This window comes from Pecten maximus, chromosome 3 (assembly GCF_902652985.1).
Source record: "Pecten maximus chromosome 3, xPecMax1.1, whole genome shotgun sequence".
NCBI classification, from domain to species: domain Eukaryota; kingdom Metazoa; phylum Mollusca; class Bivalvia; order Pectinida; family Pectinidae; genus Pecten; species Pecten maximus.
In genome coordinates, this window is record NC_047017.1 from 3,781,750 (window position 1) to 3,853,838 (window position 72,089).

Here is a 72,089-nt window from a genome sequence, read left to right on the forward strand (position 1 = left end):
ATTTTGTAAGATTTAGGAACATGATTGACTGTCTTATTCAATTTGTAGTTTTATATTGTGTGAATCATGGTTTCCCATACACTCAAAGTGTATGTATACATAATTTTACCTCAGATACCTTTTGTTTCAAGAGCGTAAAGCACTCATAGAATGAATCATTTTAACTTAATTATCTTCGAATATTGCGTCAATGTGAAAGATTGCATTAGCTCGAGATTGCTTCGCATACATATCAATTTCATTTCAAGATTCTGGTTAAAAGGAAATTGGTAGAATATTGAATTTGTATGCAAAACAAGTATTTTTTGTCTTTCCCTTGGGAATGTATAAATATAAAAAGTGTACTTACGCATTTTGTTATTGTAAAACCTTTTAATGCAACATTTTGTATATATCGGGTGCTGCTAAAGCGTTAGAATATTTTTATTTTTAACCAATTCGAAGCAAGCAAACTAGGAACAAGTCCAATGCACAGGCACTATTATTTATTTATTTATTTATTTATTTATTTATTTATTTATTTTGTGTTGCATTTTAGGAAGATGCATGGATACGTATATCAGTGTTATCATTTTGCAATGTTGTTTTATCATAGCGACTTCCGCTGTGACGCGCTTCGATGATCATTCAACAAAACTTGATAATCAATACCTCCCTCTTTTTACTACACTTTGTTCAATTCAGAATCGTCAATTTGTCCATCTGTTTATTTTATTGATGTAGCACACACTTTTGTTTGCATTTCAGCCCCTTCAGATGCTATAATCTCTCCCATAATGCATTTAAACTAATTTAAATTCAATTCGTAGTAGTCGTTCTGGTGTTAACTACAGAAAAATAAAATAGAAACAGATTTAAAAAGTATGATATTGGAATAGTCTTGTGTCATCATGAAGGTGGTTGCCAACCGACTGAATACTGGAGAAAGCAACTAAATGAATTGTACAACGAGAATATTACTGGAGGAGTTGCCCCTGTAGATTGTTGCTCCATGAGTTAATCCATGACAAAGTTGTTCAATACAGTTGCTCACTTGTTGCTCCTTGGGTTGCACCTTGAGACAGTTGCTCCTTCAGACCAATTGATATAAATGGTACTCCGGTGCCCGATCATTGCGTGCAATAATAAAGAATGTTCTCAAGCTAAACTTAAATAAGTTTTAAAGCAGATACTCTTTTATAATGAATTTGCTTTTTAGGTTTAATGTGTTTAATAAATGCAAATTAAACTAAATATCTATCAATGTCTATCGATAAGTAATTCCTCATATTTCTAGAATTATTCTTTATTTATTGTAGATGTCAATGTCCACAAGACGATCGTGGACAGTTTTTTTTATTCAATTGGAGACAATACAGTATTATACCTGTCCGTGTATGGTCTGTCAGGGATATCTTAATTATTTAGGAAACGATTATTTTCAGAATATAACTTTTTGAGTACAATTTAAATCAAGGCCGCTGTTCTGTACCAGTATGATGAGCTACATCTTTTATATATGAATTCATGTATTTACTTTTTTGTTTGCAGTATCTACACAGAGGAACCAACTATTTCTATAGCGTATCGATTTCTGTCATTAATTCGTAATAACTTTCTGTCACATGATACATGTGTATCATTGCAAATCCAATATTTTTCAAAACTCAAGGGGATTCTAACACATTCACTATTCTCATTTATTACCCAAAAGTACTTTGACTGGTAAACCAGGAAGCCATATTGTGCAGTACTGTGAGTTTATTGGGTTCGAAAATCAAAAAATAATACTACGTGAAACTGCATTCGATGCAGGGAATAATTGATATATCCCATTGAAAAAAAATGTATCAGTCATGAACGTAAATAAAACTAATATATAAATGTGTTTTGTGAATTGTTATGATGTTTACACATATCAGTCTATATAAGTATTATGTGTTAAGCTTAAAGAAATCTAAATTAATGAGATATGTATATACCACAGCAATAGGTCGTTTACCTCGATGTTATCAATATGTAGATACGAACCTGTTCAAACAATAATACTTGCTTAAAATTTAAATTTAAATTTCATACGAAGATTTCATATAAGTAAATTGTATATAGTTATATGTATAGAGTAAACGTAAGATTGAGCTATCAATGCAGCAACGTTGAACTAGCGATGAAATATGATCAATATAATTATACATACAAAATGTCATTTCTGTTTATGGTATCCATATAAACATACTACTTCTGTATCAAATTCAGCATCCCATTTTCCCGCGGTTTATAGTACTCTAACCACCGACTGCTCCTTTTTATTTCCATAGGATGATATGCTGGCCTCTGTCCTGTCACTGCTCGGACGAGCTGAGGCAGATTGAACGTGGCAGGGGAGTAGTCTTGACGAAGACCTGTCAGTTCACACCAGCTACTTTCCAACTGATGCAGTCCAGAACGGCTAGTTACTACTCAGACATGAAATAAATTAATACTACCCCTAAGACAGAGATTTCTCCCGTTTGATGGTCAAAGGAACTAGAATTAACAAATATTGCACCGTAACTAGTGTAGTGGTATAGCTGATCTTTGATCAAGCTAGACACAATAATTGCCTAAAATCGCTAGATATCACCTTGTATTTATTTTGTTGTTCATATCAAACACAAACCCCGTTTGTAAACTAAGGACTGGCGCAGATTATTTAAGTTCCAATAATGAAATCACGTCCTGTTTGACATGTGCTTGTGCTCAGACTGGGAATGCAGCAATTATAATGATGTTGTACTATCAGTGTTAAATACAACTGCCCTAAAGCTGGATTTCTCTGTTTACACGACAATTTGGTACAAACGTGACCTACCAGCCTTTAATGCGAGCTTGTGTTTATATACATTTAAAAGCACAAACGAAGAAAAAAGTATTTCTCAAATGATCGTATTTATTTAATGAAAGTGTCTTGATGTAGCTTCATTTGGAATGCTTTAATCTCAAGCAAGATAAATCGTTTTTAGTTTTAGATATATATGCATGTATTTCATGCATGATTTATATATATAAACATATATCAACATTATCATGCTACATATTTGATGTCAAAATAATTGATGACGGCCTGCATAATTGATCCATGTCAATATTTACCTGACATTTAAACAACCATGTGACTTTTGTTTTATAAAAAAATATATTGTCTGACATTTTCAGGTTTAAATCCAATGCCTTTCACATTCGGGTCAAATATGCAAAAGACAATTAAGATGTATTTTGCCATTATCATTATCGACCTTTCCATGTGAACTGAATAAATACTACAACAGGGGACAATTGGTTTATAGTATGCAAACTCTCTTAATTTCATGCCTAATTACCCTGACATGTGAAACAGTGGGCACAGAATGAAATGTCATATTATATCTTTAATAGCCGGTTTATTTTATTCTTGAGAATCTGCATAAAATAATATTAGGTATCAGTGGGGAGAAAAAGGATCAATTTAACTTTGGTAATCAGCTCTATATATTCAGCATTTGATTAATACTCAACAAGACATCATAGCTATTCTGTGACTACCAGAAAAATCGTCTTCAAAAGAGCAAACTCTTTTATAGAAAACATCCAACCAATGCCGCCTTGTTCATTTTCCATGCTCATTTGATATGATATAAAACACGGAGATTCGAAAGGATTATGCGATCTTTATGCCTCCGCTGTTCCCTATCAATTTCCTAGAGCGCTAATGATGACCAGGCGAGGAAGGCCGTCCACGCATCTATTGTTTTAGCTCCGGCGAAGGAATAAAACAAGGAAGGTGCTGGGTAACGCACACTGTGTCCTTTGAGAGCTGTAAAATTCAATCCTACAGTTTTCTGCCCATCATAAAAAGTCTGCTTAGCAGAAAATGTCATCTCGGCTTCGATTCATTCTATCATTTCTTAAATATTTTACAACTTTGATGATTAATTGGTATGTGGGGCTATCTTATCGCTTTAGTTTAGTTTTTCTTCAGTTTGGTTAAAACGTTTCAATGTTATTGTGTGTGCTTGTTTCTTTTTTTATCCTTAAATTATCCGACTTCGATAGATAACGTGAAGTATAGAAGATCAGAGAAAACAGCACTATTGAAGTATCAAGATCACTTCAGTTCCAAACATAATATTTTTCAACCGTATGGCAGGTGGATATACGCTAAATGTATTGGATTCAGAACTATCTCTTTACTACGCGAATTCTAAATGATGATAAAGCAATTTGTTTTTCATCAATCAAGGCAAACGGTCAATTCCAAAGTGTGGCAGATTAGGTTTTGAACATTCGCTTTGATCTAGTGTATATTTAGATCAATCTCGATTTCGCCTTTACTGCGCGTGCTGATTTGTAAATAAACATATATGTATATATTTCCCATCAGTATTTCTTACATCAATCATTTGATTGGCACCGCGATTACAATTGCAGATGAAGGGGTCGAATAAAGAACTTTTATTTATTTAATTTTCGTTATTGAAATAAACTTAATTCATTTGCGCTGAACAATACTAGTATCCATATCAAAATAAAGAAGGATCATACTTGTAATTTACGTTTTGTAACGTTTATTATATTATTTGTATTGTCCTCTTCTAGAATATACAAATTATCATCTTTGCGAGATAAACTATTATATTGTTTTTCAGGTTGGTCTAGTTTCGACACACCATGACCATGATCAAGAGACCTGAAAATCACTAACCTCACAAATTCATAAAGATTTATTTTCGTCCAATTGTTTTGCATTTTGTTGGTTTATTTTTTTCTATCATACGATATGTTGTTTTTAAAAGCCCGCTTGTAAATTTATATATTTCATTATTCCTGGTGTGTGGATATTTGAAATTTGAATCAGCGTAAATAAGTTGGTTTTGAAATGTCATATAATGCATGCAATTATACGGGTCAAGAGGAAAAGGCCGCATGGGTTTCTGTTTACCTTCTCCGTTGAGTTTCTTAAACTTGAAGCGACATCGTTCATGCCTCATTGGGTTCATCAAATTAAAATTGGCTGGAATGAATTCTCCGGTCCATTGTCCAAATGTATCGGGTGTCACACTTGTATGCAGGGTACTAGCTATTGCTACCGGTTATGGAATGTAATGGCGAATATGTACACGGCCAGTTACCTCCAATATCATATCTGTTTGTACGTAATGACCCATGTATGCTCTACAAATATATGACAATACACACAAAATTGCTTCTCTGTAAACGTTGATATGCTTTATAAGATTCTAACCCATTTAGTACATTTTAAAACAATTTGAGACCATAGTCTGACCAAGCATTAGATTAATTTGGAAAGACAAGCATGTTGGTTTTTAGTTTAATTTGAATTTACCTGGATGGGTATTAATAAAAAAATGAATTAGAATTGCCCCTGGGGAATCTTTAAATGAATCCTGACTTTCTCCATGATTTATCCTTGTTTCATAGAGTTACAATAAGTTTTGTTAACACTTTTACGGCCTTTTCTGCTCTGTTGTCAATTGTTAATATATATAAACAAAATCAAAATAAATGAAAAAATATTAATACCAATTAAAAGAGGTTTTTAAAAGCACTGTGACGTCAAATTGATCAGCACCAAATCAAAGGCAAACAGAAAAAATCAACATTACCGTCAAAATCAAATGAAAGCAAACATATATATAAACAAAAAATGTGGATACAGTTCTATCTGTTTACATGTAATTATATGACATAATTATAGCAATGCAACTTACCCTCAATTATAGGACTATTTCGCCATCACAAATTTTCGCGAGTTAAAGTTACAGAAATAGGTAACGTCAGTACAAATATACAAGATCTCACATGAAATTTGTGTGGAACATGTTCAATTTTGATTTGTTTAAAAAATGAAAATTCATTAAGAATAGTCGTCCAATGTAGATATATTTTGTGTATATATTTACATATCCTATTCAGATCACCAAAACGACATGTATCACGCAACCGATTATTTATTTAATTGATGGGGTATAAGGTAACTAAAGATTTGATTAATGTCCGCGAAAATAAACAGGGAAATATCTGCTCGCGAAAGCAACTTGAAAATGATTGATATGCAGTAATTGGTGAACAAATTTGCCATTGTGGTTTTGAAATAATTATAAGATTGGGAGAAAATTTTAAATCATATTCATGGAAACTGGAGTTATTAATTTCAAAAGCCATAATTATACCTAACATTAACATGCAGAGGAAGTGAAATAAGAAGACTTAACTGAATGTATTTCAATTTATGTGTATTTTGAAATAGAAGTATAGCCATCATGACATGAATTTCTATTTTTCAATTAAATTTAATATTCAAAATATGCAAATATTTTTCATTTTCTTTAATCATGAGCATGATTTTGATCCTATTAATTGACATGATTTATGATTTAAGATTGTGCAACTTTCCGTACTCTAACATCAATAACAAATGTATTACATGTATATGAAAGGCCTATTTGAAGCTTTGCGTGATATGCATGCAATGTAGAGCATTTCTTTTAGCACTTCGATTTGTAAACATATCGAAATAGTTCTACCAATGTGACATCCCTTTTTCTGTAGATCTTATTTCATCAAGATGTTATGAGCTGACTTATACGAATGTCTGTGTACATACCTCCGTGAGAGCGCGTGGTTAAGTGGTAATTAACTTGTATATAGAAATTGAGAGAGGTCCGACTCGCTGTGCAATTACGCACCGCCTCAATCAGTTAAAGGTTCGGAAGCCCTTCAAACTGACCGTCAGTGGATACTACTAGTCGAAAGTTGGAGAGCTCCGAAACGTATTTCACATAGAAATTTATTACATAATTTATTTGGATACTAGCGGGTTTTACGGCTTCTTTGCCAAATCGGTAAGTGAATATTTTTCGTTTGATATATGGTTTAACTACACCTTTTACGAAGCAATCTATGTTTTACTTGATATTTACAGGAAAGCAAAGACAACATATATTTTCATGTTCTGGATATTTAGATGATAAATGTCAATATTTGTTTTATCATTAAAATGTTAGTGATAGTACTTATATTTACATTACAGGTTTATCATGAAATCAATTTATCTGTTCTTAAATTTTCAACGGTTTTGTATGTTGATAATGACAAGTGTCCGCCTCATTTAAGCATTGTCTACGCTCGTTAGAAAGAACAGATTCTAAATTTGCTCACTCAAATCATGGTGACTATTATATCATATAAATAAATTTTCTAATATCGGGTTTTTGATAAAATTGACTAGTCTGATATCCGAGTAAAATAACAATTGATTCAAATAATCAATACACGTGATTAATCGCGGGTAAACAGCCAATCAGACTTAACATACCTGCATGCTGCAATACAAGCAGTGTCAATATTTCAACTGCATATTTGTCTCTAGTTAATGTCAACATTAAATAAAAACAATTCAACGCAGAGTATACAATATACAGTGGATGTGTAATCGGCACGAAAGTACATTGTTAGCGGCAAAAAAAAAGAAACCGGAGAATTAAAGTAATTTTCTTCTTTTTTTTTTCAAGAAATGAATTACTTTCGACAATTGTATGATTTCAGTCTGTGATTATATGGCTACAATTGGATAGGACCAGGTAGGGCTTGTTATTATAACAGACCGAACGTTATAACATGCACTGTACATTGTGTTTGATTGAACCGTGCCAACTTTATCAATATCTGACATGACAATATCATTGTCCACTTAACACGTAATTATGCAGGGATCGTGTATATGCCAATCATTCCTGTGACATACTTGTTTGAAGATGGTCATTCTTTCCAAATGAGTTCATAATCGATCTTATCGTTAAAGCCTGGCGTGTACATAAATGTGTATTCTGTGTTTGCATGGCCGTGTGGAAATCTGTTTTTGATAAAAAAATAACACTAATGTTACATTTCTAGATTTTAATTTTCGCTTTCAGATACGTAAAATAAGATATGGCTGCAATGGTAAAAAAAGATAATAAAGTTGTTAGATAATGACAACAGTTTGACATCGTAGTTAAGATTGTTTTGCAATTAGATCTCTATTTACTAAATGTTGAATTTGCTTGTAATTCGAGGAACAAATATATGCATATGCAACCATCCCCTCTACTGTCACATAAACAAACCAAAGAAATTCCACACCGATTCACGAAAATATCACTTTTGTTTTCGCGCACAATTACCTGTAAATAATGTGATCGAGCAGTGTTTCTATGATCAGGGGACGTTTCGTTTTGTAGAATAAATTCATTATTAGATATATTGTATTCAAATTTAGCATGTAGATTTTGATTGAATGCATTTTATCAATATCTTTCTGAATATTGGAATCAGTAAATAAATCAACTATGAAATGCATTCAGAATATTATATATTTATATATGTGTATATATCAACTGTTGCACCGTGTCGAAAAACTGTGCATTGCATACGGCAAGATTTGTATTCTTTTTATATAAACTAACAATACAAAACAAAATTGTAAATGGAACATGCTTAGCCTTCTTTTAAAAATAGGTGGAACAAGTTAAACAGTTTATTTCTGAATGTAAAATTATCTATTTAGTATGCAGGACAGGGAGATACCAGTTAAGACTTTAGTGAAATATCATCAGAGAAGTCTAAAGTTATACATAAATATTTACACACTATTTCTTGTCTTGGTATTGTAATGGGAGGCGTTTTCAGGTAGCAACCCTCTGATTCTGCTTCATTTCATTTTGTCTTTATTATTTCACTGTTAATGATAAAAAATCGTTTTAAATGACTAAGATCTCTAAAGCATACCTTAAGTTAGCTGAGTAGGTATACAACCTATGTCATCCAACAAACATCTAGAACATCGGGATGACAAATCCGGCGACAGAGTACCTTATTACTACAACGATGTGAAGGGAATTTATATTATTTAATTGTAGGTTTCAAATTACAAAATCCACAACGGTTGAAGCCCTGTCTGCATTTACCCTTACGGCTATGTGTAGAGGAGCCGAGTTTAACAATACGAATCTATTTTAATCTAACGACAATTATCATCTCTACTTTCTGATAGATATTGGCTCTGACACAAGAAGTGAAAAACATTCATTACAAATTCTAACTTAATGATTACTTTTGTATTCATTTCGGATCGCAGACTAAAATGTACTATGTTATTTTTTTAGGAAAGCGAGTCTTCCCTGTTGGATAAAAATCTGATCAATACAAACACAGGCCATAAATATACAATATTTACCAAGTAAAACTTTAGGAATAATTTTGCGGCTTTGATCATGAATTACTTTCAGTCAACTAGATTGATTGTCAACATATCTTTACTGTCATCAAAGTAGTCTCATATTTCAAGCTGATCAGAAAGTGGAAAAAAGGGAAAATAGAAAATGAACATTTACTATCAATTATCCGTATAAGATTAATTGTATTTATTGAAAACTAATATGTATTCAGTTCCTAAGATATTTCAATATTCTGGCATTTTGAATAATAGTTATTCTTTTAGATCAAAACATTTTGCTTTAAAATGAATAATATTTGTCACAGTTCAAATATATTAAATACAATTAAATGCAATTTATTTGTTATAAAAATTTGCGTTGTTAAAGTAAAATGAATTCGTACATACAATGACTAAGGTGCCGATTATAAGATACCTATGTATATTCACATATGAAAAGCGATTTATTAGTTTGCTATAATAAAAACCAACCAGTGTAAATATATTTAATTTTATCCGAAAGTGTGTTTTGTACTATTTAAAATGCCCTCATTAGTGCTATCATTATAATTCTCTCTCTGAATTAGCTATAACTTTGGGATTTTGTAGACAAAACAAATATTTGTAAGTTCATATAGAAATAAAGTAGAAGTACTTATTGAGGATAAGATTCGCTATCATAAATATCAATTTTGACCACTACAATTTAATATTAATATCAATATATTATAACTGAATTATTGATTTTACTAATAACCCTCTTTTTTAAACACAAATTGCAAAACGTACTTATCCCATAAAACCAATTTCCTCTAGATTTAAGTTACATAGTTTCTCCAATATTTATGTATGTGATACAACCGACTAAATATATTGACTCGTTCGTCTTAGGATTTCTAGAATACCAATATACCAATGAGGAACCAGTCATCCTCGTTATTGACCTGAAACCAAAGTATTCCTCCCATTTCTTCTAAGATTTCACATTGAATATGTATTGGAAGCCAACGGATGGAGAAATGTCATTTCCAGCCTCATGATTCATAAATTGTTGGGAATGAAGCGGAAACTTGGAGAAAATTGAGCAGTCATATATAATATCGGTTGTACCATTGCCTAGAGCTAAAAGATTTACCACGAAGAGAAGATATCCAGCCCGCGATACTCGTCTAGTAAACTTCTATTCAAAGGACACGAATACACTTAGGACTCTGTCGGCGTTCCCCGTGGTCATATCACTGAACGGCTAACTTTAACTCATTCGATTATACGTTAAGACAAATAAGAATACGCGTTAGCTATACTCACAGATATTTATCTGTCCACGTTGACCATCATAATATGCCTGTCAACAGTTCCACGCGCGCAAAATGGAAAGTTGGATATTCTATACGTGTAAATATGTGAAGCGCCAATAGTAAGCCACCTCTCAGAGATCGGCAGCAGGTCATGGGCTGGTGAAGCCGGAAACTCAACGTGTGAATCGGTTTGTGGAAACAAAGCATTAAAACGCAGGGGGTGGGGCTAGTTAAACAGATAAGAAACCCAGTAGCCACGCATTTATCATACAGTAACTTAAACATTAATATTTTCCCAAACAGTGATCATCGAGGGGCTGTAGTAGTCGGTGTTGAACGGATAGGAGGTGTCCGTTGGTTGATCGAGTTATCGGATCCCTGTACCTACGGCATCAGACTTCGAGTGATTCCGCTGCTGCTCTGGTACATTGACAGTTCAGTATACACATGTGCAGACGAACATCGTAATAACCAGTCATGGACCCTTACCACTACTCAGGTTGGTGTTCTATATTTTTCCTTTTCCTTTGTAACCCTTGCTATTTGATATTGACTTAGTTTTCACACGTTGGGGATCATGTTATGAAACCTGTTCCCATCCTTATTGTAAATGGGACATATCAGGGGTTTCATTTTCAACAACTTTTTAACAAATGGATGTCATGGAAAGATACGACTCTTTATTGACAGACGATAATGTACTTTGATAATATTATATCGAAGGGATATGTTATCAATTCTAGTTTGAACACATTTAAAAAACAAACAAATAAACAAACAAAAACAAAAGACAAAACAAAGTAAAAATACTGTCGATAAACTTACATGAAATATTAATAAATTTTAGTATATTCAGGTGTCAGCTTTTATGTATCACCCCTCAACATTAACTTATACAACAACGACTTAAATGTTTTACTTTTGTAGACTTATTATAATGTAATTAACATATCCATTATAATTAAAAATCTATGCCGATGCTAATTATGGTAACACTGTCATTTAGGTAAAGAATGTTTATTATAATTGTCAACAAGCTCTCGCTGACTGAAGCGATATCGTGTAAGAAAGTAAACAGACGACTGTTTTTAAATTAATCCTGTTTGTTCAGCTACTATTAGTGAACCCAGTCAATCAGTCGGGTATTCTAGACTGCAAGCCACCCTTAGTGTGCTATCAAATGGCCTGTATTCGCGACGTTTCTTATTTTCTGTCTGGTCGTAAAAGGGGGAGATGTTAAGCCATGCTGAAGGATAATGTCAAGAAAATGATAGGCTAGGTTGCGATTCCATTCCATGTGTTGTGTTTATGTTGATAAATCTTCGATCATGTGGCTGGCTCATCGTCACATAAGACCACTAAAGTGTAATCGCTATCAACGAACCACTACTCTAAAAACCAGGTGTTAAAATTCTAAAAATATATAAAAGTCAGTTAAGCACAGGGAATCTCAATCTCCGGACTTAAAACTGATTCACACAGTAATTTAGCGCCGATACCATCGTTAAACCCAAACTTACAAAAATTGAAATTATTTATCGAGCGAAAGAATACACACAGGAGTTAAATTCACCGCTGTAATAAACATTGTAATAAAATGTATATAAATTGGCCTGGTAAGTAAATTTTACGACCTATGTGACATTTCATTATTAAGCCATCACGTCTGGTATATATGTGGAATCAACAATTTAAAATCATTATCTATGAAAATAAAATCTGGCCCGTATTGTCTGCAGTGTATTGGTCATATGGGCACACAGTTTATGCCTCTGTGTGATCTTAATCTGCTATCATTCCATCTTGCTATTAAGGCTTGTGACCTCATACAAATTGGATGTTATTCTAAATCATTTGTCAATTTCTGGTTGGGATCATCAAAGCCCTTCAACCTGTATTGAACTGATTTCGAGCGGTCTCGTCTTGCAGATTAATTGAACTACAGTAACCCGATTTTATCATGACAGCAGTAGATATAAACGTTAGGTCTGATATAAATTGTTTCTCGCGCTATTGAATATACATCTTGTTTATCTTACACTGACTTAATCCGGTGTTTAATTTCAGTGACTAAAATTCAATATGTGAACGTCAAATTAAGAGACAAAACTGAAACGTCCCACCTGTTCTGATTAAGGACCTGGTTGGGTTATAGAAAACTGCTTGCATGTTGTAACATATAAATCACGAGACAACGTATCATAAATATTTCATCATGAAAATGTGTGTTTAATGCTTTTTTGACAAATTTCCTCTTAACATTCAAGAAGTTAAACCTACATGTGTTTTTAATACCAGAACTAACATGATATTGGTATATATTAAAATATTTCTCACGGTAGTTAGTTCGGGGATTTAAATGAGTATAGCTAGTAAAAGCCATGATGATGTATTGATTTATTTCTTTTAAACAATATGATCACTATATTATTTCAAAATAGAAACATGAAATGTATTATATGTGTTGTTCGCATACGTAAATAAGTAAGAGGCTATGTCATGTTTTTTTTCATAAATGAACAACTGAGATATGGGGATATACGTATTACTAAATGCAGACATTATTTTAAAAGTTTTCTAACCGTGGAAAATCTATCGAGTATTCAAATAGATATAAATTGTAGAAAGATAAAAAAAATCCTTTAAAGAAAACACTTTGGAATGTTAAATATTTATATACTTTGATATCAATGTATACAAATTCGTGTGAATATGTTGGCTACCAATGAAAATAATGTTTTAAATTTGAATCTAAAAATAACTCCGTATAAAAGAATTCATTATTGTTGTATAAATATAGCAAGAAATTTATTATACCATAGGACATTAATAAACTTGTATAGTTTTTCCCCGTAAGAAATAGATAGAGGTATATTATATATTATCTCATTCGATGTGTTAGTCGGTTAATAAACTTTGCAATTCAATATTCTAATAGTTTCAAAATACTAAACGGAAATTTATGATATATTTTATTCAACCCTCCCGACAATCAACTTTCAATAAACAAAAATATGACAAATAAGAAAGAAAGAAAAAAGTATCAGCTATTCTTTATAATTTTCATTGATACCCTTTATGTAATGAACATGTAATATCCAAATATATTCCTTTCATCTACTTTGATGATAGAATTGAAATGATTGAAATAGTTATATTTTACTTACCATACATATTCATTCTGTGAATTGTCTATATTTCACGTGTTGTGTTTCTTTATATGTAAATGAGCCCTCTTCATAGCTATTATTTGTACCTAGGGTTAATCTTAAATCTTTTCCTCTGGGTGGCCGAGCATATATGTAAATACAAAAATCAAAACAAAAAACTTAATCACATATGGTTGATATTTTTGTATGATCAGGGGTGAGGTTTATTTATACATGTATATATTAACAGTTCACTTTACAAAAAAAAAGAAAAAAAAGAGAGAAAAAAACCGATATGATCGGAGGATAAAACACCTGATATTTTTTCTGTTTTAAATACTCTTTAACATAACGTCTTTGTGCTTTCTATTCTGAAGATTGCAAATCAAAGAGCCTCTGTTCAACCTAAATTGAAATAGTAGAAAAACGCCATCTCAGGCGCACCTAATTTTATTTCAAGATCCTTTCATTTTTTGAGGAAAAAAATTATCTTTCCACTTACCAGTGACAGTTTTCAAATAAAAACTGAATACAAGAAAATCAGATTGTATTTATATATGGAAATATGAAAAATATACGAAATCCTTTATCAGATATGTTCATAGAAGGATAATTTACCATAGACGAATACATAGTATAGCATATTTTGAAACAGTTTATGTATAAATAATATCTAATTTAAAACAATTCATTCCAACAGTAAACACGTAATCTGTTTCTTCATGATTAAAATGGCGCACAAAATGAGATTTATGGTTTAAAATATATACATACTTTTTGATATGATTGAACAAATAAACTATTCTTCGTGCAGAAGTAAACCAATCGGTAATCACTGTTTCTGTAGGGTAAACACAAGTGAGATATTTATGTCTCACCAGTTCCTGATTTACCCAATATATACAACAATATCTATTGATGTATTTAATGGTTTGGAAACCCACTATTAATACAAAGTTATAGAATGTTGTTCAAGCGCTCAATACACAAATGTTTGTCTATGGAAAACAACAATATGTATAATATGTCAATACGTCGTCCTGTTCGCTGAGAGGTTTAACCACTTGAACACTTCCTCGCGCCCTTCAATTCTTCCTGCCAAATCTAATGTTACACCGCTGTACAATACCACACACACAGATCTATCAATGGAACAAGGTATATCTCATTAAAGTATTATGATATCTATAATTCTATTCTCCTGGAATTGACAGAATTTGAACATGCTAAGTGATAAATTATCGGTTTGACGGCAGACATCAAAGGCCTTAATGAGTAGTCTATAAGCATAATATCAAATGATTGACACCTGGGGATTATGTTTGCTCAAACTAACGAAATAAATACATTGACAATGTTACTTTTTCCGAAACATTCGAAAATTGAGGACAAAATAATTACGGATGAAATACTACTGAACGCTACGACAGGAGAAGTGACAGCTGACGATATGTAGCGGTGTATCTTCTAGCTTTGGCACGATAGCCTTTGTTGGTTTTTCTTGCCTTTTTCTAGTCTAATGACCAAACTCGTTCATCATATTAGATCATTGACAAGGCATTTGTTGATTTGATGAAACCAATTGTCGACTGATTCTCTGTCACATATTTTCTGTCCTTAAGTCGCCTGTACTGTTTCGCCAGTAAGCCGACAATTATAGTCAATCAATGCTTAAAAGAGAACGGCACTGGCAAAAACCAACACTTTCTCTATCCATAGTTATCCGTTTTAACGGATAAATGAACATATTGACATACAATTCATTTGCTACAATGCTTAATCATATGATTAATAACCTTCGATGTAACCAAATAAAACCACGAATTTATATAAGATTGTCGTATTGCAATTTTATAATACATATTTTTATGGCAGTCAAAAACTTATGCATTAAAAAGTTAATTGTAATAAATGAACAACATAAGAAATTTCAAACATAATGTTTATATAAATAAATACATATATGCATTCTACATATATTTGATATAAAAAGACAATTATTATTGGTTTATATATGCTGTAAAGGATATTATTTAAAACATTTGAATCGTTACATCAACTTTTAAATAGACGGCATGTTTATTAAAATACTTTCTGCAATAGTTGCAACAATACGATTAGCTTGATTAATAAAAATAGATTAATTTTACAAATATAAAATATGTCTATTTCAAAAACAATATTGTATGATACATTCTCATATCATTATTAGTAAATTGAGCAAATGAATAAACTTGGATGAACATGAAACGGACTTTCATAGTTTTTACATATTATTTCAGAAATGTATTAGAATTATTTATGAATTTCTACAGATATAATGTTCAGAAATAAAAAGTAAATTAGTACTTAGAAGTCATACACATTTTATTAATCAATTATTAAATACATGTTGAATACTTATTGTATAATCTTTAAAATATTTATTAATGACAAGTTTATATTAGAGTTAGGTGTGTGTATTATTTGTTATACATCCCAAAAATCTATATATGTAAAGGTTAAATGTTATTTTTATATACAGAATAATAAGAAACAAATATTTATATAAAGATATATTTCTATTATTTTAACTATGTCAATGCCATTCAGTAAAATATTAAAGTAAATCTATTATTATAACATGTTTTAACGAATACATTAAGGTTATTTGAAATTCCACATTAAATGAATGAATATACCCATTTAACATGACTTATACTTTAACAACTTTACAATTATTCATATAATTGCATTACTATAAATTTCTTTTTTTTTGCTTTTCTTCTAATTGTTTGTAGTTTTTTATTTCCCTAGATGATATGGTAAAATATTAAAAATGAAATCATAAATTATAAATTCGTAAGTATAACAGCACATATGAATATATAATTTAAAATACATCATTATTATAATATTATATCTGCGGTCCATATGTTAAATATGTTATTCGTATAATTACAACAGGAATAAAATAACCGCTTTTTAAATTGCCAAGTTTTTAAAACGAACATAAGACGAAAGCAATTAATTTGTTTGGCATTGATTTTATCCATACCTACTGTGTTTCTAAAGAAATGGCATATTTTATAATACATGTTAATTACATGTGGCGCCAAAGACACATTTATCCTTCGCTCTGTACCATAAATCATACAGAACATGTGCACGTGAGCGCTGATTGCTCGTGAAGTTATTAATACTTACATATACAAAAAAACAACAAAATTCTGTATCTGTGGTCTGTACACCATAATGGATATTGCATTTGTGTCCAAGTACAATACATTCTTATCTTTTCATTGTTATCATCATTATTATTTTTATTTTGTTACCAGTGGGTGTATGTGTATTCGATATTTTGCAAAATAAAACAAAAAATACTTTTTGTAGTGCAATGTATACATTAGTCTTTATTAGAAATCTAAGTCAATGCAAGATACGGTTGATGAATTTTGCATCTGACCTTGTAAGTGTTTTGATTTCGGGTGTTATAGCATAAACGTATGTGGATTAGCTACCCCGTCTCCAGAGGTCTCCACCTCGGCTGTGAGTAATCTACATCAAAGGCTCGTACTCGAACACTATCTGCCCAATGATGTTAATTATTGAAATATCCTTATACTGGTCGATGCTCGAGGAAATGTTCCAATTTTATCATTCTATAACTTTAATATGACCCTTTCACTTGGCCCATCATAAGTGATGATAAGGAAGGCCACCCAGGCTGACGAATCCCATATAGACAAATCACGGCGTCTTGTGAACTTAGCTTACAGTATAACAGGGATGCTTGTGGAAAAACGCAGCAGGGATTCGGATATTATGGGATGTTCTAGACTTAAGGTATATCTAGAATTTTTAACTAATCTTTCATTTATATTTTAATGCATTTTCTCATTAAATGGCAGTAACAATCTTCGTTGGTGGTTGTTTTGGCTGCGGTATAAACATACCAAGAACGTGTAGGTCTTTTTAGTAAATCAATTCATTTTGACAAGTATTTGCAAAACCTGCATTTTTCATTTATGTTTTATGCCGGGTGCTGAAATACCGCCTCCGTGTAGTAGAATAAGTACTTGTATAGGCGTAGGCAGTGTGTGTTCTAAGAAGTTCAGCTGTTAGGATCATGCACTGCATACTCCAATACTCTGAAACATTTCCTGGAAATCATCTACTTGGATCCAGAAGAGGCTTGTTCGTTTGATTAAAAGGAGATTGTCCATGATATGAAAATGGTATCAAGAATCTCATGTATGAGAGTATATATAATTGGTGTAAATCATTCCACAATGTATCGTACGTTTATTTTGCTTTTGCTGAAACAGAAACTGATAAGTGTTAGATAATTTTTCTGCTTAATCAGTCATTTGAAGCCAATTATCGTATGCACTTTATTGATACCATGTCTCCCTTCCAGTTTATAAAAATAAACAATCTTATAATTATCTGCTTTTAAAATCCGAAAAATTTATCAATAAAGACATTGCTCACTGTCTGCGTATTAGCATACTTGTAATACTTGTTCATGTTGCTTCTGAAGATAAATCATTAGTTCACACCAATGATTAAGATGAGTAACAATTGACAATTAGAAGTGATACCAGGTTCCTAAAGATTCCATCAACTCACTTAACTACCAAGACAAATTTATGATGACATTATTTTGTGTTTTTATAAATTCTTAGAGGTGCTGTTGAGCTCATTGATTTTTGAGTGATATCTTGATTATAAATCGGCAACAGAAATAGTAAAATGTCTATTGGTGCTTAATTGGAAAACCTTCCCTTTCTATTTGATCAATTGTGTCCGACAAGAAAGTGGTTTCCTTTCTATATAAAAGAAAAAATACAAATGAAGAGCAAATTTTGCCACCTTTGTAATTTCGAATTGTAATTGATTTGAAGAGGAATTCGCAATAAAAGTGAAATTTCCAATTTTCAACCACGTGATTTTTTGTGTTAATATTGAAAGACGTTTTTGTATGACACATTAAGATGTCGTTGTGATTAGTTTTTAGTCTATAAAATAGAGAGGAAATTAAAAATTACGAATAAACTCTTGATGTGCAAATTTAGAAGAAAAAAAAACATAACTTGTATTAAGCAATACAATACTCCAACAATATTTCTCTGCTTCATTTGGAATAAAATAATCTATGTAATAATGTATTGTATCCATGTATTTATAGTCCAATCAAAGCATCCGATACCGTGTACCTTTTTTGAGAACACATTTATTTTTCACGTGGTCAATGTTATGATATGTACATTTCCAATAAAAGCTGTATTGAATTTCAATGTCTTTTACAAATAGGAATGCTTCTTGATAACCATTTACATGGTTTCCGGTTAAAGTAAATGAATATGGTTTAACCATCAAAATAAATATATTATTTTCTTCTAATGCTTCTTCGTAGAAATGTTTTTTTTTTTTTACTTTAATTTGCTGTTTCATATCATTTCGTAATAATTGATAAATCGACATTCACATAAATGTCAAATATTCGATGAGAAACATAATTATACAAGGGAATACTCACCATTATCACATAAAATGATTTTTATTGCATTTCGCTCTAATGAAACGTAATATAACATGACAAGTCGTGCAGAAACTCTTCGATTGCAGGTACAGCACGTGTAAAGGACGCGTAAATGATTCCTTCTTAGCATATGGATGTCTGTTATTTATACACAGGTCATAGAGATTCTCGATTAAAATAGAACGTTAATATGGGATTAATTAAGTTAACATATTTTAACGATATGTAGTACTCAGACATACAATACTGGGTGATTGGTAGGTTGGTGAGGAGACTCTCATGAGGTTACTTACATTTTTTCACACAGTATAAATGTGTATTGGGTACTTTGCGATATTGATCCATGAAACATGGTAAAACATTGTGCTTGTTGATATATAGTATATATGAGTGGTACTGCTTAGGAAAAACGATAAAATAGGAAAGTGATACAGTTTGGCGGTAAATGAGGTATAAAATGGAACGAGTGATGTTAAACCGAAGGTTGTCTATAAGATAATTGCCTTAATACGACACAACGAGCACAATGTGGAAGGAACAAAGTTCAATACTACCAGCAAGCTGTTTTCTTTTCTTTTTGTTTTCTATAAACAAAAATAATCAAAATGACATACTCACACTCATTTCTGTTAAATACCGACAAATATAGTTTCTGTATGCAATAAAATGACATAATGGTATGCATCGTTGCAAGTGACGTCATAATAGGATGACATCATTCTCCCTACATAAGTATTACGGAGTTTTTATTACTCTGTATTAACCTGCACAGTAATATAAAAAAAAACGATAATCGTGTATTTTAACTCAAAATGCCTCTTATCAATTTATTTTTACACATAATAATAACTACATGCATGTAATGTAAGTTTATGTAAACATTAAATATATATATATATATATATATATATAAACAGACGCTACATTATCGCTTTTAATGTATTAAATGATAGTAATGACACGTGTATTTCACTTTCACTGATATGAATGTATATAACATTAGTTCTAGATACATAATTACTGATATGAATTGATATAATATTGGTTCTAGATGTTATCTCCTTAATTAAACGAAAGCCGATAATATAAATGACACCCAAGTATATATTTATCGATAAAATCAATTACATTATGACTTGTTTGCATAAAATAGATACATGAATAATAACAACGATATGTACATACAAAATAAATCGATTTAAACAATAAAGCAATAATCAGAAACTAGCGCATTGAGTTGTTGTCATGACGACTCCTGTATAGCTCCCACAGCCTATTTCTATTTTTCGATATTGAACAATGCACCTTTGTAATATTTATATCTTCTTTTATAATCAGCATAAACGATCCTGTAACAGTACCATATATACTAATCGAACAATTAGATTTACATACTCCAGGTATATATGTAAACATATTAATATGATTGCATGAGGTAATGAAGATATGTATAATACGCATTGTCTATAGTTACTTTGACGACGTTATCTGATTCGTTCGTCACAGAAAAAATAGTCCTGATGTATGTATATCTTAAATAGGCAGATATTGACTAATACTAATATTGAATATGGCAGTAATATCTATCCACTCCAATTAAAACTAAATGGATATACAACAATATTCAAGGCGTTTATTTTTCGTCGAAATAGGAACACGGTATTTTAAGTTATATTTTTATATTTTGAATTTCTCATATATAATACAAACTAACATTTCTAGAAATCCGCGTTTTCTAGATGCTGAAATATCCTTTTGATACATTTGATCGTCATTTCTGATTTGACGAAAAGACAGAAAACATAGACGTTTGACCTGTAACGTTTACTGGCCTCAACATCTGGATTCGGGGTAATTCGTTTAGCCGACATTCAAATCGGCAAACAAAATGAAGCTACTTTATAATTGTATATATGTTAATAAAACTGAAGATAAGATATGGAGCGTAGTCTTATCAGATTCATTCAGCCAGAGATATGATCGAATTTCATTTCTGTGATTGGCTAAACGAAGCAGATATGGAGCCATCTAATAAGCATGCTAATTAATAATTACATGAAAATTGTCATTATATAGACATATCCGTCCTCTCACAACTAGAAAAGTAATCATACTTTTGACAAATGCATCAAAATGTGATTTGTCAAATTGAAGCAATATAGTTAATAACATTGATGCATCTCTTAGTTTGTAGTATTGATGCATCCCTTAGTTTATAGTATTGATACATCCCTTAGTTTGTAGTATTGATACATCCCTTAGTTTGTAGTATTGATACACCCCTTAGTTTATAGTATTGATACATCCCTTAGTTTGTAGTATTGATACATCCCTTAGTTTGTGGTATTGATACACCCCTTAGTTTATAGTATTGATACACCCCTTAGTTTATAGTATTGATACATCCCTTAGTTTGTAGTATTGATACACCCCTTAGTTTATAGTATTGATACATCCCTTAGTTTGTAGTATTGATACATCCCTTAGTTTATAGTATTGATACATCCCTTAGTTTGTAGTATTGATACATCCCTTAGTTTGTAGTATTGATACATCCCTTAGTTTGTAGTATTGATACATCCCTTAGTTTGTAGTATTGATACACCCCTTAGTTTATAGTATTGATACATCCCTTAGTTTATAGTATTGATACATCCCTTAGTTTATAGTATTGATACACCCCTTAGTTTGTAGTATTGATACATATAGTATTGATACATATAGTATTGATACATATAGTATTGATACACCCCTTAGTTTGTAGTATTGATACATCCCTTAGTTTGTAGTATTGATACACCCCTTAGTTTGTAGTATTGATACATCCCTTAGTTTGTAGTATTGATACACCCTTTAGTTTGTAGTATTGATACATCCCTTGGTTTATAGTATTGATACACCCCTTAGTTTATAGTATTGATACATCCCTTAGTTTATAGTATTGATACACCCCTTAGTTTGTATAATTGATACATCCCTTACTTTATAGTATGGATACACCCCTTAGTTTGTAGTATTGATACATCCCTTACTTTATAGTATGGATACACCCCTTAGTTTGTAGTATTGATACATCCCTTAGTTTGTAGTATTGATACACCCTTTAGTTTGTAGTATTGATACATCCCTTAGTTTGTAGTATAGATACACCCCTTAGTTTATAGTATTGATACATCCCTTACTTTATAGTATGATACACCCCTTAGTTTGTAGTATTGATACATCCCTTAGTTTATAGTATTGATACATCCCTTAGTTTATAGTATTGATACATCCCTTAGTTTATAGTATTGATACACCCCTTAGTTTATAGTATTGATACACCCCTTAGTTTATAGTATTGATACACCCCTTAGTTTGTAGTATGGATACATCCCTTAGTTTATAGTATTGATACATCCCTTAGTTTATAGTATTGATACATCCCTTAGTTTATAGTATTGATACACCCCTTAGTTTATAGTATTGATACATCCCTTAGTTTATAGTATTGATACATCCCTTAGTTTATAGTATTGATACATCCCTTAGTTTATAGTATTGATACATCCCTTAGTTTATAGTATTGATACACCCCTTAGTTTATAGTATTGATACATCCCTTAGTTTATAGTATTGATACACCCCTTAGTTTATAGTATTGATACACCCCTTAGTTTGTAGTATGGATACATCCCTTAGTTTGTAGTATCGATACACCCCTTAGTTTATAGTATTGATACACCCCTTAGTTTATAGTATTGATACATCCCTTAGTTTATAGTATTGATACACCCCTTAGTTTATAGTATTGATACACCCCTTAGTTTATAGTATTGATACACCCCTTAGTTTGTAGTATGGATACATCCCTTAGTTTATAGTATTGATACATCCCTTACTGTATAGTATTGATACATCCCTTAGTTTGTAGTATTGATACATCCCTTAGTTTATAGTATTGATACATCCCTTAGTTTATAGTATTGATACATCCCTGAGTTTGTAGTATTGATACATCCCTTACTGTATAGTATTGATACATCCCTTAGTTTGTAGTATTGATACATCCCTTAGTTTGTAGTTATGATACATCCCTTAGTTTGTAGTATTGATACATCCCTTAGTTTGTAGTTTTGATACATCCCTTAGTTTGTAGTATTGATACATCCCTTAGTTTATAGTATTGATACATCCCTTAGTTTATAGTATTGATACATCCCTTAGTTTATAGTATTGATACATCCCTTACTGTATAGTATTGATACATCCCTTAGTTTATAGTATTGATACATCCCTTAGTTTGTAGTATTGATACATCCCTTAGTTTGTAGTATAGATACATCCCTTACTGTATAGTATTGATACATCCCTTAGTTTGTAGTATTGATACATCCCTTAGTTTGTAGTTTTGATACATCCCTTAGTTTGTAGTATTGATACATCCCTTAGTTTGTAGTTTTGATACATCCCTTAGTTTGTAGTATTGATACATCCCTTACTGTATAGTATTGATACACCCCTTAGTTTGTAGTGTTGATACATCCCTTAGTTTATAGTATTGATACATCCCTTAGTTTGTAGTATTGATACATCCCTTACTGTATAGTATTGATACATCCCTTAGTTTGTAGTATTGATACATCCCTTAGTTTGTAGTTTTGATACATCCCTTAGTTTGTAGTATTGATACATCCCTTAGTTTGTAGTATTGATACATCCCTTAGTTTGTAGTATTGATACATCCCTTAGTTTGTAGTATTGATACACCCCTTAGTTTATAGTATTGATACATCCCTTAGTTTATAGTATTGATACACCCCTTAGTTTGTAGTATTGATACACCCCTTAGTTTGTAGTATTGATACATCCCTTAGTTTGTAGTATTGATACACTCCTTAGTTTATAGTATTGATACATCCCTTAGTTTATAGTATTGATACATCCCTTACTTTGTAGTATTGATACACCCCTTAGTTTGTAGTATTGATACACCCCTTAGTTTATAGTATTGATACACCCCTTAGTTTGTAGTATTGATACATTACTAAGTTTGTAGAATTGATACATTCCTGAGTTTGCAGTATTGATACATCCCTTAGTTTGTAGTATTGATACATCCCTTAGTTTGTAGTATTGATACATCCCTTAGTTTATAGTATTGATACACCCCTTAGTTTATAGTATTGATACATCCCTAAGTTTATAGTATTGATACATCTCTTAGTTTATAGTATTGATACATTACTAAGTTTGTAGAATTGATACATTCCTTATTTTATAATATTGATACACCCCTTAGTTTATAGTATTGATACATCCCTTAATTTATAGTATTGATACACCCCTTAGTTTATAGCATTGATACATCCTTTAGATCATAGTTGTATCATAACTGTTTTATATTTACCTCCCTTTACAAATACATACTGATGTCTTTCCATTAGTTGAATGTTGCCAAAAGCTATATACAAATGTCAAGTGAGTATTTTCTTTCCTCGTCGGAAAGTATTTGGCATTTGAATAATCGAACTGGCTAACATGATGACTTCGATGAAAACACAGAAATGACTCGTTAAAATCGTTTTTATAAAAAAAATGACACATATTTCAGATCGGAATGGTAGGCAGAACTTTTCTTGATGTTTCTTTATGCTGCAGACAAATTTCGTTTAGGACATAGGGATTTATTATTTGACCACTTATGTATAATATTCTTAAATTGTATAGTGTGCTTTCAATCTTAACCTAGTGGACCAAGTTAAAACATTGTTCTTCGTTCCTTTGGAACGTTACTCATTAGATTTTGACACATACTTATATCACAAAGAAAGGATATTCCAGTAAGCTTTTACTTCGTGTATAATTCAAAATATGATAGATTATTGAAATTACTTTAATGAGTCAGGATATTGAAATATGAGTTAAAAGACATTGTCTAGTTTATGTAAGTACCACCTTCGCTTTTTCCCCCTTCATAGTGCCACTTGAGATAAATATATATTACACATCCCTTTGCTTGCTTCGATCAAAGGGATTTGGTAACGGATGAAAAACTACCTAAACTCAAGCGAGATGTATTTGTGCAAGTAACAATTTTGTGCTGTGTAGTCGATGAGGTGTGTGTTTCCGCATGAGCGATTTCACAGTAGATGTCTAAGCATTCAACATACTACAATAGATTATTTGTTGTGACTTGTTTTACCTTTTCAAGTGCCAATCAATGAACTTGGTATCTGGACATGAAGAATCTAAAAGTCCTCATGGGTATTTGCACAGGATTTCACGAAGTAAAAAGTCATATATAAAAAACATTCAGATAAAGTTATTTTCTTTTTTAATATTTTATCAGCCAAACATACAACACGCAGTTATTGTATAGTATCTTAAGCAAAAATACAAAATAACAATGAAAGGTTTCTTTTCAGTAAATAAAGCATCATATCGGAAATCTATCTATACATATAAATATATATCACCACAAATCTAAGATATTTTACTTTCTATCCTTTCTTGTAAAAGAAATTATGTAGACCACACACACTTAGGAGAATGCTTTACTTCTGACTGTTGTCGACATGTGAGAAAAAAAACTGGTTTGGGTTGATAGCTTCGCCTGAAAAATACACCTGGCTGTTAATTAAAGTGTAACGTTACAAACCCGTGGGTACGTGGTTCATAATTTAAACGAATAATCTACAGCCCAAGCCACACATTTTTTTCTCATTTCAATTATTACTGTAGTCAACGTTAAACGAGGTTCTCCGATCATTAGGAGTCGCTCTTTGCCATATCAAATGACACTAAATACACAAGAATCCAGAGCCCCAAAAGCTAAAAGGCATTGAATTTCCTTAAATGGTTTAGTTTGATTTCATCTGTAAACCAACAAGCATCGTGTAAAGCCCTTAATGCATTTCCTTCTAAAATGCAATGTTCTCGTCAATAATGAAGCTCTCTAAATTGACCAAAAGCGTGACTTCATATTGTCAACTTCAGAAGTCATTTAATTTCGGGCAAAAATCTGAAAGCATACAATAGTATCAATTTCTCCATTACGGCGTTGTATAAATACAGCACCGTGAAAGGCGTAGACATAAGAAATTATAAAAAGACTTGTATCAGTAGTATTGGGTTAAGTGAGAAAGACATTTGTAGCGATAAATCTCGGTATGATCTTACATGACAAACAGAATGGAATGTATTGTTTTAGAATAGATATCTCGTTAAGATTATTCTGATTGACATTTGAAACGTCTATTTATAGTCACAGAGTGCGTTTGGTGTTTTAAATTGATCATGTAAGGGTCATAACTGCAATATTAAGTAAATAGGTAAATTAGGTTTTTCAATATGAGAACATTTTATGTGACAAACTAAAAATCTGAGTACTCTCAAAGATATTAAGTAAAATATTTCTGTATCTCTCAATACAGTTCCATGATTTATAAGGATGAAAATATCGATATTGATTATGAATTTTCAATGAGAAAACTCAAAATTATAAAACATATTTTTAACAAATAGCATATTTATGTAAAAAGCTTCCCTGTGTTTTGAAATAATTTACCATTTCAAAATGATTATTTAGTTAGTAAATAGGAATAACACGTGTTTTGTATAGTTTGATATGACTCGCGTTCTAAATTTGTTTTGTGTTCTTGGCATCTTATACTTAGATTTTCTTTTACATGGTCTGTACAATGTGGTTTGCATTGAGTATTACTGTAAAACATTTGTACGATGTACATCACATACACACTATTGAAACTAAACCCCTCATATTCACCCAACAAGTTTCATGGCTAGTGAATTTCGGTATGTAATCGCTTTGGTAACCACATGTCCTTTATTGAAATGATATTCGAGAAAATTAAATTTCATGCACAATTTCAAATTACTTACGTATGTTATGTTCCATTTCAAAGACAAGTTTACGACCTTTGTAGAGCTGATTTCTGCCAAGATGTTCACGGGGTTTTGCAATTTTCAACTGATCTAGGGGATGAATTTCAAAAAAGCACGTTATATTTCGATTACATTTATCTAATATAAAATATACTCTGAAAGTGAATTATGAAATGACCGTGATTATATTTTTCATATTAAGTGGACATGAACCTTGATACATACACTCAAGTGAGATAGATGGCTTACACATGAAAGAGATAAAAAGGACCGTTTCTGTAATGAAGATAAGGGATATTTTTGCCGTAGGATGATGACTGAAATAATGTTTCGTCAACAGTTTATTTCCCTCGTAATATGTCTATATCTTAAGGCAGTTGCGTGCTAGTAAATTAAGAAGGAAAATCTGAATATGTCATGCACATGGTTTTGTTTGTCTGACAGAAATAACACAATATCCTATCATGTTATATTCATTGTTATCATTTCTTTCTGAAAATCAATATTATGATTAGAAACTTTTCAATTGAAATCAAGTATATGGTCATTAAAGATACTATATAAATAAAAGTTTCTGCTGTGGTAACAACCAAATTGTTTAAAATAGATGTGAGTCTTAATGATGATATGCAATGTCGCCTGTTCTATTTATAGTTTGAATGTCACATATAGCTATGTATATTAAAGTATCTATATTCATTTATGAAGTTCTTAAACCTTTTCATATATCAAATTAATTATTTTGCAAATAACTTTTATTATTTCATTATGTACCAAGAATATCGTATGTTTGACCTAATGACCCAATGGTGAAAAATTTGTTGATATCACGTGCCGAGTTTATTTCAACTTTTGTGAAAATATTTTATTGTGTCTTTCGAATCTTATAGCATGATGGATTTGTTACAAATTCAGCTACTGTGAAGATATTATAAATTAAATTTCTATACACCACGTCAAGTCAATAGTGGGGCCTGATTAAACATGGCGTGTGAATAAGTAGTCTGGTAAAACTCCATTATTTATCTTTACACGTTTGTGTGAAAACTTATAAAAGTATTTAATACTACACTGATTCTCACGTTACCTACCGGGATCAAAATCACGTGGTGTGTACTGACGTCATCCATGCTTAAGAACATATTAATTGTTCCATAACACTATCCTAACGTCAAAAATAAAAATGCTTCGTTGCTAATCTCATATCTAAACAATCCAAACACTTTATATGCTTTAGATATGGCATGTTTAGAGACGATAAGCCAGTAATATTACATATGGTGTCTCCACAGATCAATGATTTTCACGGAGAAAATATTTTATGAAATAATAATATACAGATTTTTTTTCCAAAATGTACTCTCTCTTTATATATATCGAGCAGTTTTATTTGCACTTGGAAAAAACTCTTTTTAACAATTTTCTACCTAGCCAATTTAGTGGATAGCAAAGCGTCAGGGGAAGGATGGCTTTTGTTAACATTACCTTCGTGACAAATATCATCCGGTGAAAATAAACCTCATTTATGTTAATTTTGCATCGATTCAACAGGATGGAGTTAATATGAGGTCAAAATACCAAAGTTTAGCCAAGTTAAATAGCGATTTTACACACGGAATATATCCATTTATTTGAAATATTAGTAGGGGTAAATCGTTGCCCCGAGCTGCTGAGGAAGGCCTGTCCTGGTTCCAAATTGCGCTGGCTGCATCTGTTGCCTCAGAAATGTTGTACTTTTTTTTTGTCTCGTCGACTGTGTGTGCGACAAATGGGTCGCTCTACAAAAACAACATTGAGTGCATTTCAATAAATTTGATCTGACAAAAACATTAAATGTCCACAGAATGCATTACGTAAAGAAGACACTTAAATGCTGCCATCCGTGTAGAACGGTATGGATACTATATCAGATGGACTATCTGTAACCTTCGCAGAGTGTACCCAAATACCTGTGAAAGACATCCTCTTGAATTTCCTACTGCACGGAGAAGACAAGGAAATGAAATTTTGCAACTTGTTCGAAAGAGTTGTTGATGGTTATCGTGAATTGAAAGCTGTTCATAATTGTGCAAAATCTTGTCAAGTAAAACAAACATCTGACTAAGAAAACAAAAAATGAATAAAGAAACAGATTGTTTCATCCTGCATATTGGGAATAAATCATTTTAAAATCAATTTAATCATAAAGTGTAGTCATTGATGCTGCTAAAAATGGCATATACGATGTAGTATTACGACATCTAGTGTCTTTTACCTGATCTTTGATTGCTCCTTGTGTGTGAAGTTTGATGATTTATGGATGATGTGATACAAATCTACGACCACAAATTAAACCTGAGATAGATTCTCAAGATAACCAAAGGATTTTAATCATGTAAAATGCATGAGGTCACAAATATAATCTATCAGCATTGCAGGGAAATAGGAAATCACTAAAATTACAAATCACTGATTCAATGTAAGTATGATAAATATGATTATTTATAAAAATCAAAATAATGTTGTTTTTTTCATTTATCAATTATATTGTGTTCTAATTATCTAATCCCGAATAATGTATATTAAATAATGCAATTTTGTTACTGGTGTGTTACTGATAGACGCATATGTTGTTTCCTCTTGCAAAATTATTTAGATTAAGCACCTGTTCTCTAGCGATGCAGGCTTGTATGACTTTTATTCTAGAAGCATCAGTACTTTATGTTGCTGACATCGACTTATCTGGTGAAACATAACACTATTTGGTGTGGGAAAAGAGAAAAACAATTTAGACATCAATAGCTACAAAGTCCAATTTAACCACTACCATGTTGCTTTCAGCAACGACGTACATATGTTCGTAAGACTTTGAAGTTGAACTTGCCAAGCGTTACCAAGAGTACATCATTGGAATTTCGTGTTTTGTAAGAAAAAAAGAGAGTAAAAATCAGAACTCGGAAATAGCATTATCTAGTTGACAACTAGGTGGAATTATCAGGTAAAAGTGGGTTTTAAATTCTTTGAAGTTTGATGTAATAATATACATTTGATAATAATTACTAGATGTTACATATTATGTCTGATGTTCGCAGTTCAACTTTAATTTGATTTTAGTATGGGCGTGATGAAAATCATAAGGTAATGCAATATTTTATAGAATGAAATGGAAAGAAATTATCATTTCATCATATTTATTTAGTTTTCTTCCATTTTTGTTTTTTATGTCGTCATTGTTTATAATTTCCTCAAATGCCAATGTAAGTACCTCGTGTTAGTACTGGAAGGTTATGGGGTTCTGTTGTTTTCTGAGCGATGTAAAAGTTTGTATTCGGCACTTTAACTCTGTATCATGTTCAGTTTTAAATAGGTAGTTACAAGGAATCATCTACAGGTTCTCAGCATAAGTGCTCAATAGTCTAGATTATATCATTTCAGTGAGATAGCACTGTGAAACTGCCCTCGAATGACCAAATCATCGTCTTGATGTAATTGTGGTGTGAAGTTTCTTTTAATGGGTGGTCTCGAAACGCGTTATCCGACAGGAAAACGTGTGTGATCCAATTTGCATGATTTAAATTTAATTTCCGAGATATTGAAAATTTTTACCACAAAATAAACATGTAAGAGTTTTAAATATGTTAATTTTCAAAACAAATTTTGCAAATTTCAATAAAACTTCTGCGATGTTCGCATTTTATATACGTGTATATTATATCGAAGCCGAGATATCGAATCATGTTAATTTTTATACAAAACCAGTCTACCGAATCCAAGTTATCATAAAAACATCTTTCAATTTGTCAGTTATAATGTATGTCACCCACACCTCCATGTACGTTTCAGATATTCAAATTGTATAAATATATTACCCGGTATGGTGGGAGATAGGACTGGGGACTAATGCACCCCTATATAGCTCCGGTCTCTAGCCTCTGAGTGTACACCGCTGGGTACGATACTACTATGTTAGGTGCTTCAGTTGATTGATAGTATCTTCAAAACAGCTGCTGTCATGTGAATAACAAAATTGAAGCAGTTTCACGTTTTTATCAACGTTAATATACAATATAGTTTTTACCCCTGTCAAAAACGTTTAGGTACATTTCTTGCATGGATGGGTATGTATGGTTTCCATCATTTCACTGTACATTAAGAACATAGAATTGAAACATTTTGATACCCAATGCTATTACAGAGAACACTCTTTATGTATATAATTCTATAGAACACCAAGGTTGAAGAAATCTTATACATTTTTGTTTGATTTATGACTCACTGCACATCGTACTCGGTGGTCGAAATAGATTTCTTATTTACTTATAATGATTCTGACATATAACCTTATTGTATATCTGAATCTTTTCTACTCCTTAATGCAATTAGGCGATCCTACCATTACCGGATCAAACTACATGTACATTACGATTATATATATGTCCCTACCATTACCGAATCAAACTATATGATTATCATATTTATCACGATCTTTCTGTAAGTAATATCATATCCATTTTATTGTCAGACAATAATAAATTGAGTCTTTCGACGATATATTAATCATTCGGAATCATAACACTGGTATTTATAATCATGGATTAATAGATATCCTCCCAACATTAGCATCCCTCCAATTAAATTTCAATATTAAACACTAAATTGTCTTAATCAAAATAAATACATTTCTTTTTTTCTTTCTTTCTGTCTCTTTAAAAAAAATAAAAGCTTACTTTTATTTATGGAGTATTGTTAAGGTCCTTTTTCGTCACATGTTTTCGTTCGTAGTTTTCGTGGTTTTTCATTACTCTACAGTTTAAAACATACATATCAATTGTCTAGATGGATAAAAAACTAAATACTCAGAATATGTCAAGGGAAGAAACAAAATCATGCTAAGGTGTAAGCAATACGTCAATGGTTTAGGTTAATAAATTATTCATACACACCTCTAAAGCATGAATATTGCTAAGAATGTCGGGGTCATACAGTAAACATCCCAGGTAAACATTAAAGAAATCCAAGACTTATCTAACTTAGACTACGTATATTGTATAAAAGCATGCCATACCTTAATTTTCAATAACAATAAAAGAACAGTAAAATAATACAATAAAAAGCAAGGCTACTTATAAATAAACTTAATAACCAAACCATCTAATGTCTTTTGGGGTTTAATATGTCTATCGATATTACATCTGACAGTTCCTCTTTACTTCTAAGATGATCAAGTTTTTTTTTAAATTTCGATTGGTAAACAAGTTTAGCTCTGTCTAGGCCACACATCACGATGTTGGATTACTAATACAAATCAGTTACGTATACGGCACCTACCAGTTTTGGTATTTTTAAATTAAAAGATCGTATATAACTAGATAAGTATATCTGGCAAATGCACAAAATGATTATTTTTATGACAAAACGTACTTAATTTTTAAGAGACTTTCGAAACATAAAGTTATGTTAATGGGGAAAATATTTGGCGTGAAAAGTACACACGACACCGTTTTGATTAGAACCCACCCGAGTCAAGACATTCTCGGGTTGTTTATATCAACAACAGATACAGCTAAACGCTTAAAAACTTTCAATTATACTTGCAAACACACACACAAGCTTCCTCTCGCTCTCTCACACACTCCCACACACACGCCCTCACCCACACAAAAAATCCTCTGTCTCTCTCTCACACGCACAACAACACACCTGCACACACGCATAAAACATTTCGTGTTATGAAAATACCATGTTCATGGATAATACGAAGGTTTCTGAAATGACGTATCTCAGTATTAAGCGCATAAACATCACCAGAATAACTTATACCATACCGTGCATTTATTATTTATTTTCCTGAGAATGATTGTGCTTGATTTATTGTCTAAGACCACGTGACTAGCCAGCTTTCTCTTTCTTAGAATGACGTTCCTGTAATATGATTTTGGGTTTGAGCATTGATTTATTACTACATAGTAAGTAATATCATCTATGTTTGTTATCGCATAATTACCAGACGATATACTTACATTGTTTTAATTATCGGACATTTATTTAATGACCTTCTGCAGCGTATGTTTTGCTTATTTCGAAACCGTTTGTTTACACGTTGTTGACAGTTTTGCAAAATCTGCATTATCTCTATAAACTTCCTTAAACAGGCACACTCTCAATGTTATATACTCATCAAAAACAACAACAACAACAACAACATTTGTGTTCTACTCTAGTTTTCGTACCGCAGATATTCAAGAGGAGCTGGTTAAACATTATAACATGAATCCAATCTTTAAATTCACTGTGTGCTCGGTGACAACCTCATATCATTGACAACTAACAAATAAGCTATGCTTATGGATTAGAAGGTACCGCATGTGGTTCCGAGAACTTCCGGTGTATCAAATTATGCTGTCTCTCTCTGAGTACAAAAGGGTTGCGGAGAGATTATCTTAAAACTTAAAGTCTCCTCAGTTATCTTATAGTTCGTGTCATTCCTTCTGTGTTTACGCCCAGGCAGAAATTGTGCATGCATTTTGTTAATACCGTCAAAAGATATGACCTCATCCTCGTGAAAATATACACAATCCGTGAGAATGTATGGTTTAGGGAAAGTCCGTCTAATTTACGGGTCGAACACTATTACGAACCATCCCATTTGATAATCCCCCTCGTTCTACAAGTCTGTATGTGTCGTGTGTATCAGTCGTAAATAGCCGTTGATGACCTTATCTTGTAAAAGTGAAGAGATAGATATGACTGCCATGTCTGATATAGCCGATGATGACCATGTTGGAAGCGCTTCCTGTCCATACCATCTTAACACCCTAACGATTTGTCAGCTTAAATCGAATTGTACATCATTTCATTTTCTTAAATAACTGAAAAATAAAACAGATCTTATCAAATATTAATATATCTATACTTATTCTACTTCAAAACAAGGGTTATCATCGAAGGGTAGGTGAGTGCTCTAGTACTGCTATCAATGTTATTGGGAATTGATACAGGATCAATGAAGCTGGCTGGTACGTCTATCTCTTAACGTATAAACATGCAATCTAGCTAAGTATCGATATTTGATAATTCAATACACGATAAGAGTTTCAGCGATGGTCAAAGGATTACCAATAGCTTCCTTACATGATTGTAGTAAGTGTGAATTATCTTTTATGTATACTATGATGTTATCTTCGAATTAACTTATCAACTTCATAATATCATTTTATTATGTAAACGACGGTAAATCCGGATAGAAAATCTCATAATACAAAAGCCCAAACGAGGGATGCCATTAATCATGGCGATTTAACACTGTAACTTTAAAACGCCACAAACTGAGAGATATTTTATTTCCATTAAGATTGCAAAGTAGATGGACAGCTCCCTGTGTCCAGTTTGCAATCTTTAACAGATATCTGAATATGACCTTGGATTTTTCTACATATCAGCATCCCCAAATAGATACCAGCAAGAACCCTTCATCACTTGAAGGCCAGAAAAATCCTAAATATATCAAGAATATCCTGTGGGAAAAATATGTGTCCAAGAATGAATGTGTTATCGGCGAAGTCCTGTCATTCATATTTTTAATGAGGGGATACAGTGTACGATTTTCAATCAGGTCATACACAGAAATGCAGTGGAGTCAAGCATTCGATTCTGAAAAAAAACCCATTGCAGACAAGTTTAAATCTATTGTAATCCCACGTGTGCATATACGTCATCCGGTATGCGGATTTAAAGGCATACTATTGTCAATAGGTGCCGTGTGCATGACCGTTAATACCAACCCGTGCTACTGAACCTAGATATCCAAGTTCATCATCAAGAAAGAATGCTCCTAAATTTTTTCACTAGTAAGACAGTGTGTCAGTTCAACATAGGTGGCCTACATAGATGACGAACGCTCACCTTCAACGGTTCGGGTTTAACAATAATACGTTAAAGGTTTTTCGAAGATATCTTAACGATAGTATGTACTATTACTGAAAACTAATAAACTAGTGTTGTTTAATCCTCGCGACATTTGGATTAAATCTAGACTAGATGTGCTCTTTTAGACCTTTATCAGGAAAATGGGAAATATTTTGTTTTTCATAACAACGGGAAAAATAAATGGATAAAACTGTGCTTTGGTAATGCTTGCATGGATGTCTGTTATTTACATTGCATTGAGGACATTCCTCGCAACAGCGTTGAACCCTAAGGACTCTATCGCTGTGGAGGACAATGGGGAAAACAGCCGCAAAACTTACTCAAACCTCATATCTCATTATTGGCTGTTTCTCCCGGCTAAGGGGTGACTAAGTGCTAGGGAACGATATTGATATACAAGAACTTCAACTCGCTGTGTCATATATATATATATACATATATATATATTCCAAAAGGTAGAGGCAAAACTAACATTTTTATTCACTTGTTGCCGTATCTGCAAGACTCATACAAAGGTTCGGATACCAAAAATAATACACATACCATGTTTTGACCACACAGAAACAGTAAGCAATTTGCTGGCGAACTTTGTGGCCTTTTGAACGTGAGCACGTTGCGACCCTTCAAATTATCAGCATCCGTGTGACTTCCAGGAGGTTTTTTCAGCTCCATATTCTTTCATCATTGCGGGTGAAATCCTCTCTGGTTCACGCAGTATGACCTTCCACTATTTGGATCGATTGTAACACGATATAAGTTCGGTCATTCTCTAAACATTCTAGTAAACTGCCTGTAAATCTGGATGGAGCATATCAATTTTCAAAGAAAATATTGAAATCGCAATTTCCACAGAAGTGTGGAAATTGAAGGTTTGTTGGCAGGGCGTGTAAATATCGTTCGCCGCTCTAACACAGCTGATCAGCACTTGTCAATTCCGGCTTCTTCGGTGTGTCGTTTCTTTAATTACAAACTGGCACTGATAGTCTTCATCAAATTGAACGCGTTAATTCTAGGGAAGGATTGTATCAGTTACACGTTTATTTTTCTGCGATCACCATGTCAGCTGTCTTGGAAGAGATATGGTCGTCAAATGAACGTGTTCATTGCATTTATTTGGGGAGTACTTGGGAAAAAATAACAAATTTTAGAGATAGAAGAAAAATCCTGTTAAGCCCCCGAGCAGATTCTAGGCAAAATGGTTTAATTGATTCCAATGGGCTCATCTACTTAATATGAAACAATACAATTTGTTAATAATCTATCTGGAAAAATAATTTAGCCCTCCGAACGAAATTGAGTTGATATAAAAAAAAATGGTTAAAATGTGTTTTAAAACAAATACATATTTCTATCATATATCATTCTGCGGCATGGTTTAATAAGGCTGTATTTACAATCTATTTATAAACAAACTAAAAAAACTAATAATATCATGTTCACTTGGCACTTTGTGTGTAATATATGTTAACATTTGATATCGTCCATTCCAACATGTTTTTATTTTTCAAAATAACCCTGAGAGTATAGAACAGTATAAATGTAGGTATTTCCCTTCATCCAGATGTTTGCAATTATTGTTTATTCGGGCAGAATAATGGTAGCCCGGTTGACCACCGTTTAATACTAAGCTCCAGTCATGTACGTGACATTATCGCTCCAATCTCTCCCTACACTAGAACGGATTGACACAATAGAATAAAACACTTGATACCCCTGATTTAATTATTATACGTCAAGCTTAATACAAAAATTTACCACATATATCCTATTTACAATATTTACCCTAATATGACTAATTGCCGCCCTGGTAATTTTGCCGTAATCTGTTTCCAGTTTTTACAAAGATTTGCTTTGAGGGTAAACAACAATATTATTGATTTTTATAATGCGATATAAGTATATTAAGTATATAATTAAACGTGGGTAAATAAAGTATTGGCGAGTATATATATTATTTTGAAATGTTTTTATTTTAATATTTATGAAGTTTTTTTTTTTTTTTTTTTTTTTTTAATTATTCATGCATTATTTGATCATTTTCCAATTAACTTCTCAAACAGTATCAAAAGTTAGGTTAGCTGTAGACTAGATGTCTATGACCATTAGGAAATACATGTCTGTAAAGTTTCTTCGCGCCAAATTTCTTTCTCTAGACATTAAAAATCAATTTGTTTATGTTCATTGAAAATTTACTGAGTAATAAATATGAAACATTCATCACGTCTCGATTCTAATTTTTCGCAAGGTCTAAATTTATCAGGCTATTTTTTTATAATTATTTGTCATAATTTAGCTAAACATCCGCATACAGCTATCAGGATCGTCAATGTGACTTACAAAAATTTTGAAAAATATCAGGGTATCGTTTTAATACTGAGAGCATCCCTAAAGAATAAGGTGTGTTTATCAAAACGCCTGGGGATAAACATTTGGTACCTGGGTGACAGCATAAGCCACATCGACCACGCCCACCGCCCCAAACTACGGGTGTACGTGGGGCTATCCCACGCTATCTGCGGTATGTTTCTGAGCATGCGTCAGATATCGGGTGTTCTTAGTTACCGGCCGCAGCTGTAGGTGACACGTTGTTGCTGCTCCCTGATCCTGTCACCATACATTATTCCCTAATTGAGGTTTCGCCATTCACATTGCCTCGACTTTGACAGATATCTCCGGGTCAACCGAAACCCTTGATACCTTGCTTAACAATATCATACATCCTTAGCTATCACTCAATAATAGTTTCCTTTGTCAGAAAGTAATAGAATGGGGTAAATTTATAACCGCAGAAATTGAGAAAGCCTAGAAAATTTACACGATGTTCAATCGGAATCCATGATTCGGCTTGAGTTATTACTGCGGAAGCCCCCAAGACCGTTTAAATACAGAGCCTGACAGCTGTAAAGAAAATCCGGACCCAATGCCTATGCCATGTAGTGAATTGAAATTACAAATTGAGAGACAAAACTGTTACAACCTTGAAGAAAGATTTATTTTTCTAGTGAATAGTTCGTTATACTTATCTCTATTACGGTCTAAACTAAGCCACAGCAATAAGGTATTATCGACTGTCTGGTTTCTGTGACACGTAACATTCAACAAGAAAGCAATCTCGTTTGTCTGCGAGAAATGACCTTCACTTGTTCCTATCACAAGATATACTGCATTTGCAAACGAAAAACGCTCCTTCCTATCTATTCAAGTGTTTCAAACTTTTCCATCATTGAGCCTTTTTGTTGTTCTGAAGATTCCCTAGATACAGTTTTTTGCAAAATATTTGCAACGTGATCATTTTCTTATTCGACATATAAGTGCAATAGCTATGCATGTTATAAATCTCAACCATTTTTTTCGACCTAACTATATTTAAGAAATTCCTCGACAGCACATGCTGATCCCCAAACATTTTAACATTTAATACGCACACACATATCCCTTAACCCTGCCTAGTTCATCCCATAAACAACTCCATTGTTGTATTAACATGGCCAGGTAAGGTACAAATCTCTGCCAGTCGCCAGCAGGGGGGCAACCTCTCAATAGCGATTTTATAATTTGTAACTTGCAATAATTGAATATATTTTGTAGAGAATAAAACCGTTGGTTTCGAAACCTATTCAGTTGATGTTATAAAAGTCAACGAACAATTAATACCCGTAAGTGCCAGTGGCAGGCATGATACCAGTTTGGCAGTGAAACAGATCGGACGCAGCATGATTCCCTTATAAATCAATGTCAGAGAACATCGATTGTTTCAACCTAGCCATATGTAAGCACTATAGTATGTTACGGTGGCTGTTCCACAGGACACACCGAAGTGGGACTTTATTTTATAATAATCTTAAAAAGTTGACATGCCCCAAACAATCATAAGATTCTATGAAATTGATCCTATTAAATAGTTAATATCTTTTGAAGTCCCTTTGCCTCTAGTGTCGATCTTGTATCATATTATACCGGCTCTGTGTATAAAAACAAACGCCGGATATCTGTTTCATTTACAAAACAAACAAAAAAATCCGTCTGAGATCGACCTGATGATGAAATAGCTAATTTCACTTCCATGTGAGGGCATTAATGGTGTCTAAAAGAACGATTTTAGATTCCGGCACAATATGGTGGACAAACCACGACTCTCCTGGGATCGGCTTCCCATATTGCCGGACAATGAAACTGGAAAGAACCATGCAATGTAAATATTATAACTATGGATTAGAAACCAAGAACTGTCAATATTCATAGATGTAACACACAAAAACATAAATGGAAATATTGATAACGCAAGTTTCAGCAAAACAAAACCGTGTTCATGTTCAAGGGCTCATCTTGAGGTTTTATATCTTAAACACCTGTGCATTTTATTCTGTTTTATTTTGTGTTTGTTTACTTGTTTGTTTTTTTTCTTTTTCTGTCGATCATCACTCACTAATTATAATGCACAGGTGTTCTATTGAAGCTGAATCAAAGTTATATATCACAGTATCTTTGTTAAGGAACAGTCCATACATGCCTTCTTCATATTTCTTCGTGAATCTTCATTTTGCCAATTCGGTATCGACGTATTTCGATTGACTTTTAGCAGCCAATGTTTATTCTTTTTGTCATTTTATGAAAATATCACAGCCAAGGATTCAAGCTGCGAACACTGTTTAAAATCACTGATTTTATTACTTCATATACACATATACAGAAACATTGATAAGTCGTTCATCCGTTCTAACGTCAACAGATATGAACTGTGACGGTGCAAGCTCTTCCAATGGCTTTCCGTTTTACTTCGATTTTGAAATGCTATTTTAGAAAGAAATATGATTCCCTCACTGGTAATGACAGTATCAAATTAGAAATGTGACGACAACCAAACTGATTGACGGATATGAAAATCTATGTCAATTTCTGATTGGCGTCAATTCATTTGGCATCTCAATGCGATGACATTTATGACGTATGGACGGTAAATGAGCAACATGAACCAGTCAATCAAACTTGTAATACCTTGTCATATGCACATGATATACTACTTTGAAATGTGATATGGTATTTCTATTTATTTTTATTGCCATCTTTTGTTACGAACTTTATTAGTTAATAAACCGCAACATGAGTTCATCGTTATAATGACCTCACTCCAATGAGAAAGACAAAAAAATTACAACCCAATTAATCCGATTTCATAAAATATCATCTATTTCATTTTATATGCCAGAGTAACCCATTCATAGCATTGCCATATCGAGTGATAGCATTAATACTAAATTTACAATGTTGACCTAAATAGGAATTGCTTTTCGACATTGAACTCATTTCCGCGTCGTCTGCTTAACAGTCTCTAACTTTTATGATAATTTGTTTTCGGTAAAAAAAAAAAAATATATATATATATATATATATACGATTTTCGTATACAATTCCACCATCCATCAATACCCATTTAACTATGCTAGAAATATCACAGCCGAATGGCAGATGGCATAACCATAAATGTTCATGAACTACAACAAGCAAAATGGCGGATCATTTCTAGATATGGATTACCATTAAAATGTCTAGACGTCATAACTAACTACATCCGAATCCTCTGTGAATTTTGTTGAAACCGATCGGCCGCTGTATGACCTAAAAGCTAGTGATACTACACAAATGAAATAGATTCCCAAATCACGTGATACGATATTATCCAATCCAAATTACAGTGGGGCTGTAAAATTGTCCAAAGTATAATAAAGGCCATTAGGGATGAATGACCTTATATCGTGCAGAAACCTATTAACACAGTCGATTTGCCAAAAGTAAGTTATTCAATGCATCATATCCAATAATATATTACTAAATCATTGCGGTCCCTTACAGAACGGTTTTGCATGCCAGAGCTGAAATGAAACATCGGGACTATTCGGTGTTATTTGTATTCTTGTTCTAAACGCCGAGCAAGTGTTTTCGTCAAAACTAACTATTGTAAAAGGAAATATGATCGTGCTGTGCCTCGATCGAGATCGTTTTTATGCATTACCGATTGAATGGTTTTCTGTCATCGCTATGTCTAGGGCTTGTATGCACTTAGCTTAAAAACTTGATTATTGGTAATACGCAACATTGATATTATATAATACCATAAAAATGTAAAATAATTCTTGAACCTGAAGCGGTACAACTACGAATTAAATTTGGATGAATAGGTCAAGAGCGAGTCATTGTCTTTTTGTAATGGATGTTCAATAAATGCGTAAGTTTAGACAATGTTTATGGGATTGATATCATAAATGTTGCCAGACCCAATATACATTTTTGGAATGATTATTTGTAAATAGTATTACAATGGATTAACTCAGTTAAGAGTATATGACTACGCCCACATCCCGTTAATCCGATAGTCACTTGCACTAATTCGTATATCTCGATTTTATTACTCCTTAATCCGACCATTACCAATAATACTGTTGTCTCCATGTCCTGTCACCAATGATAAGATTGTCTTGTCCTGTTTCGATAATCCGACATTCATTAATATAATTGCCTTGGTCTGTTTCGATAATCCGGCCACCATTAAGAAGATTGTCTTGTACTGTTTCGATAATCCGGCCACCATAAATACGATTACCTGTCCTGTTTCGATAATCCGGCCACCATTAAGAAAATTGTCTTGTACTGTTTCGATAATCCGGCCAACATAAATACGATTACCGGTCATGTTTCGATAATTCGGCCACCATTAAGAAGATTATCTTGTACTGTTTCGATAATCCGGCCACCATAAATACGATTACCTGCCCTGTTTCGATAATTCGGCCTTCATTAATAGAATGTCTTGTCCTATTTCGATAATCCAGCCACCATTAATAAGATTGTCTTGTCCAGCTTGATAATCCATCACTAATTACAGTTATTTCACTGTCTCATAACCACAGTTCAAAAAAAAACCCAGACTAGTCTACCCATCATTATCGAAGGAATCACCTTATCTTAAAATCAAGTCTGTTACTATGGTAACAACTAGTCGGATTATCCACCGATCTATGTCATTACCTAGTAAATGTATGTAATTTATCATATCCGGCGCAATCGTTAAAACGATTTAATCCTGGCAATATTCCTTAGCTTTTTAAATATTGTCAACAAACAAGAAATGTTCTTCTCTTGAATATTAAGCCACTGTTTTCTTTACTTCGAGTATAAATAATAAGTATTAAAACTGGTGAAATTCACTGGTTTGAATAATCATAAAAATAAAAATACGTTTGGATATTTAAACCATGCTATCAAATGTCTACAAAATACGTGATATCAAATCATTCCGGAAGTTAAACGAAAAATGAAAGTGAAATGAAGGGGAACGAAATATCAGATGAATACATTGTATATAAGAATGTGAATTGATGCATGAAATATGAACATAAATGTTTTGGGAGACTGAATTGGATTTTTTCTTACTTTCCGTTGAAAAGTTATTTATTCTTTTTTTTTCTGTCGCCAATATCAGTACAAGAGACAGTATCCATCTCTTCTTAATCTCTGATCAGGACAAGTCACTCAAACTAATTGGATATTGTAACAAATACTTTAATCATTTCAGCAAAGGGTTGTTTGTTCAGCTGCCATAGGGCGTATCATTGTTTCAAAAGAAATCGAGAATATCCCATCTTATCGTCGTACGACGGGGCAGTTTAATAGAAAACGGACTTTTTCCATTTTCTGATATATTATCTTTCACCAGTTAGCGTATTTTGATCAGATATTAAGAATCGTTCTGATTTTCTTCTGGCATATCCCTGTATCAAGGAGTAATGGCTATCCGCCCGTGGAAAAAGAAAACGGCCTCTTATCGTTACAACAGCAGCAAGTCGTTCAACTTCTGTGACTTTCTTGTGCTATTGATATGACCTTAGAATGTTGCTTCGTATGTATCGTCAATATATGAAAATTGAATCCACTATTGTGGCTTGGCGAACAAGGATCCATCAAGAAACTTTCGCGATGAATATTGAGATAATGCGAATGCGCAAATAGGATGTTCTGTATTCTGTGTAATCAAGACGCTTGAATTAACCGAAAAGTTATATTTATGACAAATGGTCTTGACATTGTGATCATCTGCACGACAAACTGCTTTATCAATCATATTTGATTACAGTTCTTCCGATGTTACATTTATTAATTTTTGATATCTGTCGTGGAAGCACCTTAATTCTCCCGAGGCGAGTATTGCTTATCGCGAAATGTAATGATAGACCCAAGGAAGAAATCACAAACAAACCTAATACGTTCTGGCGTATTTTGCATTGCGCGATTGACAACCAAATTACCATAGCTCGTAATTACCTGCGCCTTTCCCTAATTTCGCATATTCAAATGATGAATGGGGATGTGGAGATTGTAGATTGCAGCGGTTAAGGAAGTTCCTCGCTACGTTTGATAGAGTGGCATCGCCCCATTACTCGCCATCACTATCCTTCATCCCATCCAAATAGTCACTATCGTTTGTGCGCTTGTATTACATGCACTGAACACGCGTAAATTGCAAGCATATTTCACTACTCCTTTTTTGAATGAGTTTCGATAACAACTGTAAATTTGAACAAGATAAAATGTGACCATGATTCAAATTTAGCTAATGAAGCGTGGAAGAAATGATGGAAGCTCACACCATAATGATTCAAACCCGACAGCGGAACAATGTCATCAGTGGATCCGACTCTTATCAAAGTTACGCTGATTTTGATTAACACATATGTAGATTTTTTTCCCTTTATGTCCCCTTTTCTTTTCTAAAATTACATTCTCCCGGTTGTCGCAGTAACGATGCTTTAGATAGGTTGTGTTGTTGCTTTCATATGACGTCATATCAACTCATAAATATTCATGAGTACAAGCACCCGTACTCTAGACAAAGTTTTTGCTTGTACAGGTATATACATTTATGATATATATGTATATGTATATGCATGCAATACATTCCTATAATTGAATTTAAAATCATTGTATATATATCCACCAGAAATATGAATACATGAATATATTGACTATCTGAACACTTGAAAGCATTTCACATGTCATTTACACCTTTTCTCGGTAAAGAATAGATATATATATGAATTCACCATATGATATTTTTAACAATTTCGTTCGATTTCCTATCTATCCATGGAATATGTTAATATCGGCATTCGGAATATATGTTATTCAGCTATACAGTGTGAATAGTGTTATGTAAATTGGAGAGGAACTTAAAAATTTGAATGATGTTCTAATAAAGTTAAATTGTATTCAGTTAAACTGTATTTTCTACTTAACAATGAAGTATACACATCCTTTTATTAATCTATCTATTTATTTATTTATTTTAAAGGTGGAAGTGTCTTTCATTTCACATCAACTGTCATAATTAACTAAACGATGCATTCTAGTTATTGTAGACAACAAAACACACAAAACACACACCATCAATCATGTTTACGAATATATCACAATTAGGATTGAAAATAAAAGTAATTACCTAGAAATCAATTTTGACTAGTTTATTTTATAAAATAAATCGAAGATCAGAGGATTTTTTTTTGTACGCTTTAGTTTTTTTTCGTCCATTACTTAAAACAGTTTTCTGAATGTTAACAATTAATTATTTGCACTTTAAGTGCTAGCTTTATTGTTGATTCTTGCCTATTTTGTTTATCATCCATCGGTGAGATTATACAAGAAAAGCTTTGTGCTGTTGCACTGAAGCGTTGAGATATTTTATGAGCCATCTCGCTCTCGCATACTTGCGCGGTACAGAGGCCAAGGGGTATAACTCCCTCACAATACAGTATACTCGATCTAAAATTTTCTTCGTGTCTACAACACCATAAACGTTTGGAATTCAACTGCAAACATGATCAAATGATCAAACCTAATTATGGGTTCATTCCTTTGATGGTTTATTTCATTACACGAGATACACATCTATTGAACTGACTAGCGAGAGCTAGAGAGAGCTTAAATTAAGAATATAAGTTCGTGCGGTATTCCTTCTTCAAAAAAAAAAAAAAAATACAGACATAAAACGCATCCTAGAAAAATACAAATAATTTCTTAAAGTACACTTTCTGTATATCTTTTGTTAAAATCTGTCATTTTCAATCGGTTAAAATCAGTAAGCTCAGTTTCATTTTTAAATTGAAAAAATGGCATGCTCCATGTAGCGTGTTGTGAAATGGTATGTATGTATAATATTGTTTTGTAAAATGCATTCTCCTAATGAAAACAATTTCAAATCTCCTTTAGACATAATGGTATAATTCTGAACAGAACAGAAAATACTATTAGTGCAGTTATCAATAATTAATGAATAACCAAATATGCAACATACATCTGGTAAATAAAAAAACAATTGATTTTTGCAACTCATTGTGTTTTACATGAATATCATATAATCTTTCATAATAAATTTATATCATATTGAATTCGAGAAATTGAAATTGTACGTAATCCCCTATCATAATTAATCCTTAATTAAAAAAAGTTCATATCAACTATTCGTTATATTATGATTTTAACCTACTTTTTATTTCAATAATTTGAATATACCTTTATATGAATATATATGAACGCTTTAAAAAATGAATATTTTAAACTAAATTAAAATAAAATAATAGTTTATTGTTTGGCCCTTAATGACCCTAGCTGTCGACGAGCGGTAAAACCCACACAAACAAACAAATTCCGGGATAATAATTAAAAATTAAACATTCTAGTAATTCACTCTAACAACTGATTGTATAGTATATTTTTAATAATTGTAAAATTGTGTATATTGAAATTCTCTGTATTTTGCAATAAAGTAAAACTGGAATTCGTTCCGCATCACGCAGTAAATATAATGAAATGCTTCCAATTCAGGTCTGTTTTCACTTTTAATGTACTGGATAAATATATTGCTGATCGTCCATAAATTTCCCCATCATCCTATGGTATCAAAGTATTTTTATTCTCTACATATCACTCGTTAGTCTAACATTTCAATAGGACAATCGTATAAATAAGAATTTGGGAAGAGTGCACATTCAGATAATTTATTATCTTTATGATATTTTTCAGTTAATGCACCTGCATATATAATATGCTAGCTAGAGGATAGAAATCTAAGCTCTTCATTTTTGTAGTAAATGTGATTTTAAAAAAAAAATTTTTTTTAGAAAAGGTGTCATCAGGTATTTAAAAAACAACCTATCGTCCTTTATTCAGATATTTGAAACTAGTACTCAATGTCTTTGTTTACTGTTTTGCAGTCTATTTCCGAAAAAAAAAGGATAGGTCATTCAAGAAATTGAGGAAAATATTTCTGAACTTTTTCATCAATTGATGAATAACATTATTCTAAATTTAAAATGAATCCTTGCATAAACATTCGTAATATACCCAACAACAAAAATGATTCCTCGTCATATTTAAAATACATTACAGAACAGGAAACGTCTGCTCTCGCAGCAAAACTCATCAGATGAAAGAAAGAAAATATATAATTCTTTAAATATTACAATATCTTATAGACTTAATCACAAAGTGCTATGTTTATATTTTATAAAAATATCGTAAAGATAAATCTAATATCCTAACTACGTGTGTGCATATTAGATATATTCGGTAGTTTTTGCTAATGACATCTCCAGTGTGATTGCCACTGTAAGCATACAAAGTTCGGCAAGTGAGGAAAATTAATGTATTCTGTAGTGGCTGAACGTAATCAGGTAAATTTAACGATCTCGGGTTTCCCGTGATTGACGATCGCGTACATTAACGCGCGTGCTTTGCGTGTATTTACGAGGCACAGTTGGAAATGCAGGTGTGTGGATAAAACGGAACCGACCTACAGTAAATACAACACCCATTTTGCTGGCGTGTTCATACCAAGTGACATCGAGTGAGAAAAATAGACAGAGAGACAAACATTCAGAGCCGACCCTCGCCATTGCCTCGCGACACCGTCGTTGTTTTAATGAGTTAGGATGGCGGTATTGGGTTACAATAACGATCCCTCAGCGAAGCGCCTAAGTCTCGGACACACATGGGGACAATGGACGCTGGTATACCACTGTAACACGATATGGTCACGTGACCACGGTAGAATGTGTGGTTCTGTGTAACACTGGGGAGTCCCAATGGGTCCTATTGTACGTACTATACATACGTAAATGTAACATTGGCAGTGAACATCATTGATGTATTAAGAGTCAAATATCATTTCGTTACCTGTTGTGTATCAATAATAAATGAGCTTCTTCCAGTTGAAATATCCACTATAATAAAGCTGTGTTTTTAGTCTTAAATTTTTATTATTATGATTCTTTTAAAGCTGTCACACTATGAAATAAGCTGGAATGTTGAAAATAGATAGCCATTTGTTCTTTGAAGATTTTTTTTTATGTTTATAGCACAGTTAATTCTGATAGCCATTAAAAATTAAAACTGTTCATGTTGATAGAGTTTTAACAGTATCAGATGTTTTCATTGTACCTCATAACAAAAGAATGCTCGCTACACGGTCAATATGGCGTCAGCTTGTTCAAGGGAGATAATTCATGTAAGCACAAAAAATGAAAAAACTGTTAAGTATACTAAGGGTTTTCTTATGCATTATCCTTTGATCATGGCTACGTAAAACCAGTGCTTGACAGCATTTCAGCATATTGTGTATACTTGGATGAAAACAACAAAAATATATACTGCTGTTAACTAATGTAACAAGTAGCTAAAATAACATTCTATGAAATAATTTGATACCATGCAAGCTTTTTTTTCTTCAATTCTTTCTATATTTACTTCAAAGAATATGTTATAACTGGTCGTCAATGTCATTGCGCCCCTTAAAACCTCTAGCTGTTCAACAAAATGATTCATTCGTCTTATATTTGTTCATCAACTAGATCAAAGGAAACAAAAAGCGGGTCTTTAACTGGCTATATCAGTCGAAATCGGAATATACGTCTAAACGATAGCGCGACAATTTCCGAAGTATAATTAATCTTTTGGAGGGTATGTTTATATTCCTTACAGAAGCTGACGGATACGTGGTTCTTTAGACTTGCCGTCTGGTTAAATCAATCATCTCCATGTCTCTTATTGACAACGAACCTATTTCATTCTGTTTTATCCAAGAATTAATTTCTTCCAAAATCGGCAGATTAGTGTTTACACTAACTCTAGAACAGCCCAGATCCCAGCGTGAACAGTACCGAAAGGGTTTCCCTCGAACACGCGGAGAAACGATTTAGAGGAACTGTTTCTTATTTACCAAGCGGTGCGTGATTTTGACGGACAGGGACAATCGATGTTAGACGTGATAGGCCAAATTAGATATGCTGTTCGCCATTAAGGGGGAGTTCTTACTCTGCCACACAGGCAGAAAATAACCGCATCATACATTAGAGTTTTTTTCTTCTTCCTTCGAAAATAACAGGAAATATTATATTCAGCGCATTACATAAGGTACTCACGTTAAATTAACTCTAAAATTCGCCACACGTGAACAAAAGTCGTATATTTCCTGAATTAAACGCTTCCAAAGTATTTAATTTGATGTTTATGTATTTTACTATAATTTATTTAAATTTAATTTTATAATAAAGCACGCAAGAATAAATACCAAGGGGAATAACTCTTTAAACAAAGTCGACTTATTGGATTTTTTTCTCTACTTAAATAATTTCATTAAAAAACGGTAAAATTTTATGATGTAAAAAATCGTTCTGGTCCCTCATAACGTTAATAGCATTCACGAATCTCTAGATGGTTACGATCTTAAAGTTATGAAAATTACATACGTTATGCGAAACAAATAAATCTACAGTTATAACTGCCTGTATGACAGCTTCAGAAATTCCTGTGTGTGGCATAAAAAATCCAATTCATAAAGCAGAGAGTTATTCTGATAATCATAGGAGATGGAGCCTCGGGCCGTATAACGGGCGGTGCGAGGACTCGGAACACTAATAACCCGATGTGAAAATTTGAGTTGCGAGGAATATCTGCGTCAACGAGTAAGGGCATTCGGGGTGGTCCGAGCCCCATAACGACAAAAACTGGAGGCGACCTACCGCAAAGGCTTAAAAACAGAGGTGATCACAGCGAGATGCCCATTCCACGAGTTTTTTATTCATCAACTTTGTAGGCAAGTATAGGATACAAGCCTAACAGTCTGTCTTTATCAATTGCGCTATAACGAATGACTTGTGGAGCCGGGTGATCTCTCAATAATGAGGTTTTAATGTCAAAGATATAATGATAGATTATCGAATCATATTTCAAAGAATCTCTTGAAATGTTAATACGGTTTAGACATGATCTTGAAATATTGCGGGTGAAAAATGATTTATTTCTTTGGCCTTTTGATAGTAAATTCAGACATATTCATCGTGACATCTAGGAATAGGATAATGTATAAATTGAAGGCGTGGCATCGCTAGAAAAGTTAAGTCTAAGTTAATTCGCACAATATGGCGAAATGGATGTTGCTTTTATCGTAGCACTTCTAATGACCCCGAGCTTAATTCTCGTTCTCTTACCTCTGTGATTACTGCAGTAGCTTTCATCGTTGCGGTGAATTCCAGTATATGTCTATAAAAATATATAATGACTATTTAACATGAACTTTTTGTCATAGACATGCTGATTTGGCTAATTGAGAAATCATATTTAAAGACAGAAAAGCGAATTAGTCTGGGACATAAGCTTTGACATTACTCGTATTTGACATAGGTAATGAACAGCACCGATAAAAACAAAAGCCATCATACCAGATTTCGTCTTTCATTTTGGGAAACCATTCTTAATATCATTCCCAACTGAGAATGAATGAGAGTTTGGCTATATTGCATGGTGATTTGCAGAAACAAATTCGCCGGCTCCCTTTCTCCTGTGTTTCAGGGTTCAAGATATGATGTAAAGCGCCGTTGTTTTTCCTTCGACATTTTCTCTCGTAAATAGCTTAACTCGAGGAAAAAACGGTGAAACTATTATCGTTAGTGTAGCATTAATCCTGCTGTGAGAGAAAGAGAAGACACTTTGATAAAATCTCTTCAAATTAAACAAGAGACCGCCATAACTGATTCAGACTTATAAACACATAACCATACAATATTAAATACAGGACACGTTTCAACGTTCTCAATGAATATCATATGAAGCGGTTTGTTACTTCACGTTGTACGGATTGTTTATTTTTGTAAAATATTTAATTGTCAAGAAAATTCTTCTTCGTGCGGTAGTTTGATAATTTGTGAAATACAAATTATACATGATATTATGCTTGGAAAATAAAAAAAAAAACAGCTTAAAGAAAAGATGTCATTAATTTCTTTTTTTCTTCGGGAGGGATGGGGTGGGGGTTGGGGTGAGAGAGGGAGATTTCCTCCGCGTCAAAATCAGTTTTCAGTTATTTTACGATAAAGGTCCAAACATCACTTTTCCAATGCTATTTAAAACTTTCAAGTATTCAGAGATTTATTTTATTTAACATTTTCAGTTCAGAATAACCAGACAATAAAAGCAAGATTTATATTTATATCAGAAACTCTCTATAAGTTATAAAACTGCTATTAGCGATAATCAAATCTTTAGTAGACTCGTACGCGACACTGTAGTATTCTAACACATTATGACCTTATGATATACCTATGTTATACCTATATAGGTGGTAGACTTGCACTTTCCGAGCGATTGCAGATGTCGTCTATTGTTATACTTTTAAGACATTGTCTCGTCATTGTATTCCTGATTGTGACATTGTCGTGAGTCGGGGAGAAATTCATACACGTCATATATAATGCTACAAACTATAACTACACAACCAGTTACATCACGTGTAGAGTTTTAACATGTTTGTACTGTAGTTGCGTTCACACGTGCAACAATATGACGTATAGTGCATGCCACAAATAACACCACGTGTCACAGAGTGCTTAAACTTGATGACGTCACGGCGTGTACTGACCTATTAAATTCAATACATGTGTTTATGAAAGTTATATATATATACAAACGAAATCGACAGCTACGTACCGGTATGTATTTATGTATGTATGTGTAATTTTAAATGAATTTCTGCAAATAACACGTGATTCTGAAGGCTATTTCAGATTATGAAATATCGTACAGGAACTAGGTCATTTAAATCTGCGAATATCGGTGCATTTTTATCCAATGTCTGTTCATGGAAACGAGTATCCGGAAACCGTGCTAGTGATACAAATCTGTGGATTCTTGGACAAACTTATTTGGATCTATTCAACTGATCCGGTGATTGGAGCTTCCTGTAATTCTATGGATCACCTACTTCCGGATGCAGTGAATGATCGGTTTATTTACTTGTATACAATTCAGGGATTTGGAAACCGGTCACTTCTGCGCGTTCAATCTGATTGTATTTATATATTTGGTTTAAACAGTATTTTATTTTGTAAACAGCAAAGTTGTTCACATTACATAAATGTAAGGATTCGAAAACAAGCCTAAAGCTTATGTTAATTCGTTTATTTATATATTTATTGATATCACTATAATGAAAATTGTCTTTATTTCTTTTTACGTACAATAACGTTGGTTTTATATATATATACATCTCTAAAACCACATATCGAAAAGTAGGTCACGAAATACGATTTTAGATCTACTGAAGCAACAATTGAATTTAATACTTAATTCCATGGTGTATATATAGATATACATTATGTACATGTATACCTATAAAATACAATAGCAAATGCCTTCTGCAATGAACAATTTGCTAAAGAGGCTTGCTTTATAGGGTAGGAATATGAGATAGAAAAATGAATAACTTCATCCTCAAATACCCTGACAAAAATTTGTGACAATATGTTAAAGGCGCCTTGTCGGAGCTCAGAAAAGATAATTGGGTGCAGTGCAGGACGCGTTGCTTTAAGGCTAATCGTCATAGATCAAAGCAAGATCCCCCCTTCAAATTTAAATTGGTTTGTAGATTTCTCTACCACGTGACATTTCTCTTACTCTGTTAAATTGTACACGAAGCTGTATATCACCACACGTGTGTAACAATCACCAGGTAGATAAAACGCGGATTTCAATATCTGAAGCATTGTTTTCACCTCGGGATCGTTTACAAACCACCAAATGACACTATCGCTTAAGACAGTGTAAACAAAATGGATCAACTCACAGTAAATAAGAAATATTCAAATGTTTTGTGGAAGGACCGGATTGAATAGGTGGTGTTTTTTCCCCCAGTTACATCGTGTGTATTTAATCATTATTGAGAATACTTGTGGACTTCTACTCAAGCCAGCTGAGTCTCGTATCAGCTTACGAGGAGTCGGGTTTCATTTTATTAGCTGAAGCACATGCCTGCAACATCTGATCCTAATTCGACATACAGTACCGGTTTGTGTATACATGTACGTACAGTATGTCGGCTGGGGAGATGGGTAGGGTTAGGGTAGCTATTTAGAAATACTAAAAAAACAACAGGAATTATATTTACAGATTGTAATTAAATATTGAAAAAATATGAAATACATTCGTTTGAAGATTAATGAAAATGTAATTTGATATGTAGGTGTATTGTGTTGACGTCCAGCTTCAGCAGCCGATTATTTGCCTGTGAATATGACTTATTGAACAGTACTCATAAACAAAGACTACATAGAAAAGCAAAAGAGTACTTCAAATACAACGATTTAGATTATGCATGTATCATTTATTGTTCTTTACATAAACAAAAGCTTAAAATCGATTTACTAAAACAAGCCATGCGTTATTAGAGAGTTATTATTCGCATCGCAAAACACAACATGACAGTTGCTCAACCAAGTTTGTGATACGGATGTTATGGAAGTGGTTCTAGAAATTGACATTTGTCCCTTGTGTATATATATACATGTATGGGATCAGTCCATTACGTAAGATAATAAACAGTTGGTCAGTAGTCTCGAGACTGACTGACCACCCAACTTAGCCGGAGGGGATTGGTCATCAGTATAGACCGGTCACTTGGGGTTCCTTCGACCCCCGGAGGTTGGCAAGCAAATTAGGTGGCATCCCCCGCTGGGAGGGGCATTCAAACTCTGTCCAGTTTGTCAGTGGGCTACAGATGGTTTCCGGGATGTCCCCCACCGCTCACAACACATGGTAGAGTTTGGGATGTTGGCATCTTGATATCCCTGAAAATTCCATCAATGTCCATTTCATCTGGAGCAAGCAAATGTGTACATACACACACATACATGTACGCGCTGAGGACTGGTACAGATTCTAGCAATCTTCGTGCTATATAGCATACAGTCGTTTGCTCAGCTACAGGCTATATATATAATATATATATATATAAATATTTGTGTGTGTTTACTGCGAGAAAACAATTCCATTTTGACGATCTACAAAAATTGGAATTCTGGAATTTACCATGTCAATTTCTGATGACGAAGATTTCCCTCTCGAATGGGATTTTATGGACGAGAAAGGTAACTAGTCGAGGACGGCATGGATAATGTCCTGTGTAAACCCGATAATTAGCTGTTGTTAATCAATGTCAACATATCTTAAAAGTCTAAAATAGCCACTGGGTTTATTTGCTAAGTGATAAATACTAATTTTGATTACAATTTAACAAATCCTCTATTTTTCTTTTTAAGAAAATAATGCTCGCCGTGTTTAAATGTTTGGATTTTATAAATATATTTCCGAAATATAATACCCCTGTACATTGTAAAGTAGAATTTTATCCTAAATCAACATTGCATGAACGGATCCCTCGCGAAGAGATTACAGGTATTTATGAATTTCTCTGTTTACTTTGCTGTGTCGAAGGTTAGCCTAAATGTGCTTGAATACCCTGTATGTTTACAAGGTTCCGAGGGGCAATATTGACTGTGTAATTTACAGAGGTGGGATATTAATGCGGCTAATTTTAGTTTTCTGTTGACATAAATCTTGTCTCCGAAGGCGATAGTTCCTTTTTAGTTCCACTACCCTCGGTCGGCTATTTTTTGGTTTCTGTGTATTGTCAAATTAGTTGGATTTCGTGTCAACCTCCGCCCGTGTTATTTGTCAACAAAATACTTGATATATGTCACATGTCAATATGGTGCCCGCGAAATACATTATTATAACATCTGTATTAAAATATTTAAAAAAGATATTTACCTTAAATTTCCCAAAAGGCTTCACCAAAAATATTAATTTTTTGTATATGTGACATTTTGTATATTTTTTTAATTTCCTAAGTGAAAGTTTATTTTGTAGTGCTGAAAAGCTATAATTAAATCTATTTATTTCACTTTTATCCTATCTTCAGTACTCAGGTTTGGTTGATATCATATGTCTATCAGACTGAAACATTTCTTTATTTCAAAATAATTTGTCAAATTTGTAAAGCATCTAGAGTAAGATTTGACAAATCTATTTATGTATTATAGATGTTGACGCCTGTGACCAATAATTGTCGCATAATTTATCAACAGATTATATTATGACAATATTATTTTAATATACATTTCCTATCTACAAATCCATTGCAAAACTAGATAAAATATTAATTTTGAGATGCGATTCTATTTAGTGCTGGTAAGTTAATGCTATTAATATCAGCATATTCACACATGCAAAATAATAAAAATTAATATGATTCGCTTGTAGAAAATGACATACAGGTAGGAAATTATTTGAAGTTTTAAAATTGTTTTAAAACAATAATAGACATTTACATTACAGAGAAATAGTAATAAAAAAAAAATCAGAAATTGAACGTGAATTTAATGTACTTTTCAATTCAGTCGCCTGTCGGGAGTAGCTATTGTCTGTCTCGAGCATCTGTTGTAGATTTCGATTCCCTGTGTCGTCTAACAAGCCCTCAATACCTTTAGTCAATTCCAAATATTATCTTAGTAAACATGCCACTTCCCAAGTACAATAAGACGCTTCCGTCCTCTCGCTATTTGCTTGTTATCAACAACCCGGTAGGGTTATAGTTTATAGAATATCTTGCTGTTGAAAAAAAAAGCTAACCTGGGTATTTAAAAAATATATTTTCTCCTCGTTGTCGAGTTCGCATGCGAGTGTAAATTGTAATTTTAAAGTGTACAAAAGCGTACGGTCGAGATTTTAGCCCCAGGAGTAGTCCGTACTGTAGTTAATATAGGGACTTACATGAAACCGACCATGTGCCTAATTTCACAACGAAATAGCCCATTGTTGTTTTCGCTAGAATATATATGCTGATGGGAGAGAGAGACGAAATACAATGGAATAAAAACAGCGATAATTTACCCTTTGTCCTTGTAACTTGTACACCTGATTTACTTTCCGGCGCGTTCGTCTGCCATTTTTATCTGTGTACATTTCTCAGTAAATTGATCAGTCGTAGTATAAATACAAGACATTAAATCAAAAAGCCCAGGTTGAATCGTTCCAAGTCGTTTCGAGTCTGATGCCCGCCCCCTCTGGTGTTAGGTTTCATGATTGACACTGTTGCCTTGGAGATCAATTTTCTCAGGCTTCGTGTGAATAACGATATACCGTGTAGGTCGTCCAACCAACCAATGAACGAGGCCCATTCAACCATTACCCACAGTCATACAGTATAGTATGGGTCTAGATTGAGAACAGACAGACAGATTCAATATCACAACACGCTGAAATTGTTGTTTTCTTCTTTTAACAGTGCATTTTAGACCTGGAAACGGGGCAGCTGTCGGACCCTACGCGGACCTTCCGATGTTACACGAACCAGCTCCGTCATCCGGAGTCGGATCACCGTCTCCGGCGATGCTTCCGTCCTTCGGATTTACTCAGGAACAGGTAGCCTGTGTTTGTGAAGTTCTACAACAGGGAGGAAATATTGACAGACTGGCCAGGTTTCTGTGGTCATTGCCAGCTTGTGAACATCTACACAAAAATGAAAGTGTATTAAAAGCTAAGGCCGTAGTGGCTTTTCATAGAGGAAACTTTAAAGAACTTTATAAAATTCTCGAAATCAATAACTTTTCACCCCACAATCATCCCAAACTCCAGGCGCTGTGGTTGAAAGCACATTATATAGAGGCCGAGAAACTTCGAGGTAGACCTTTAGGAGCTGTAGGGAAATACCGTGTGAGGAGGAAGTTCCCTCTCCCAAGGACTATTTGGGACGGTGAGGAGACCAGTTATTGCTTTAAAGAAAAATCCAGGAATGTACTTCGTGACTGGTATTCCCACAATCCCTACCCGTCCCCCCGGGAAAAGCGTGAGTTGGCAGAGGGGACGGGACTGACCACCACACAAGTCAGTAACTGGTTCAAGAACAGACGACAGAGAGACAGGGCTGCCGAAGTCAAGGATCGGTAAGAACAACCCCTATATATTATCCCCACCCCCAAATCTTCCGTCCCCTGACTAACACGTACACCCCCCCCCCCACCCCTCCCCCGCCTTGAGTATCTCTAACACTACGCTTGCTCCTTCTCTCGCAAAACTGTCTGAAAGTATGGACAACGTCCCAATCCCCCCCCCCCCCCCCCCCCCTCTCTCTCTCTCTCTTTCTCCCAAGCACACATACACACACGTGATTAGCACACCCCTCTTCCCCAACTTTATAAACTTGATCAGTCTCTCGCAGACACAGTCCCATACACATCCCCACCTCTAACTCTCACCCATCTTACTTTTACTGTCTCGGAGACCGTTACAAACTCTCGCTGTTTTGTTTGACAGAACGAGACGAAGCCCAGTGTTTCTCATGTTCCAAGATGGAAATCTAGTTTCAACATGGATGCCCTATATACGCTACAATATATATATATCCCCACACTACCTCCCCATCCCTAGCCGACGAGAACCGCTCCAACTTTCTATTTCTGGTACATTGGGTCGAGACTGCCACTCGTATCAAATTACACTGTCGAGAACCCGATACCTGGTTATTTTCTCTCGCGCACAAAAGCGTTTGTATTCTTCAGAACTAATGACATAACTAAAGAAGCAAGGTGGTAATTTGACTTAAAGTAAGGGGATACCCCTACCCTTCTTCGTTTGGCCCCATAGGGTCCCGTATCCTTAGATGGGGGGGGGGGGGGGGGGGGGGGGGGGGGGAGCTCATACTAGTCCGACTGAAAATGAGTAAATATACTTTGTATATAGGTGTGTGTGTGTACACAATATTATGCAAGAGTTCCCCTTCTTTTATATGTCACGTGATATTATTGTATCAACCAATTCCCATGAGATGTTTGATCTTTACATCTGTTTCATTACTTTATGAACTGTCTCGAGATATCTTCATTAATTTAGTTTACAACAAATATTTATATTTACATTCATTATAATTTAATGATAATGCATCATTAAATTTATTTACGTTGTTTTCTTAATTGCAAGCGCTTTTTTATCTTTATTTTAATTCATAGAATATTGATCTTAGAATAATAAGTTAAAACATCCGCATCATAATTTTATAACATTATTACAAAATATATTATTTACTAATTCTTTTTTATTTCTTATCCAAATCAAAGCATGCGCAATTCTGCATTGCTACGACTAACACATTCATATATTATTATATTGTTTTGTTTATAATCCAGCATTTTTCTTTTCCTTTTATTTTATTTAACAATAAAGCATTTTGTTATTTTTAATCATTAATCAGTCGCTGCTATGATTTTAACGCATTTCAGTTGCTTATGTATACTCCAATTCCTGCCTATTTTATTTACAGAGACGGTTCCATCTATTTCAGCGATCATTCTCAGGGTGGCCACCAGCTCGGACAGGATGTTGGTTCGCCTCAAAGTGATACGACAAAGGATGATCTAAGTGATGATGCATTATCGGTACCACAACACATACAGACGAAACTGGAACCACAGGAGACGACAAACTCTCACACACATACCCATCCTCATAGTTCCGTGTATGCCGATCTTCAAAAAGCTATGCCAAACGCGCATTTACATCCTAGCATCGGGAACAGCGGTCCTCCGCCCGGAAGTGGGGTGTTATCTGTCACAAATGGTTCGAACCAAGATGTTGGACTTCTTCATGAATATCAAACACTATGAAAGTATTGACAACAATTTAAACAACAAAAAGTACTAAAACGTGTGAAAATTCATTCATGATATATGTTTCTCTGTGAATATTTGTGAGACCAAAGTTTACCAAGATATGGTACAAGTTCTAATGTGCCATAATAATATTAATAATAATCAAACCTATAGTATTTGCGCATGCTCGGATATGGACCGGAAGTACTGCCAGAAATCAAAACGTCTGTTTCCGGGCAACATGGCGGCCATGCTGCTTGCCAATCCCACTTGACACTACGTTTGCTTCCGAATGGAGATTATACATGGATTTAGCAGAATTTAATATACACTGGAGAGAGTGCGATAAGGGGAGAAAGCAACTTAACATGATACATTAAGTGTTGTCTGTGAAAATGTTATGTGCTTGGTTGGATGTTTAAGTGACCAAGATTGTGTGGTGGAGTTATCCATTCAGCTTTCTTTATAATTTTTTTTTTCTGCGGGGCATGTGTATTGTTTCAAAATTTATGTTGCAGAAAATCAAAAGTATTAGAAATTAATTATTAAATTTTAGAACATAGATCAAGTGCAATTTCATTAATATGTAAGTTAACGTGTGTGTATTCCTAAAGTAACAAAATCAAACTGATAGTAAACTTTCGTCAACATTTAATTAAAAATTAACATTTTCTTTACATTTAATAAGTATTTGTAAATATATGAAAATTGTTTTGAATAACTAATACAGAACAAATGTAGATCTACATTGTTTTATTTAAAAAAAAAGAGAAGAAAAAGTTTAATGATATTTGTATCCAGGTAAAAAATGGAACAATATTTTGAAATAAACAACTTTTTCTGTCAGAATATTTCCCCTTTATATAACTTGCTATTGGTGATTTCGTTCTCAATGCAATTGGTTTTATCAATGGGGTCGTCATATTTCACCAATTGGAAGACGAAACACTTTTCAATTTTAACGCAAACTAATTTTCTGATTAGAACACCTGCTACTCAAATTATTATTAATAAATACAATCAAATGATATGTTCTTGTTAGTTTCATTATGAAAGCATGTATTAAATTAAATAATTATGAAAAAAAGATTTGTTTGTTGATTAATTCAGTTTTAATTACTCTGTAAACAAATGTCAATTACTAGAAGTTGTGTGTGATGTCACCACGAGTTAGTTTATATACGTAAAGCGAAATAGTGATACAACTTCCTATATGAATGTCCATAACAAATCTTGATATATATTTATGATCTGGTGGTCAAAATTCAAATACGTACTTTAAAATATCAGGTCACTCAATGAAGGAAACTGGAATATTTTTCTTCTTTAAAACAAACAAACAAACAAACAAACAAACTAACTAACAAAAAGAAAAGAGGATTTTTCCAGAGATCCCATCAGAATCAAGAAACAATCCCCTGTTGTATTTGTATCTTGTCTGTCTCGGGTATAAATATGTAAAAATATACAGTTTATAAAATTTAAACTGGCTTTTTTAATTATTTCAGAAAATCCCTTGTTGATAGAATATCGGCACATTTACATATGTGTAAATTTAATGCAAATTTAAATTGATTTAAAGATTGAATTACTTCACTACAAAAAGGGTTCACACATTGAAAGTCATAAAATAAAAATAGATTTCTTGTTATGTGAATATGGTGCATCATTCGAAATTCTGAGTCAATACAGTTTAGACAAGAAATCAGATTCTACATACATTTCAATGCTGGTGTGAAGATACATCTGTTATAGGGAGTAGATCGAGACCAACCAGAAACATGATACATATGGCTATGTACCTCAGCGATTAATAGAAAATAAATAATGTACCGATTTAGAACGTGCTTGAAAGTTAATTACAAAATGTGTGCGATAAGAAATATCTTAAAAATGTGATAATTATGTCATTAACTATCTGGAGGTCAAATATGTAGAGTATGTCTTCATCTAATTGGCAAAAACATTAAAAAAGTCATTTTTATTTTATTATATATTTTGTACGGCACATTTTGTACTTTGCGTCCAACAACTAGTACGGTACTGTTTAAGTAGACATCTATTTTGCTAAATATCGTTTATCATACATTAATGCAACACTTTTATAACGTAACATAATGTTGGCAAGTTAAAATTTGATAGGGTAACACATCTCATTTATATACACGTAGACCTGTTTCAACAGTTGTCTGATCTCATTTCTGTCAATCGTATATAGGTTATCATGTGTGAAATTAGTCCTCTACAAAGCCAAGGTAAAACTGGAAGAGAAAATGCGTAAGGGTCGGGAAGATAAACAAACGCTCTTAGATGAAAAGTACATGCTATATATGAATTATTTGTTTTTACGTAGATTAAAACTTAATTTTAATTCAGTGCGAAAAATTGAGGAAATTTCAAAATTTCACTCTTATTTTGTTTGATCATTTTATTATCATTATTTTTTTAATTTCCCATGTTGAGCCCCAGTCTCATAATGGGTAAGGATAATTTTACTTACCGGTCCAAACACCACTTGGTAATGGTTGACGGTCAACTAAGTGTGAATAATCAAAAATTATAGACGATATGGTCGTTTACCAGGTGACGAACAAGACCCTCCACGGAGATATTTCTCAATCAAAAAATAAATGACTGTTTTTTCTCCTTCGAGAAAATCAACTATTTCCCTCTTAGGGACCAAAGACTTCGCCATCAATTACTTAAATAGACAGAGCGCATTAGCCAAACATTAGTGCCTAATTTCCTATGCTGTCGCATTTGTCAGCTATTTTTCCCAAAGGCGTCTGTCTGAGCAATGTAAATAAATTGACAGTCCCTCCGACGATTTAACTGGCGAATACTTCACGTTTGGAACGAATAAACTTCAACTAACACGGTAATTATTTCTACAAGTTTTCCCCATCACTTTTGTCACATGCCAGACACGCGCAGTTTTCCCTGGCGCTTAGAACATTAGAAAGAATCCCTCTTGTCGCTTACAGCATTGTTCACAGGTGTTACATTGTAACTTCTAATTGGGTTCATTGACAACTTCTTGGTTTTTGGTTTTTTAACAATTAATAATATTTCATCCAAAATATGATATATATTATAGTTGATGAAAAATTGATTTGAAAAGACAGAACAACAGACACAAAAACGAAAAACTATTGTTTAAATTATAATGTGACAGTAAATCAGTATTTACCTTATGACTGATATGAAAAATAAACTGATACATTTTAGATATTTTTGACGCCATTATTGTACAAAGGTTACATAAATAAAACAAAACAAAACAAATATAATGATGCATAAATAGTGAGCTGATTTATGTGTTACAGAATAATTTCTTGTTTTCTGTTTACAAAAATACATATTGAGTTTGGAAAACATTAGACGGACCTATATCAATGTTAAACCTATAGAACAATTAGTAACATACACATATTGTCATCATATTGTCATAATTTGCGAACATTGTAGGCGTCACATAATACTGTATTATTTTCAAAACATTCATGAAATTGTGTAATAATTGAAACAATTTGGATAGTGTCAATGTCAGTGTTGATAAGGGGTTGACATGCTATGGATCCTACTAATGCGAATATTTCTATAAATAGCCGAGCTTGTGGCACAGCATTGTACGTACATAGAATGGGTAAAATAACAAAGGCAAAAATTCCTGGTCGATGAATAACACCATACACTGAGTGACATATTGATTTGAAAACAATACAGAAAAAATATAATCATTAAATTAAGTCTGACCACTCCTACATTTACTGTATATCATAGACATGAACCTATTGTAATATATGAAACAGTACAATAATACGGCCTATGAAACTGAACTAAGGGATAAGGTTACGTACTTAGATATGCAATATATACATGCAGATATGTGCACACATACACCGATACGTACTGAGACAGCATTTGATTGGCTGGCGTCCAGGTCAATTAGTATTATACACATTTATCATAAGACGGGTTTTTTTCACAAAGGTATCCCTTAAATGTTTTACTTATAAACATGTTGAGATTTTTAGAAATCTACAGTAAAAAAATAATAGTTCATTGTTATTTTGTTTAATCTAGAAATTCACGAGAACATAATTTAAAGGTTTTTAAAGTGTCTCTTTTCGTTATTAACATTTTTGGGGGTCTTCAAGCGTAAAATAAAACAAGTTGTAAAGTATTTATATACATAGATACTAATTTTCGCCGCTGTTTGTATGATTTGATAGACAAATATGGAATTCTGAAAATGGTATTTTTTAGTAGATCACATAATGAGGTGTTATTCACTAAGGATTAAGCAATATTGTGATTTGGTTTCTTGGTGCAATTGATTTCTGATATCACTGTCCTATTTAGTAAACATGACTGTTGATGAACATATTGTGGAGGTGAGGGGGGGGGGGGGGGGGGGGGGCGGCAGTGGACGTGTTTGTGTGTCAACCACTAACGTTGGCGTAGTATAGGTAGATCTAATTCGTCTTTCAGCTAAATGACTTTTGCCCTATATAGATAAGTTGCAACCACAGGGACTTAGCACCGATTTCTAACTAATGACCTATACACCCTATGTACATAGTACCTTGGGTTGGAAATTAGTGTCCTGCCCCTGTGATAAGAATCCATAATATGGTCCCAAGAGAAATTTGGAGAGTGACAACTCGGTCAATTAAAAGCATACTATGATGAGTTGCTGAGTAAATTGAAATTACTTAAATACATTTACAACATGAAATATTTCACAAAAAAAAACACTGATTTGTTTTTTGTGATTACAAAAATATCTTTTTTTACTACTATCATTTAAAAATTAATTTGACACAATGTGATAAGTGTAGCTTTCATGTCAATCAATACCTTAATTAAACCTTCAATATCTCAACGTCATCATACAGGTCAGTATCTCCCAGAGTGCATTGCGGTCCTCTCCATCACAGTGATGCATCATTTAGTTTATCATTTTAGTGGATTCATCTATATGGATTTATCTGAGTGGATTTATCTTAGTGGGTTTTATTTTAGTGAGCTTATCTTTGTGAATTGGTCATAGTTGATTCATCTTACTGGATTCATCATTGTGATCTTAGTGGGTTTATCGTAGTGGATTAGCTTAGTGGGTTTATCTTAGTGGATTTATCTGAGTGGATTCATCTTAGTGGATTCATCTTAGTGGATTTATTTCAGTGGATTTAACTTATTGGGTTTATCTTCTCTTGCTAGTGTAACTAGCCATTTTTTGGATGTTAGTTTGTTAACAAGTTAAATAACCTTTTTCTACCGGAAAAGCCCTTTCTTGTGAACCCATGTAATATTTTTGTAATTATCTCCCCTTATTATATTAGTCCCCCTAGCGGTGAAACCGGAGGGACTAAAGGTTTCCTCCCCAGTCGTCTGGTACGTATGGGTGAGGGCTTTAGCGGTTTAATTTCTTGGGGGATTTTGATTAAACTTCACACGTTGATAAAGGACCATACCATCTCGGATAAATTGGAGTTTCGCGGTTTTGAGTTAAGGTCACTGTTACTATTTTTAGCGGGGACTGGTGTGCGCATACTTAATATCAAAGTTGTCTATTTAGAGTTATGATATGTTATTAGAGTTATGACCCATTGTTTCAGAAATGCTACAGGTTTCTATTAATTAGATTTATAAACGAAACTATTCATAATCAAATACTGAAATAATAAATATTTAAAGAAAATGAATGAAAGCAATCATATAAATGTTAATTTCAAATATAATTTTTCTGGAGATTCGGCAGATAACTCTAGACGGCTAAAATATCGAAGAGATTAGGCCAGGGTTGGATGGGGAGGGCGTTGGAATTGCTTTATGACAGATATATACTATGCTATACCAAACACAATAAACACGACCGGAATTTGACTTCCTGAAACATTTAATATCAACATTATGTGATCGCAATCCCGATAAGAACAGAATCTTGTGTTTATGTGGTATTTTGCGATTCAGAACGTTAACAAACTACGCTTATACAATTGCGATGCGATTATCATGTCAAAAGTTCACGGTGAAATGAGATCATGAATATTTAAACAACAGACCCAATCTCTCGTTTGCCGAAATAAAATGCCCCGCTTGTCATTTCTATGGCAATATTCAACACTGATAAATCGAGAGATAGTGTTAATATATGGCATGTAGTTGGTTTTATAACTAGCTCGCTAGTGGAGGTTTTTCTGTCAAAACTGACAGGCTGACCTGTGTTTCACAATTTGCTTTCCCCTCTTTGACTCTATCGCATTTTCATCAAATTACAATTTACATTATATATGAGGAAATATCCATTTTAATGCATACAATAAAGTTACACCATGAGTGAAACATTTACACCAGGAAAAATAAAGATGTATTGCGAGACGTACCCCATATCCAATGATATCATTAAGATTTAAAAAAAAAAGGGAGAAAATGAACACATTTGGTTATTTTAATAATAGATTAAGATATATTTTACTCTTCTTTATACCGATAGGTCAAGAAAATGCCAATCAAAGTTAAAGGGATTGGGCATTTACGGTCGGAACAAACAGATCTTACAGTCATAACACTCGATACCGAAATTAGTCACGCTTTTGGGGCTTGCTCTGAAAAGAACATGCTATTTCCATCTCTTCACACATCGACAGTAGATCTTTTGTACTCGATGATTAATTGGCCAAGTTAAAAGTTACCCTGGCCTTCAAAACGTCAAAATGTGTCGATGGAGCGCTACAGTACGGCTCTGTTTTCTACAGGGAACGGAGCTGGGTCGGAAAGCTTGACCGGGCAATTTCAAAAGACAGTGCCATGAAGGAATGTCACATGAAACAAACATTCAATGTCTTTTAAAGACGTTTATTTCTTTTAAAAAAAATCCCAGTTTAAAAACATAAGATGTCACGCAATCCTAGCTATTACATATTTACTCTGAACCGGATGTAGGTTTGAGCTGTAGTGCGTTTGTTTTGTGTTTTATCAAACATCTGTTCTCACTGCGAGGATGGGTAAACAAACATAGGAAAATTAAAACTGAACATACAGCATTCAGGAGCATACACAAAACACACGGCTGTGCAATTTACAGTTTCTTTTATTTATTTGACAATTTAAGAATTGTTCTTTGTTGAGTGATTGAGTGTTGAAGACGTTAAAGCACTTTAAATACATTGCCTCCTTGTGTCTGTGATATCGGAACAACTTTTATTTTAGATTCGTTCTCTTGACAATCTTTAAAAATAAGTGTTCTGGGTAGAAACGTTGTATATCAAGTTAACTTCCGGTTTGTGATTATAAGGTAATTTTAAACTTTTATAATTTGTGGATTATGCACTTAAAAAACAGACGCAAGTTTCAAACAGTTAGCCACTTTTATAAAGCTTACACGCAATATGAGGAAATATTCAACAGTCTACAAGAAATTTAGAGTAAAATTCGTTCACAAAAAACATAAAGTATTTTACAATAGTCACACGAGGTTTTGGACAGTTAGATACAGCATGGCAAAATGACTAGAGCAGTTTGACAAAATTTTAAGTATGAAACCACGACGAAATTTCCGAAATTTTAGAATATGAAATAAAAATAATCACGTCAATTTAATCCTTGGTCCAATCAATGAGTGACTTGTCCTCGGGGTCATAAAAAGAAGAAAATCTCTGTCAGTTGGACGCTTGAAATATATGATGACCCTTTTGAGAGGGTAGTGTGAAGATCGACATTCCGGATTAGAAAATAAGCGTGTTTGGTTTTTATTAGTAAAATGTACGACAAGAATATAACTGCATATACTGTATATTTTTATTTATTTCAAATTGAAAAATATAAACGAAAAGTCTTTTCTCAAACTCATTCTCATAGAACGACGAAATTAACTTAATGCCATTTGCCTCTCAACTCGTGCCCTACATATCATTCAACCTTAGAATGAAACTTCGAGTTAATGCGTTGATTTCGTCTTCAATCCCACAATCTGTCGGGTTTCAGTGCCAAATATAAGTTCCAGGATTAAACCCCCTTCGATATATCGTCATGCCCTTTATAATGACGTCAAATTTTAGTTGGCACATACATATATGTACATATATATTATCAATATTACCGAGTCCGTAAGCTAAAGGCCCTGTGCCTGTTACGTTACATACATTTCTCATTTGAGCATTCATCATAGTTAATTTGGCATTGTAATTGACACCGGGGATTAATTTCGTTTTCTTCAACGAGGAGGTTTTCGCGGAGCAGGAAGATGAGAAAACGATATTGCACGAACGAAACTAATCCGGTGAATGAAACACGCTTCTTGGCGTAATGTCCGGTTTATCAGACAAATAATCTCGTTGATCCGAACATCTCGCCGTAATCCTCCGGATAAAGCCTTCAGAGAATTCCTGGAACAAACAAAATAATTTCATTAACCGGACTGAGACAACCGCGAAATGTCAGCTACGTTTTTAACAGCTATACATCATGATTAATCTCCAGCGATTTAATAATCCGGACGTTCCAACAGTCCGAAAACTTTGGATACCAGACCAATGTATGCAGCACACTATCAGAAAAAAACTCATTTTTTCCCCCTTTTTGCAGCAGACGGATAAAAATTCAGACGCTGAGCCAGGCGTGATTGTCCAGATTCTCCAGAATTAATCTGCCGGTAAATTAACAGTAAATTAACATTGTTAAAGCAATCAATCTTATTAGCAATAATAACGAGCGTTCATATCTTATAATAATGATAATTTTCACAATTAATAGGAGACAATATTGGTTTTAAACATAATGAATTCTGATTGATGAAGACGGATAGTTTTGCTGCTTTCAAAGCAAAGGAAAGTGTCTGCAAATTGTTTTGAAAATTATACCGAACTGCTGTTTTCATGTTGCAACGTTTGGCTACGATGGCGGTCAAACAGTATGGGCCGAGCGAGATGAGGCCGAGGGAAGAGACAAAAGAACAGCGGGTTTGAAACACACCATGTTAATTAAAGCGCTGGGGTCAGGTTTCAGTCCCGTAAGATCCCTTATCTAAATTGTAACACAAAATCGCCCGGCTATGTTTAAAATCTGACAGTAAAATATGAGTGAGTGACATTCGATAGGGCCCGAACCCATCTGTCTTATGGGGTTTACTCCGACTGCCAGCTCGCGACGTGAAACCGTTGATAGTCGCGCAGAACCGACACGCCTGCACAAATACACGAAGCTTGGTGTAGACCGACAGAGTATTTCTGCAGATGTATGTGAAACTTCTTTCCGCCAAATCTTATTTATGTTTCGTCCTAGAGAATCCTAAAACCAAGGGGATGTTTCATTCAAGATAAAGGTTAGTGGGAACGACAATCCCCGTAAATCACACAGGACTGTGAGCACGAATGTTCTGACGGATCCTGTGAAAACATTGGCTAAAAACATTGTTACGGGGGTATAAAGCATGTCTGGCCCTTAATACTGGCGGATCAGCATGCGACTTGAACTGGGCAATGATGTGGTCTGTTCACGTGTTGCTTGGGAAGATATATGATGCTCTGTCACATTCTTTTAAGACGAAACATGTGTATTTTAGCACGTACCTTGTGAATACATACCATATATCTGTCCGTTCCTCCACACGTCATCAGCAACGCTTTTAAGTATGTTATCAGATGGACGTTTGTGTGTTCAGCATACTCCATTTGAGGTTCCAACCATATTGTCTGAATTCATAAGATAATTACCGACAATTCGATGCATAGTTACAATGTAAACACACGAATCATGTCTCTGAAAAGTTGAAGAGAAGAATAAATCATTTATGATATTGAACACGTTATAATAAGTTTATATATAAAGGCTAATATTATACGTTATACAGCTGTATGTATGTTTATATATATTATCTAAAAATCGATGATGTAGATATGTATTGTTTATAAAAAGAAAAAAAAAAAAAAAAATGAAGATGATGATTATGATAAAAGATCTTGATGAAGATGAATGATCATGATGCTGATTAATGATTTTGAAGATGATGATAAAGATGATGAACGATTTGGTTGATGATGATGATGATGAAGATGATGATGATGATGATGATGATGGTGGTGGTGGTGGTGGTGGTGGTGGTGGTGGTGATGATGATGATGATGATGATGATGATGGTGGTGGTGGTGGTGGTGGTGGTGGTGGTGATGATGATGATGAATGGTCATGATGCTGATGGTGATATGGTGATGATGATTATGAACAGTTCTTATGATGATGCCTTTTCAACATGTGTGAAAGTGAGAGTGAGAGTCTTCTTTTTACATGTAATGAAAAATTTTGAAAAATAAAAAGACACAAAAAAAAAAATGAATACCGAAATAATAATTAAAGAGAATCAGACCAGGTGTTACTGATACAGCAAGCGTCATCTGCTTCATCGACGGAGCCCGACATATCATATCTAGGTCAAATCCGGGTAAAGTCATAATCTCAAATTATAATCAGGCTCATGACAACGAAATTACTAGGTATACCAACAAGCATCAAATATGTAAAGCTCTCACATGGTATTACTCAACCTGCATCTCTCGAAACCTTGCAACTGCGACATGTAAACATCTAAGGTAAGATGAGGGGATGTTGCTATCAAGAAATGGCAAATTATATATTCGGAAACTTGAATCATCATGCTTACCATACAGCTTAGTTGTAAGCTGTCCCTGCTGGTTACGTTGTGAGTAAATATCGAGGTAAGCGACTGATGTTGAAGAGTCTATAGTGTCTTTGATTTCAATTTCCGAACGTCATGATAAATGATGTCTTTATTGATAACACATCGTCACTATAGGTGAAACTAAGGAATTTGCGAGGTCTCTGTTACCTGGTTTGATGACCCCTTCAATGCAAGTCGGTCAACAGGGGGACAATTTGCTCCAGTGGGTACGCCAATATTCTGGTGGACGATCTGGCCACAAAACCTGTCGGTCAGAAATTCTTCGGTGTATTTTCTGTCAGCCGTAGTAGTATGTTTTACGAAATATGTTTTCGTATATTTCACAAATATTTACTTAAATCGCCGTAGGAATGGGAAAAACAAATCTCATTGCAAGGGAACGAAGGCGTTCCTTACATTTGGATTAGGGAATGGTAGTGTAAAGAGTAGAAAAATCAAACGTTTTTATGGAAGAAACGTGCTACCTCGGAGCATGACATATGCCTATGCATGAGCGGATGGTAGACACTCATTTTTTTCCTGAATTATCTAAATTTGTACTGAAAGGCGAACTAATTTTACCAAATCAACCGTGCGTATGAATTTGGGTCTAATTTCACACACGTTAGCTGTTAACATTATTTTAAACATCTGCGTTTTTGTGTAATTCTCTAGATCATAGAATATTAACAAATTAAAAAGCAATATTTAGTTGTTTCTTTGCCTGTTTTCAATGGGGGTGCCTTATTCCACCTCTACGCCGAAAGTACACTGGCTGTAATCGGTGGGAGGAAGCCTACTAGTAGAAAGATATGCAAACAGCTTATTAACTAAATTCCCTCTAACATACGATGCAAGCCAATGTAAACTCCCGAGGGGTTCCACATTAGGATTCTAGCCACCGACAACCCGGATGTTCTATGAACCAGCCTAGCATGTGGGAACATATTGTTCTTTATTCCGTCACGATTTACATTAACTTTGTTTTTGTCCATTAATACAGCTGTGGCCAAACCCTGTTTAATTATCTGAAAAATGATACACTTGCTCAATTTTTTGGAAATATTATATTGTCTGATACACAAGATTCTCAAATATCTGAAAACGATACGCTTTAAATAACCAGCAAATATATAGTAGAATCTATATTGTCTGTACAACTCGAAAATAATACAGTATTTTGTATAGATACAAACTAAAATTGATGAAACAATGCAGTCTCAAATAGCTTAGATAATACAGTACATTGTCTTGCATAGCTAAAGTAAAAACATGCTTAACAAACAGTATATAACAATACGTATACATGTACATTGTCTTTATAAGTCATCATCATCATCATCATCATCATCATCATCATCATCACCACCACCACCACCACCACCACCTTCATCATCATCATCATCATTATCATCATCATCATCATCATCATCATCATCATCAATACGTGGAACAGGAACTTCATATTGAGAAAAATATACATTGTTTCAAGATATGTGGAACTATGTGAATTACCGATAAAACCCATTCTTAATTTTTCGCATAAACGAAATGAATAATCGAAGGATGTACTGAATTGTGATATAGATGACTTATATCCTCTTAACGTGATTGCTTCGTGACGTGTATAGTGGAAGCATTTCGCAAAAAGTTCTGATCCTAGGATCGTGAAACCATCGTAAATATCAAACTGTTTGACTTAGCCAATCACAGACAGTGTCATAAAAAGTGACGTCATATGCGATTCACATGAAAAAAAAAGTTCCATGATCCCGGAGCCTGATAACGAACAGTAATTATCGACCGTGTTAAATTAAGCAAAGATAATGTTTTCTTGTGACCTTGCTCACTCTCTATAATAAGCAGACGAAGATAAAATCGTTCACACATTAAAATGATTTTTTTTTCCATTTATACTTCTGGCTGATTGTAAACGCCATTCTATGCAGTATATTTTTCTGCATTTGGGCAACAGACAAAACATGCATTACCGTTTAGAAAATATTACGCCTAATATCACAAAGAATTGTCAGCTTAATAAGATGTTCTTGAATGCTTATATTTTCAAAATATCGAGATAAACTATCAGCAAAATCTAATTGTTTATGAATATATATGCATAGCCATTAGGATCAACCTAAAATGATTTACTATTATGAGCCATTTAAGATAAACAGTGTTTCAAATTCGTTTATTGACATTATGCAAAGATTCCAAAGCTTTGAATTGATACAATAACGACGCCAGCAGTGTGAAAGGAGGGTTTTTGAAAATACGTTATTAACAATGTATAAAGTTCGTGAGTAATCGGGTAGATATCGGTAGTACGTGCGACCCCTAGGGACCTGATTGTGTCTCAGCAAATACACCCACGATCCTTGCAATATAAGGAGCAATCAACCCCACTCACGGAAATGGTTCTGAGGGCGTATCTCTGTGATATATATACCCCTGGTAACCCCAAACACCCCCCAAAACACCGAATAGTAGCCGGAATAGGCGTGTTTCGAGTATCAAATGCAGATAAATATTTTAAAATCCTCTCGTACTTGAAAATAAATCAGGCGTTTTAAGTATCTATCAGCGTTTTTTCCCCAATTTAAAAAGTAAAACCATTCGAGATGAATTGAAATCTCACACTAAATGATAAGGAAGGCTGTAGAACGGAAGTCGAATCTCTTTTTCATGTTTCTTCTCTGAAAAAACTCATTGAAATAAGCTTTTTACTTCAACGTCTGAATACGGCCTTGCCGCGTTTTAATGCGCGCCTGACACATTGCTTCAATTTAATGTATTATGTCATTAATGTATTTCATAACAACTCTTGTAAGTTCTATATTTATTTCAAATATTATGTCGTCATTACAGATAAAATCAATCTATTTATTTACAAATGATATATATGTATGTCATAAATTGATATTTCGGTAATACTATCAACTTCAACTTCATGAATAAAATATCTCCGAAACTGGTTGATTCGGCTTGAGATTCCATTCCGAGATATTGCGAATTGCAGAGATTCATGCCCGAAGCATGTCTTGTAACTTGGTGATATAGTCCCTATTTTAAATTCATACACGGTTAAACAATTAAAGGCAAGGAAATAAATCGATGCTAACTGTACATAGTCGTAATATTGAATGCTTTGAAACGGAAAACTGATAGATGGGTGTCAACAGACACGATTTTTACCATTGAAAATGAAGATGCATTAGATATATTGACATCTAGTCAAGAACTCTGTCGCCATATTTGTCCTCGAAGTATTCTCGCTTGTCGATGATGAAATTCAATGTTTCAGTAATCGACAATATTAAAATAGTGGGCTGATTATATCAGAGCCGACCTTTCCTATTCTGTCAATTTTCATTTGAAAGCATTTTTCTCTCATTCTTTTTCGATTGCAAGCT

General features: G+C 33.4%; 1 protein-coding gene across 3 annotated transcripts; it reads left to right on the top strand.

Annotated features, from left to right (window-relative positions):
• The first annotated feature begins 10,781 nt into the window (after nt 1-10,781).
• Nucleotides 10,782-59,082, top strand: LOC117322973 (homeobox protein SIX1-like). Of its 3 annotated transcripts, none has more exons than XM_033877945.1 (3): nt 10,782-11,008; nt 55,637-56,294; nt 57,668-59,082. In XM_033877945.1, the coding sequence occupies exons 1-3, from the start codon at nt 10,987-10,989 to the stop codon at nt 58,008-58,010; spliced, it is 1,023 nt and encodes a 340-aa protein (XP_033733836.1). In that variant the 5' UTR covers nt 10,782-10,986; the 3' UTR covers nt 58,011-59,082. The 3 variants fall into 3 exon arrangements, with proteins under 3 accessions (XP_033733836.1, XP_033733835.1, XP_033733834.1); XM_033877944.1 differs by lacking the exon at nt 10,782-11,008 and adding an exon at nt 52,943-53,438 and having other exon boundaries at nt 57,689-59,082; XM_033877943.1 differs by lacking the exon at nt 10,782-11,008 and adding an exon at nt 52,956-53,438.
• Nucleotides 59,083-72,089: the final 13,007 nt, after the last annotated feature.

Bases quoted from the DNA above. Each gene is read 5' to 3' on its own strand.
- LOC117322973 (XM_033877943.1), top strand. From the start codon at position 53,381: ATGTCAATTTCTGATGACGAAGATTTCCCTCTCGAATGGGATTTTATG. The intron at 53,439-55,636 runs GTAACTAGTCGA...TTCTTTTAACAG, and splicing joins GGATTTTATGGACGAGAAAG to TGCATTTTAGACCTGGAAAC. The intron at 56,295-57,667 runs GTAAGAACAACC...TTTTATTTACAG, and splicing joins GCTGCCGAAGTCAAGGATCG to AGACGGTTCCATCTATTTCA.